Source organism: Paroedura picta, chromosome 4 (genome assembly GCF_049243985.1).
Source record: "Paroedura picta isolate Pp20150507F chromosome 4, Ppicta_v3.0, whole genome shotgun sequence".
In the NCBI taxonomy this organism is placed as follows: Eukaryota; Metazoa; Chordata; class Lepidosauria; order Squamata; family Gekkonidae; genus Paroedura; species Paroedura picta.
Genome location: NC_135372.1, coordinates 22,571,182 through 22,643,270, shown reverse-complemented (window position 1 = coordinate 22,643,270; position 72,089 = coordinate 22,571,182).

Below are 72,089 nucleotides of genomic sequence, written 5' to 3'. Positions count from 1 at the left end.
ATAGGGATTTTCTTACGGATAAGTTCCCAGTGAACGGTTCGTTTAGCTTTATATATTGTTCCGGGTGGGCGTTGTATTGGTTTTTCAGAAGTGTTAGACCTGTAAGAGAAAAATTTAAATGGTTGGGAAAGGCCATGGGATGTAGAAATATTTTTTTCATATTTTATTTCCTTGTAAAAACAGGTAAATCAATAGGGATTTTCGTACGGATAAGTGCCCAGTGAACGGTTCATTTAGCTTTATATATTGTTCCGGGTGGGCGTTGTATTGGTTTTTCGGAAGTGTTAGACTTGTAAGAGAAAAATTTAAATGGTTGGGAATTTCCATGGGATGTAGAAATATTTTTTTCACATTTTATTTCCTTGTAAAAACAGGTAAATCAATAGGGATTTTCGTACAGATAAGTGCCCAGTGAACGGTTCGTTTAACTTTATATATTGTTCCAGGTGGGCGTTGTATTGGTTTTTCGGAAGTGTTAGACCTGTAAGAGAAAAATTTAAATGGTTGGGAAAGGCCATGGGATGTAGAAATATTTTTTTCACATTTTATTTCCTTGTAAAAACAGGTAAATCAATAGGGATTTTCGTACGCATAAGTACCCAGTGAACGGTTCGTTTAGCTTTATATATATTTCCGGGTGGGTGTTGTATTGGTTTTTCGGAAGTGTTAGACATGTAAGACAAAAATTTAAATGGTTGGGAAAGGCCATGGGATGTAGAAATATTTTTTCCACATTTTATTTCCTTGTAAAAACAGGTAAATCAATAGGGATTTTCGTACATGTAAGTACCCAGTAAAGGGTTCGTTTAGCTTTATATATTGTTCCGGGTGGGCGTTGTATTGGTTTTTCGGAAGTGTTAGACCAGTAAGAGAAAAATTTAAATGGTTGGGAAAGGCCATGGGATGTAGAAATATTTTTTTCACATTTTATTTCCTTGTAAAAACAGGTAAATCAATAGGGATTTTTGTAAGGATAAGTGCCCATTGAACGGTTCGTTTAGCTTTATATATTGTTCCAGGTGGGTGTTGTATTGGTTTTTCAGAAGTGTTAGACCTGTAAGAGAAAAATTTAAATGTATGGGAAAGGCCATGGGATGTAGAAATATTTTTTTCACATTTTATTTCCTTGTAAAAACAGGTAAAACAATAGGGATTTTCGTACGGATAAGTGCCCAGTGAACGGTTCGTTTAGCTTTATATATTGTTCCGGGTGGGCGTTGTGTTGGTTTTTCAGAAGTGTTAGACCTGTAAGAGAAAAATTTAAATGGTTGGGAAAGGCCATGGGATGTAGAAATATTTTTTTCATATTTTATTTCCTTGTAAAAACAGGTAAATCAATAGGGATTTTCGTACGCGTAAGTACCCAGTGAACGGTTCGTTTAGCTTTATATATTGTTCCGGGTGGGCGTTGTATTGGTTTTTCGGAAGTGTTAGACCTGTAAGACAAAAATTTAAATGGTTGGGAAAGGCCATGGGATGTAGAAATATTTTTTTCACATTTTAATTCCTTGTAAAAACAGGTAAATCAATAGGGATTTTCGTACGGATAAGTGCCCAGTGAACGGTTCGTTTAGCTTTATATATTGTTCCGGGTGGGAGTTGTATTGGTTTTTCGGAAGTGTTAGACCTGTTAGAGAAAAATTTAAATGGTTGGGAAAGGCCATGGGATGTAGAAATATTTTTTTCACATTTTATTTCCTTGTAAAAACAGGTAAATCAATAGGGATTTTCGTACAGATAAGTGTCCAGTGAACGGTTCGTTTAGCTTTATATATTGTTACGGGTGGGCGTTGTATTGGTTTTTCGGAAGTGTTAGACATGTAAGACAAAATTTTAAATGGTTGGGAAAGGCCATGGGATGTAGAAATATTTTTTTCACATTTTATTTCCTTGTAAAAACAGGTAAATCAATAGGGATTTTCGTACGGATAAGTGCCCAGTGAACAGTTCGTTTAGCTTTATATATTGTTCCGGGTGGGCGTTGTATTGGTTTTTCGGAAGTGTTAGACCTGTAAGAGAAAAATTTAAATGGTTGGGAAAGGCCATGGGATGTAGAAATATTTTTTTCACATTTTACTTCCTTGTAAAAACAGATAAATCAATAGGGATTTTCTTACGGATAAGTTCCCAGTGAACGGTTCGTTTAGCTTTATATATTGTTCCGGGTGGGTGTTGTATTTGTTTTTCGGAAGTGTTAGACCTGTAAGAGAAAAATTTAAATGGTTGGGAAAGGCCATGGTATGTAGAAATATTTTTTTCACATTTTATTTCCTTGTAAAAACAGGTAAATCAATAGGGACTTTCGTACGGATAAGTGCCCAGTGAACGGTTCGTTTAGTTTATATATTGTTCCGGGTGGGCGTTGTATTGGTTTTTCGGAAGTGTTAGACCTGTAAGAGAAAAATTTAAATGGTTGGGAAAGGCCATGGGATGTAGAAATATTTTTTTCACATTTTATTTCCTTGTAAAAACAGGTAAATCAATAGGGATTTTCGTACGTGTAACTACCCAGTGAACGGTTCGTTTAGCTTTATATATTGTTCTGGGTGGGCGTTGTATTGGTTTTTCGGAAGTGTTAGACCTGTAAGAGAAAAATTTAAATGGTTGGGAAAGGCCATGGGATGCAGAAATATTTTTTTCACATTTTATTTCCTTGTAAAAACAGGTAAATCAATAGGGATTTTCGTAAGGATAAGTGCCCATTGAACGGTTCGTTTAGCTTTATATATTGTTCCAGGTGGGTGTTGTATTGGTTTTTCGGAAGTGTTAGGCCTGTAAGAGAAAAATTAAAATGGTTGGGAAAGGCCATGGGATGTAGAAATATATTTTTCACATTTTATTTCCTTGTAAAAACAGGTAAATCAATAGGGATTTTCGTACGTGTAACTACCCAGTGAACGGTTCGTTTAGCTTTATATATTGTTCCGAGTGGGCGTTGTATTGGTTTTTCGGAAGTGTTAGACCTGTAAGAGAAAAATTTAAATGGTTGGGAATGGCCATGGGTTGTAGAAATATTTTTTTCACATTTCATTTCCTTGTAAAGGTAAAGGTAAAGGTATCCCCTGTGCAAGCACCGAGTCATGTCTGACCCTTGGGGTGACGCCCTCTAGCGTTTTCATGGCAGACTCAATACGGGGTGGTTTGCCAGTGCCTTCCCCAGTCATGACCGTTTACCCCCCAGCAGCAAGCTGGGTACTCATTTTACCGACCTCGGAAGGATGGAAGGCTGAGTCAACCTTGAGCCGGGTGCTGGGATCGAACTCCCAACCTCATGAGCAAAGCTTTCAGGCGGCTGCCTTACCACTCTGCGCCACAAGAGGCTCATTTCATTTCCTTGTAAAAACAGGTAAATCAATAGGGATTATCGTACAGATAAGTACCCAGTGAACGGTTGGTTTAGCTTTATATATTGTTCCGGGTGTGCGTTGTATTGGTTTTTCGGAAGTGTTAGACCTGTAAGAGAAAAATTTAAATGGTTGGGAAAGGCCATGGGATGTAGAAATATTTTTTCCACATTTTATTTCCTTGTAAAAACAGGTAAATCAATAGGGATTTTCGTACGTGTAAGTACCCAGTAAACGGTTCGTTTAGCTTTATATATTGTTCCGGGTGGGCTTTGTATTGGTTTTTCGGAAGTGTTAGACCTGTAAGAGAAAAATTTAAATGGTTGGGAAAGGCCATGGGATGTAGAAATATTTTTTTCACATTTTATTTCCTTGTAAATACAGGTAAATCAATAGGGATTTTCGTAAGGATAAGTGCCCATTGAACGGTTCGTTTAGCTTTATATATTGTTCCAGGTGGGTGTTGTATTGGTTTTTCGGAAGTGTTAGACCTGTAAGAGAAAAATTTAAATGGTTGGGAATGGCCATGGAATGTAGAAATATTTTTTTCACATTTTATTTCCTTGTAAAAACAGGTAAATCAATAGGGATTTTCGTACAGATAAGTGCCCAGTGAACGGTTCGTTTAGCTTTATATATTGTTCCGGGTGGGCGTTGTATTGGTTTTTCGGAAGTGTTAGACCTGTAAGAGAAAATTTAAATGGTTGGGAAAGGCCATGGGATGTAGAAATATTTTTTTCACATTTTATTTCCTTGTAAAAACAGGTAAATCAATAGGGATTTTCGTACGGATAAGTGCCCAGTGAACGGTTCGTTTAGCTTTATATATTGTTCCGGGTGGGCGTTGTATTGGTTTTTCGGAAGTGTTAGACCTGTAAGAGAAAAATTTAAATGGTTGGGAAAGGCCATGGGATGTAGAAATATTTTTTCCATATTTTATTTCCTTGTAAAAAAAGGTAAATCAATAGGGATTTTCGTACGGATAAGTACCCGGTGAACAGTTCGTTTAGCTTTATATATTGTTCCGGGTGGGCGTTGTATTGGTTTTTCGGAAGTGTTAGACCTGTAAGAGAAAATTTTAAATGGTTGGGAATGGCCATGGGATGTAGAAATATTTTTTTCACATTTTATTTCCTTGTAAAAACAGGTAAATTAATAGGGATTTTCGTACAGATAAGTGCCCAGTGAACTGTTCGTTTAGCTTTATTTATTGTTCCGGGTGGGCGTTGTATTGGTTTTTCGGAAGTGTTAGACATGTAAGACAAAAATTTAAATGGTTGTGAAAGGCCATGGGATGTAGAAATATTTTTTTCACATTTTATTTAATTGTAAAAACAGGTAAATCAATAGGGATTTTCGTACAGATAAGTGCCCAGTGAACGGTTCGTTTAGCTTTATATATTGTTCCGGGTGGGCGTTGTATTGGTTTTTCGGAAGTGTTAGACCTGTAAGAGAAAAATGTAAATGGTTGGGAAAGGCCATGGGATGTAGAAATATTTTTTTCACATTTTATTTCCTTGTAAAAACAGGTAAATCAATAGGGATTTTCGTACGGATAAGTACCCAGTGAACGGTTCGTTTAGCTTTATATATTGTTCCGGGTGGGCGTTGTATTGGTTTTTCGGAAGTGTTAGACCTGTAAGAGAAAAATTTAAATGGTTGGGAAAGGCCATGGGATGTAGAAATATTTTTTTCACATTTTATTTCCTTATAAAAACAGGTAAATCAATAGGGATTTTCGTACGGATAAGTACCCAGTGAACGGTTCGTTTAGCTTTATATATTGTTCCGGGTGGGCGTTGTATTGGTTTCTCGGAAGTGTTAGACCTGTAAGAGAAAAATTTAAATGGTTGGGAAAGGCCATTGGATGTAGAAATATTTTTTTCACATTTTATTTCCTTGTAAATACAGGTAAATCAATAGGGATTTTCGTAAGGATAAGTGCCCATTGAACGGTTCGTTTAGCTTTATATATTGTTCCAGGTGGGTGTTGTATTGGTTTTTCGGAAGTGTTAGACCTGTAAGAGAAAAATTTAAATGGTTGGGAAAGGCCATGGGATGTAGAAATATTTCTTTCACATTTTATTTCCTTGTAAAAACAGGTAAAACAATAGGGATTTTCATACGGATAAGTGCCCAGTGAACGGTTCGTTTAGCTTTATATATTGTTCCGGGTGGGCGTTGTATTGGTTTTTCAGAAGTGTTAGACCTGTAAGAGAAAAATTTAAATGGTTGGGAAAGGCCATGGGATGTAGAAATATTTTTTTCATATTTTATTTCCTTGTAAAAACAGGTAAATCAATAGGGATTTTCGTACGGATAAGTGCCCAGTGAACGGTTCGTTTAGCTTTATGTATTGATCCGGGTGGGCGTTGTATTGGTTTTTCGGAAGTGTTAGACCTGTTAGAGAAAAATTTAAATGGTTGGGAAAGGCCATGGGATGTAGAAATTTTTTTTTCACATTTTATTTCCTTGTAAAAACAGGTAAATCAATAGGGATTTTCGTACAGATAAGTGCCCAGTGAACGGTTCGTTTAGTTTTATATATTGTTCCGGGTGGGCGTTGTATTGGTTTTTCAGAAGTGTTACCTGTAAGAGAAAAATTTAAATGGTTGGGAATGGCCATGGGGTGTAGAAATATTTTTTTCACATTTTATTTCCTTGTAAAAACAGGTAAATCAATAGGGATTTTCGTACAGATAAGTGCCCAGTGAACGGTTCGTTTAACTTTATATATTGTTCCGGGTGGGCGTTGTATTGGTTTTTCGGAAGTGTTAGACCTGTAAGAGAAAATTTAAATGGTTGGGAAAGGCCATGGGATGTAGAAATATTTTTTTCACATTTTATTTCCTTGTAAAAACAGGTAAATCAATAGGGATTTTCGTACGGATAAGTACCCAGTGAACGGTTCGTTTAGCTTTATATATTGTTCCGGGTGGGCGTTGTATTGGTTTTTCGGAAGTGTTAGACCTATAAGAGAAAAATTTAAATGGTTGGGAAAGGCCATGGGATGAGAAATATTTTTTTCACATTTTAATTCCTTGTAAAAACAGGTAAATCAATAGGGATTTTCGTACGGATAAGTACCCAGTGAATGGTTCGTTTAGCTTTATATATTGTTCCGGGTGCGCATTGTATTGGTTTCTCAGAAGTATTAGACCTGTAAGAGAAAAATTTAAATGGTTGGGAAAGGCCATTGGATGTAGAAATATTTTTTTCACATTTTATTTCCTTGTAAAAACAGGTAAATCAATAGGGATTTTCGTACGGATAAGTGCCCAGTGAACGGTTCGTTTAGCTTTATATATTGTTCCGGGTGGGCGTTGTATTGGTTTTTCGGAAGTGTTAGACCTGTAAGAGAAAAATTTAAATGGTTGGGAAATGCCATGGGATGTAGAAATATTTTTTCCACATTTTATTTCCTTGTAAAAACAGGTAAATCAATAGGGATTTTCGTACGGATAAGTACCCAGTGAACGGTTCGTTTAGCTTTATATATTGTTCCGGGTGGGCGTTGTATTGGTTTTTCGGAAGTGTTAGACCTGTAAGAGAAAAATTTAAATGGTTGGGAAAGGCCATGGGATGTAGAAATATTTTTTTCACATTTTATTTCCTTGTAAAAACAGGTAAATCAATAGGGATTTTCGTACGGATAAGTACCCAGTGAACGGTTCGTTTAGCTTTATATATTGTTCCGGGTGGGCGTTGTATTGGTTTTTCGGAAGTGTTAGACCTGTAAGAGAAAAATTTAAATGGTTGGGAAAGGCCATGGGATGTAGAAATATTTTTTTCACATTTTATTTCCTTGTAAAAACACGTAAATCAATAGGGATTTTCGTACGGATAAGTACCCAGTGAACGGTTCGTTTAGCTTTATATATTGTTCCGGGTGGGCGTTGTATTGGTTTCTCAGAAGTGTTAGACCTGTAAGAGAAAAATTTAAATGGTTGGGAAAGGCCATTGGATGTAGAAATATTTTTTTCACATTTTATTTCCTTGTAAAAACAGGTAAATCAATAGGGATTTTCGTACGGATAAGTGCCCAGTGAACGGTTCGTTTAGCTTTATATATTGTTCCGGGTGGGCGTTGTATTGGTTTTTCGGAAGTGTTAGACCTGTAAGAGAAAAATTTTAATGGTTGGGAAAGGCCATGGGATGTAGAAATATTTTTTCCACATTTTATTTCCTTGTAAAAACAGGTAAATCAATAGGGATTTTCGTACGGATAAGTACCCGGTGAACAGTTCGTTTAGCTTTATATATTGTTCCGGGTGGGCGTTGTATTGGTTTTTCGGAAGTGTTAGACCTGTAAGAGAAAATTTTAAATGGTTGGGAATGGCCATGGGATGTAGAAATATTTTTTTCACATTTTATTTCCTTGTAAAAACAGGTAAATTAATAGGGATTTTCGTACAGATAAGTGCCCAGTGAACGGTTCGTTTAGCTTTATATATTGTTCCGGGTGGGCGTTGTATTGGTTTCTCGGAAGTGTTAGACCTGTAAGAGAAAAATTTAAATGGTTGGGAAAGGCCATTGGATGTAGAAATATTTTTTTCACATTTTATTTCCTTGTAAAAACAGGTAAATCAATAGGGATTTTCGTACGGATAAGTGCCCAGTGAACGGTTCTTTTAGCTTTATATATTGTTCCGGGTGGGCGTTGTATTGGTTTTTCGGAAGTGTTAGACCTGTAAGAGAAAAATTTAAATGGTTGGGAAAGGCCATGGGATGTAGAAATATTTTTTTCACATTTTACTTCCTTTTAAAAACAGGTAAATCAATAGGGATTTTCGTACGGATAAGTACCCAGTGAACGGTTCGTTTAGCGTTATATATTGTTCTGGGTGGGCGTTGTATTGGTTTTTCGGAAGTGTTAGACCTGTAAGAGAAAAATTTAAATGGTTGGGAAAGGCCATGGGATGTAGAAATATTTTTTTCACATTTTACTTCCTTGTAAAAACAGATAAATCAATAGGGATTTTCTTACGGATAAGTACCCAGTTAACGGTTCGTTTAGCTTTATATATTGTTCCGGGTGGGTGTTGTATTTGTTTTTCGGAAGTGTTAGACCTGTAAGAGAAAAATTTAAATGGTTGGGAAAGGCCATGGTATGTAGAAATATTTTTTTCACATTTTATTTCCTTGTAAAAACAGGTAAATCAATAGGGATTTTCGTACGGATAAGTGCCCAGTGAACGGTTCGTTTAGCTTTATATATTGTTCCGGGTAGGCGTTGTATTGGTTTTTCCGAAGTGTTAGACCTGTAAGAGAAAAATTTAAATGGTTGGGAATGGCCATGGGATGTAAAAATATTTTTTTCACTTTTTATTTCCTTGTAAAAACAGGTAAATCAATAGGGATTTTCGTACAGATAAGTGCCCAGTGAACGGTTGGTTAAGCTTTATATATTGTTCCGGGTGTGCGTTGTATTGGTTTTTCGGAAGTGTTAGACCTGTAAGAGAAAAATTTAAATGGTTGGGAAAGGCCATGGGATGTAGAAATATTTTTTCCACATTTTAATTCCTTGTAAAAACAGGTAAATCAATAGGGATTTTCGTACGGATAACTACCCAGTGAACGGTTCGTTTAGCTTTATATATTGTTCCGGGTGCGCATTGTATTGGTTTCTCAGAAGTGTTAGACCTGTAAGAGAAAAATTTAAATGGTTGGGAAAGGCCATTGGATGTAGAAATATTTTTTTCACATTTTATTTCCTTGTAAAAACAGGTAAATCAATAGGGATTTTCGTACGGAGAAGTGCCCAGTGAACGGTTCGTTTAGCTTTATATATTGTTCCGGGTGGGCGTTGTATTGGTTTTTCAGAAGTGTTAGACATGTAAGACAAAAATTTAAATGGTTGGGAAGGGCCATGGGATGTAGAAATATTTTTTTCACATTTTATTTCCTTGTAAAAACACGTAAATCAATAGGAATTTTCGTACAGATAAGTGCCCAGTGAACGGTTCGTTTAGCTTTATATATTGTTCCGGGTGGGCGTTGTATTGGTTTTTCGGAAGTGTTAGACCTGTAAGAGAAAAATTTAAATGGTTGGGAAAGGCAATGGGATGTAGAAATATTTTTTTCACATTTTATTTCCTTGTAAAAACCTGTAAATCAATAGGGATTTTCGTACGGATAAGTACCCAGTGAACGGTTCGTTTAGCTTTATATATTGTTCCGGGTGGGCGTTGTATTGGTTTTTCGGAAGTGTTAGGCCTGTAAGAGAAAAATTTTAATGGTTGGGAAAGGCCATTGGATGTAGAAATATTTTTTTCACATTTTATTTCCTTGTAAAAACAGGTAAATCAATAGGGATTTTCGTACTGATAAGTGCCCAGTGAACGGTTCGTTTAGCTTTATATATTGTTCCGGGTGGGCTTTGTATTGGTTTTTCGGAAGTGTTAGACCTGTAAGAGAAACATTTAAATGGTTGGGAAAGGCCATGGGATGTAGAAATATTTTTTCCACATTTTATTTCCATGTAAAAACAGGTAAATCAATAGGAATTTTCGTACGGATAAGTACCCAGTGAACGGTCCGTTTAGCTTTATATATTGTTCCGGGTGGGCGTTGTATTGGTTTTTTGGAAGTGTTAGACCTGTAAGAGAAAAATTTAAATGGTTGGGAAAGGCCATGGGATGTAGAAATATTTTTTTCACATTTTACTTCCTTTTAAAAACAGGTAAATCAATAGGGATTATCGTACGGATAATTACCCAGTGAACGGTTCGTTTAGCGTTATATATTGTTCTGGGTGGGCGTTGTATTGGTTTTTCGGAAGTGTTAGACCTTTAAGAGAAAAATTTAAATGGTTGGGAAAGGCCATGGGATGTAGAAATATTTTTTTCACATTTTACTTCCTTGTAAAAACAGATAAATCAATAGGGATTTTCTTACGGATAAGTACCCAGTTAACGGTTCGTTTAGCTTTATATATTGTTCCGGGTGGGTGTTGTATTTGTTTTTCGGAAGTGTTAGGCCTGTAAGAGAAAAATTTAAATGGTTGGGAAAGGCCATGGTATGTAGAAATATTTTTTTCACATTTTATTTCCTTGTAAAAACACGTAAATCAATAGGGATTTTCGTACGGATAAGTGCCCAGTGAACGGTTCGTTTAGCTTTATATATTGTTCCGGGTAGGCGTTGTATTGGTTTTTCCGAAGTGTTAGACCTGTAAGAGAAAAATTTAAATGGTTGGGAAAGGCCATGGGATGTAGAAATATTTTTTTCACATTTTATTTCCTTGTAAAAACAGGTAAATCAATAGGGATTTTCGTACGGATAACTACCCAGTGAACGGTTCGTTTAGCTTTATATATTGTTCCGGGTGGGCGTTGTATTGGTTTTTCGGAAGTGTTAGACCTGTAAGAGAAAAATTTAAATGGTTGGGAAAGGCCATGGGATGTAGAAATATTTTTTTCACATTTTAATTCCTTGTAAAAACAGGTAAATCAATAGGGATTTTCGTACGGATAAGTACCCAGTGAACGGTTCGTTTAGCTTTATATATTGTTCCGGGTGCGCATTGTATTGGTTTCTCAGAAGTGCTAGACCTGTAAGAGAAAAATTTAAATGGTTGGGAAAGGCCATTGGATGTAGAAATATTTTTTTCACATTTTATTTCCTTGTAAAAACAGGTAAATCAATAGGGATTTTCGTACGGATAAGTGCCCAGTGAACGGTTCGTTTAGCTTTATATATTGTTCCGGGTGGGCGTTCTATTGGTTTTTCGGAAGTGTTAGACATGTAAGACAAAAATTTAAATGGTTGGGAAAGGCCATGGGATGTAGAAATATTTTTTTCACATTTTATTTCCTTGTAAAAACACGTAAATCAATAGGGATTTTCGTACAGATAAGTGCCCAGTGAACGGTTCGTTTACCTTTATATATTGTTCCGGGTGGGCGTTGTATTGGTTTATCGGAAGTGTTAGACCTGTAAGAGAAATATTTAAATGGTTGGGAAAGGCCATGGGATGTAGAAATATTTTTTTCACATTTTATTTCCTTGTAAAAACAGGTAAATCAATAGGGATTTTCGTACGGATAAGTACCCAGTGAACGGTTCGTTTAGCTTTATATATTGTTCCGGGTGGGCGTTGTATTGGTTTTTCGGAAGTGTTAGACCTGTAAGAGAAAAATTTTAATGGTTGGGAAAGGCCATTGGATGTAGAAATATTTTTTTCACATTTTATTTCCTTGTAAAAACAGGTAAATCAATAGGGATTTTCGTACGGATAAGTACCCAGTGAACGGTTCGTTTAGCTTTATATATTGTTCCGGGTGGGCGTTGTATTGGTTTTTTGGAAGTGTTAGACCAGTAAGAGAAAAATTTAAATGGTTGGGAAAGGCCATTGGATGTAGAAATATTTTTTTCACATTTTATTTCCTTGTAAAAACAGGTAAATCAATAGGGATTTTCGTACGGATAAGTGACCAGTGAACGGTTCGTTTAGCTTTATATATTGTTCCGGGTGGGCTTTGTATTGGTTTTTCGGAAGTGTTAGACCTGTAAGAGAAAAATTTAAATGGTTGGGAAAGGCCATGGGATGTAGAAATATTTTTTCCACATTTTATTTCCTTGTAAAAACAGGTAAATCAATAGGAATTTTCGTACGGATAAGTACCCAGTGAACGGTCCGTTTAGCTTTATATATTGTTCCGGGTGGGCGTTGTATTGGTTTTTCGGAAGTGTTAGACCTGTAAGAGAAAAATTTAAATGGTTGGGAAAGGCCATGGGATGTAGAAATATTTTTTTCACATTTTACTTCCTTTTAAAAACAGGTAAATCAATAGGGATTTTCTTACGGATAAGTACCCAGTTAACGGTTCGTTTAGCTTTATATATTGTTCCGGGTGGGCGTTGTATTTGTTTTTCGGAAGTGTTAGACCTGTAAGAGAAAAATTTAAATGGTTGGGAAAGGCCATGGTATGTAGAAATATTTTTTTCACATTTTATTTCCTTGTAAAAACAGGTAAATCAATACGGATTTTCGTACGGATAAGTGCCCAGTGAACGGTTCGTTTAGCTTTATATATTGTTCCGGGTAGGCGTTGTATTGGTTTTTCGGAAGTGTTAGACCTGTAAGAGAAAATTTTAAATGGTTGGGAATGGCCATGGGATGTAGAAATATTTTTTTCACATTTTATTTCCTTGTAAAAACAGGTAAATCAATACGGATTTTCGTACGGATAAGTGCCCAGTGAACGGTTCGTTTAGCTTTATATATTGTTCCGGGTAGGCGTTGTATTGGTTTTTCAGAAGTGTTAGACCTGTAAGAGAAAATTTTAAATGGTTGGGAATGGCCATGGGATGTAGAAATATTTTTTTCACATTTTATTTTCTTGTAAAAACAGGTAAATCAATAGGGATTTTCGTACAGATAAGTGCCCAGTGAACGGTTCGTTTAGCTTTATATATTGTTCCGGGTGGGCGTTGTATTGGTTTTTCGGAAGTGTTAGGCCTGTAAGAGAAAAATTTTAATGGTTGGGAAAGGCCATTGGATGTAGAAATATTTTTTTCACATTTTATTTCCTTGTAAAAACAGGTAAATCAATAGGGATTTTCGTACGGATAAGTGCCCAGTGAACGGTTCGTTTAGCTTTATATATTGTTCCGGGTGGGCTTTGTATTGGTTTTTCGGAAGTGTTAGACCTGTAAGAGAAACATTTAAATGGTTGGGAAAGGCCATGGGATGTAGAAATATTTTTTCCACATTTTATTTCCTTGTAAAAACAGGTAAATCAATAGGAATTTTCGTACGGATAAGTACCCAGTGAACGGTCCGTTTAGCTTTATATATTGTTCCGGGTGGGCGTTGTATTGGTTTTTCGGAAGTGTTAGACCTGTAAGAGAAAATTTTAAATGGTTGGGAATGGCCATGGGATGTAGAAATATTTTTTTCACATTTTATTTCCTTGTAAAAACAGGTAAATCAATAGGGATTTTCGTACGGATAAGTGCCCAGTGAACGGTTCGTTTAGCTTTATATATTGTTCCGGGTGGGCATTGTATTGGTTTTTCGGAAGTGTTAGACCTGTAAGAGAAAAACTTAAATGGTTGGGAATGGCCATGGGATGTAGAAATATTTTTTTCACATTTTATTTCCTTGTAAAAACAGGTACATCAATAGGGATTTTCGTACAGATAAGTGCCCAGTGAACGGTTCGTTTAGCTTTATATATTGTTCCGGGTGGGCGTTGTATTGGTTTTTCGGAAGTGTTAGACCTGTAAGAGAAAAATTTAAATGGTTGGGAAAGGCCATTGGATGTAGAAATATTTTTTTCACATTTTATTTCCTTGTAAAAACAGGTAAATCAATAGGGATTTTCGTACGGATAAGTGCCCAGTGAACGGTTCGTTTAGCTTTATATATTGTTCCGGGTGGGCGTTGTATTGGTTTTTCGGAAGTGTTAGACCTGTAAGAGAAAAATTTAAATGGTTGGGAAAGGCCATGGGATGTAGAAATAATTTTTTCACATTTTATTTCCTTGTAAAAACAGGTAAATCAATAGGGATTTTCGTACGTGTAACTACCCAGTGAACGGTTCGTTTAGCTTTATATATTGTTCCGGGTGGGCGTTGTATTGGTTTTTCGGAAGTGTTAGACCTGTAAGAGAAAAACTTAAATGGTTGGGAATGGCCATGGGATGTAGAAATATTTTTTTCACATTTTATTTCCTTGTAAAAACAGGTAAATCAATAGGGATTTTCGTAAGGATAAGTGCCCATTGAACGGTTCGTTTAGCTTTATATATTGTTCCAGGTGGGTGTTGTATTGGTTTTTCGGAAGTGTTAGACCTGTAAGAGAAAAATTTAAATGGTTGGGAAAGGCCATGGGATGTAGAAATATTTTTTTCACATTTTATTTCCTTGTAAAAACAGGTAAATCAATAGGGATTTTCGTACGTGTAACTACCCAGTGAACGGTTCGTTTAGCTTTATATATTGTTCCGGGTGGGCGTTGTATTGGTTTTTCGGAAGTGTTAGACCTGTAAGAGAAAAACTTAAATGGTTGGGAATGGCCATGGGATGTAGAAATATTTTTTTCACATTTTAATTCCTTGTAAAAACAGGTAAATCAATAGGGATTTTCGTACGGATAAGTACCCAGTGAACGGTTCGTTTACCTTTATATATTGTTCCGGGTGCGCATTGTATTGGTTTCTCAGAAGTGTTAGACCTGTAAGAGAAAAATTTAAATGGTTGGGAAAGGCCATTGGATGTAGAAATATTTTTTTCACATTTTATTTCCTTGTAAAAACAGGTAAATCAATAGGGATTTTCGTACGTGTAACTACCCAGTGAATGGTTCGTTTAGCTTTATATATTGTTCCGGGTGGGCATTGTATTGGTTTTTCGGAAGTGTTAGACCTGTAAGAGAAAAACTTAAATGGTTGGGAATGGCCATGGGATGTAGAAATATTTTTTTCACATTTTATTTACTTGTAAAAACAGGTAAATCAATAGGGATTTTCGTACAGATAAGTGCCCAGTGAACGGTTCGTTTAGCTTTATATATTGTTCCGGGTGGGCGTTGTATTGGTTTTTCGGAAGTGTTAGACCTGTAAGAGAAAAATTTAAATGGTTGGGAAAGGCCATTGGATGTAGAAATATTTTTTTCACATTTTATTTCCTTGTAAAAACAGGTAAATCAATAGGGATTTTCGTACGGATAAGTGCCCAGTGAACGGTTTGTTTAGCTTTATATATTCTTCCGGGTGGGCGTTGTATTGGTATTTCGGAAGTGTTAGACCTGTAAGAGAAAAATTTAAATGGTTGGGAAAGGCCATGGGATGTAGAAATATTTTTTTCACATTTTATTTCCTTGTAAAAACAGGTAAATCAATAGGGATTTTCGTACGTGTAACTACCCAGTGAACGGTTCGTTTAGCTTTATATATTGTTCCGGGTGGGCGTTGTATTGGTTTTTCGGAAGTGTTAGACCTGTAAGAGAAAAACTTAAATGGTTGGGAATGGCCATGGGATGTAGAAATATTTTTTTCACATTTTATTTCCTTGTAAAAACAGGTAAATCAATAGGGATTTTCGTACAGATAAGTGCCCAGTGAACGGTTCGTTTAGCTTTATATATTGTTCCGGGTGGGCGTTGTATTGGTTTTTCGGAAGTGTTAGACCTGTAAGAGAAAAATTTAAATGGTTGGGAAAGGCCATGGGATGTAGAAATATTTTTTTCACATTTTATTTCCTTGTAAAAACAGGTAAATCAATAGGGATTTTCGTAAGGATAAGTGCCCATTGAACGGTTCGTTTAGCTTTATATATTGTTCCAGGTGGGTGTTGTATTGGTTTTTCGGAAGTGTTAGACCTGTAAGAGAAAAATTTAAATGGTTGGGAAAGGCCATGGGATGTAGAAATATTTTTTTCACATTTTATTTCCTTGTAAAATCAGGTAAATCAATAGGGATTTTCGTACGTGTAACTACCCAGTGAACGGTTCGTTTAGCTTTATATATTGTTCCGGGTGGGCGTTGTATTGGTTTTTCGGAAGTGTTAGACCTGTAAGAGAAAAATTTAAATGGTTGGGAAAGGCCATGGGATGTAGAAATATTTTTTTCACATTTTATTTCCTTGTAAAAACAGGTAAATCAATAGGGATTTTCGTACGGATAAGTACCCAGTGAACGGTTCGTTTAGCTTTATATATTGTTCCGGGTGCGCATTGTATTGGTTTTTCGGAAGTGTTAGGCCTGTAAGAGAAAAATTTTAATGGTTGGGAAAGGCCATTGGATGTAGAAATATTTTTTTCACATTTTATTTCCTTGTAAAAACAGGTAAATCAATAGGGATTTTCGTACGGATAAGTGCCCAGTGAACGGTTCGTTTAGCTTTATATATTGTTCCGGGTGGGCTTTGTATTTGTTTTTCGGAAGTGTTAGACCTGTAAGAGAAACATTTAAATGGTTGGGAAAGGCCATGGGATGTAGAAATATTTTTTCCACATTTTATTTCCTTGTAAAAACAGGTAAATCAATAGGAATTTTCGTACGGATAAGTACCCAGTGAACGGTCCGTTTAGCTTTATATATTGTTCCGGGTGGGCGTTGTATTGGTTTTTTGGAAGTGTTAGACCTGTAAGAGAAAAATTTAAATGGTTGGGAAAGGCCATGGTATGTAGAAATATTTTTTTCACATTTTACTTCCTTTTAAAAACAGGTAAATCAATAGGGATTTTCGTACGGATAATTACCCAGTGAACGGTTCGTTTAGCGTTATATATTGTTCCGGGTGGGTATTGTATTGGTTTTTCGGAAGTCTTAGACCTGTAAGAGAAAAATTTAAATGGTTGGGAAAGGCCATGGGATGTAGAAATATTTTTTTCACATTTTTTTTCCTTGTAAAAACAGATAAATCAATAGGGATTTTCTTACGGATAAGTACCCAGTTAACGGTTCGTTTAGCTTTATATATTGTTCCGGGTGGGTGTTGTATTTGTTTTTCGGAAGTGTTAGACCTGTAAGAGAAAAATTTAAATGGTTGGGAAAGGCCATGGTATGTAGAAATATTTTTTTCACATTTTATTTCCTTGTAAAAACACGTAAATCAATAGGGATTTTCGTACGGATAAGTGCCCAGTGAACGGTTCGTTTAGCTTTATATATTGTTCCGGGTAGGCGTTGTATTGGTTTTTCCGAAGTGTTAGACCTGTAAGAGAAAAATTTAAATGGTTGGGAAAGGCCATGGGATGTAGAAATATTTTTTTCACATTTTATTTCCTTGTAAAAACAGGTAAATCAATAGGGATTTTCGTACGGATAACTACCCAGTGAACGGTTCGTTTAGCTTTATATATTGTTCCGGGTGGGCGTTGTATTGGTTTTTCGGAAGTGTTAGACCTGTAAGAGAAAAATTTAAATGGTTGGGAAAGGCCATGGGATGTAGAAATATTTTTTTCACATTTTAATTCCTTGTAAAAACAGGTAAATCAATAGGGATTTTCGTACGGATAAGTACCCAGTGAACGGTTCGTTTAGCTTTATATATTGTTCCAGGTGGGTGTTGTATTGGTTTCTCAGAAGTGCTAGACCTGTAAGAGAAAAATTTAAATGGTTGGGAAAGGCCATTGGATGTAGAAATATTTTTTTCACATTTTATTTCCTTGTAAAAGCAGGTAAATCAATAGGGATTTTCGTACGGATAAGTGCCCAGTGAACGGTTCGTTTAGCTTTATATATTGTTCCGGGTGGGCGTTGTATTGGTTTTTCGGAAGTGTTAGACATGTAAGACAAAAATTTTAATGGTTGGGAAAGGCCATGGGATGTAGAAATATTTTTTTCACATTTTATTTCCTTGTAAAAACACGTAAATCAATAGGGATTTTCGTACAGATAAGTGCCCAGTGAACGGTTCGTTTAGCTTTATATATTGTTCCGGGTGGGCGTTGTATTGGTTTTTCGGAAGTGTTAGACCTGTAAGAGAAAATTTAAATGGTTGGGAAAGGCCATGGGATGTAGAAATATTTTTTTCACATTTTAATTCCTTGTAAAAACATGTAAATCAATAGGGATTTTCGTACGGATAAGTACCCAGTGAACGGTTTGTTTAGCTTTATATATTGTTCCGGGTGCGCATTGTATTGGTTTCTCAGAAGTGTTAGACCTGTAAGAGAAAAATTTAAATGGTTGGGAAAGGCCATTGGATGTAGAAATATTTTTTTCACATTTTATTTCCTTGTAAAAACACGTAAATCAATAGGGATTTTGGTACAGATAAGTGCCCAGTGAACGGTTCGTTTAGCTTTATATATTGTTCCGGGTGGGCGTTGTATTGGTTTTTCGGAAGTGTTAGACATGTAAGACAAAAATTTAAATGGTTGGGAAAGGCCATGGGATGTAGAAATATTTTTTTCACATTTTATTTCCTTGTAAAAACACGTAAATCAATAGGGATTTTGGTACAGATAAGTGCCCAGTGAACGGTTCGTTTAGCTTTATATATTGTTCCGGGTGGGCGTTGTATTGGTTTTTCAGAAGTGTTAGACCTGTAAGAGAAAAATTTAAATGGTTGGGAAAGGCCATGGGATGTAGAAATATTTTTTTCACATTTTATTTCCTTGTAAAAAGAGGTAAATCAATAGGGATTTTCGTACGGGTAAGTACCCAGTGAACGGTTCGTTTAGCTTTATATATTGTTCCGGGTGGGCGTTGTATTGGTTTTTCGGAAGTGTTAGGCCTGTAAGAGAAAAATTTTAATGGTTGGGAAAGGCCATTGGATGTAGAAATATTTTTTTCACATTTTATTTCCTTGTAAAAACAGGTAAATCAATAGGGATTTTCGTACGGATAAGTGCCCAGTGAACGGTTCGTTTAGCTTTATATATTGTTCCGGGTGGGCTTTGTATTGGTTTTTCGGAAGTGTTAGACCTTTAAGAGAAACATTTAAATGGTTGGGAAAGGCCATGGGATGTAGAAATATTTTTTCCACATTTTATTTCCTTGTAAAAACAGGTAAATCAATAGGAATTTTCGTACGGATAAGTACCCAGTGAACGGTCCGTTTAGCTTTATATATTGTTCCGGGTGGGCGTTGTATTGGTTTTTTGGAAGTGTTAGACCTGTAAGAGAAAATTTTAAATGGTTGGGAAAGGCCATGGTATGTAGAAATATTTTTTTCACATTTTACTTCCTTTTAAAAACAGGTAAATCAATAGGGATTTTCTTACGGATAAGTACCCAGTTAACGGTTCGTTTAGCTTTATATATTGTTCCGGGTGGGTGTTGTATTTGTTTTTCGGAAGTGTTAGACCTGTAAGAGAAAAATTTAAATGGTTGGGAAAGGCCATGGTATGTAGAAATATTTTTTTCACATTTTATTTCCTTGTAAAAACACGTAAATCAATAGGGATTTTCGTACGGATAAGTGCCCAGTGAACGGTTCGTTTAGCTTTATATATTGTTCCGGGTAGGCGTTGTATTGGTTTTTCCGAAGTGTTAGACCTGTAAGAGAAAAATTTAAATGGTTGGGAAAGGCCATGGGATGTAGAAATATTTTTTTCACATTTTATTTCCTTGTAAAAACAGGTAAATCAATAGGGATTTTCGTACGGATAACTACCCAGTGAACGGTTCGTTTAGCTTTATATATTGTTCCGGGTAGGCGTTGTATTGGTTTTTCCGAAGTGTTAGACCTGTAAGAGAAAAATTTAAATGGTTGGGAAAGGCCATGGGATGTAGAAATATTTTTTTCACATTTTAATTCCTTGTAAAAACAGGTAAAACAATAGGGATTTTCGTACGGATAAGTACCCAGTGAACGGTTCGTTTAGCTTTATATATTGTTCCAGGTGCGCATTGTATTGGTTTCTCAGAAGTGCTAGACCTGTAAGAGAAAAATTTAAATGGTTGGGAAAGGCCATTGGATGTAGAAATATTTTTTTCACATTTTATTTCCTTGTAAAAACAGGTAAATCTATAGGGATTTTCGTACGGATAAGTGCCCAGTGAACGGTTCGTTTAGCTTTATATATTGTTCCGGGTGGGCGTTGTATTGGTTTTTCGGAAGTGTTAGACATGTAAGACAAAAATTTAAACGGTTGAGAAAGGCCATGGGATGTAGAAATATTTTTTTCACATTTTATTTCCTTGTAAAAACAGGTAAATCAATAGGGATTTTCGTACGGATAAGTACCCAGTGAACGGTTCGTTTAGCTTTATATATTGTTCCGGGTGGGCGTTGTATTGGTTTCTCACAAGTGTTAGACCTGTAAGAGAAAAATTTAAATGGTTGGGAAAGGCCATTGGATGTAGAAATATTTTTTTCACATTTTATTTCCTTGTAAAAACAGGTAAATCAATAGGGATTTTCGTACGGATAAGTACCCAGTGAACGGTTCGTTTAGCTTTATATATTGTTCCGGGTGGGCTTTGTATTGGTTTTTCGGAAGTGTTAGACCTGTAAGAGAAAAATTTAAATGGTTGGGAAAGGCCATGGGATGTAGAAATATTTTTTCCACATTTTATTTCCTTGTAAAAACAGGTAAATCAATAGGGATTTTCGTACGGATAAGTGCCCAGTGAACGGTTCGTTTAGCTTTATATATTGTTCCGGGTGGGCTTTGTATTGGTTTTTCGGAAGTGTTAGACCTGTAAGAGAAAAATTTAAATGGTTGGGAAAGGCCATGGGATGTAGAAATATTTTTTCCACATTTTATTTCCTTGTAAAAACAGGTAAATCAATAGGAATTTTCGTACGGATAAGTACCCAGTGAACGGTCCGTTTAGCTTTATATATTGTTCCGGGTGGGCGTTGTATTGGTTTTTCGGAAGTGTTAGACCTGTAAGAGAAAATTTTAAATGGTTGGGAAAGGCCATGGGATGTAGAAATATTTTTTTCACATTTTACTTCCTTTTAAAAACAGGTAAATCAATAGGGATTTTCGTACGGATAATTACCCAGTGAACGGTTCGTTTAGCGTTATATATTGTTCTGGGTGGGCGTTGTATTGGTTTTTCGGAAGTGTTAGACCTGTAAGAGAAAAATTTAAATGGTTGGGAAAGGCCATGGGATGTAGAAATATTTTTTTCACATTTTACTTCCTTGTAAAAACAGATAAATCAATAGGGATTTTCTTACGGATAAGTACCGAGTTAACGGTTCGTTTAGCTTTATATATTGTTCCGGGTGGGTGTTGTATTTGTTTTTCGGAAGTGTTAGACCTGTAAGAGAAAAATTTAAATGGTTGGGAAAGGCCATGGTATGTAGAAATATTTTTTTCACATTTTATTTCCTTGTAAAAACAGGTAAATCAATAGGGATTTTCGTACGGATAAGTGCCCAGTGAACGGTTCGTTTAGCTTTATATATTGTTCCGGGTGGGCGTTGTATTGGTTTTTCGGAAGTGTTAGACCTGTAAGAGAAAAATTTAAATGGTTGGGAAAGGCCATGGGATGTAGAAATATTTTTTTCACATTTTATTTCCTTGTAAAAACAGGTACATCAATAGGGATTTTCGTACAGATAAGTGCCCAGTGAACAGTTCGTTTAGCTTTATATATTGTTCCGGGTGGGCGTTGTATTGGTTTTTCGGAAGTGTTAGACCTGTAAGAGAAAAATTTAAATGGTTGGGAAAGGCCATTGGATGTAGAAATATTTTTTTCACATTTTATTTCCTTGTAAAAACAGGTAAATCAATAGGGATTTTCATACGGATAAGTGCCCAGTGAACGGTTCGTTTAGCTTTATATATTGTTCCGGGTGGGCGTTGTATTGGTTTTTCGGAAGTGTTAGACCTGTAAGAGAAAAATTTAAATGGTTGGGAAAGGCCATGGGATGTAGAAATATTTTTTTCACATTTTATTTCCTTGTAAAAACAGGTAAATCAATAGGGATTTTCGTACGTGTAACTACCCAGTGAACGGTTCGTTTAGCTTTATATATTGTTCCGGGTGGGCGTTGTATTGGTTTTTCGGAAGTCTTAGACCTGTAAGAGAAAAACTTAAATGGTTGGGAATGGCCATGGGATGTAGAAATATTCTTTTCACATTTTATTTCCTTGTAAAAACAGGTAAATCAATAGGGATTTTCGTACAGATAAGTGCCCAGTGAACGGTTCGTTTAGCTTTATATATTGTTCCGGGTGGGCGTTGTATTGGTTTTTCGGAAGTGTTAGACCTGTAAGAGAAAAATTTAAATGGTTGGGTAAAGGCCATGGGATGTAGAAATATTTTTTTCACATATTATTTCCTTGTAAAATCAGGTAAATCAATAGGGATTTTCGTAAGGATAAGTGCCCATTGAACGGTTCGTTTAGCTTTATATATTGTTCCAGGTGGGTGTTGTATTGGTTTTTCGGAAGTGTTAGACCTGTAAGAGAAAAATTTAAATGGTTGGGAAAGGCCATGGGATGTAGAAATATTTTTTTCACATTTTATTTCCTTGTAAAAACAGGTAAATCAATAGGGATTTTCGTACAGATAAGTGCCCAGTGAACGGTTCGTTTAGCTTTATATATTGTTCCGGGTGGGCGTTGTATTGGTTTTTCGGAAGTGTTAGACCTGTAAGAGAAAAATTTAAATGGTTGGGAAAGGCCATGGGATGTAGAAATATTTTTTTCACATTTTATTTCCTTGTAAAAACAGGTAAATCAATAGGGATTTTCGTACGTGTAACTACCCAGTGAACGGTTCGTTTAGCTTTATATATTGTTCCGGGTGGGCGTTGTATTGGTTTTTCGGAAGTCTTAGACCTGTAAGAGAAAAACTTAAATGGTTGGGAATGGCCATGGGATGTAGAAATATTCTTTTCACATTTTATTTCCTTGTAAAAACAGGTAAATCAATAGGGATTTTCGTACAGATAAGTGCCCAGTGAACGGTTCGTTTAGCTTTATATATTGTTCCGGGTGGGCGTTGTATTGGTTTTTCGGAAGTGTTAGACCTGTAAGAGAAAAATTTAAATGGTTGGGTAAAGGCCATGGGATGTAGAAATATTTTTTTCACATATTATTTCCTTGTAAAATCAGGTAAATCAATAGGGATTTTCGTAAGGATAAGTGCCCATTGAACGGTTCGTTTAGCTTTATATATTGTTCCAGGTGGGTGTTGTATTGGTTTTTCGGAAGTGTTAGACCTGTAAGAGAAAAATTTAAATGGTTGGGAAAGGCCATGGGATGTAGAAATATTTTTTTCACATTTTATTTCCTTGTAAAAACAGGTAAATCAATAGGGATTTTCGTACAGATAAGTGCCCAGTGAACGGTTCGTTTAGCTTTATATATTGTTCCGGGTGGGCGTTGTATTGGTTTTTCGGAAGTGTTAGACCTGTAAGAGAAAAATTTAAATGGTTGGGAAAGGCCATGGGATGTAGAAATATTTTTTTCACATTTTATTTCCTTGTAAAAACAGGTAAATCAATAGGGATTTTCGTACGTGTAACTACCCAGTGAACGGTTCGTTTAGCTTTATATATTGTTCCGGGTGGGCGTTGTATTGGTTTTTCGGAAGTGTTAGACCTGTAAGAGAAAAACGTAAATGGTTGGGAATGGCCATGGGATGTAGAAATATTTTTTTCACATTTTATTTCCTTGTAAAAACAGGTAAATCAATAGGGATTTTCGTACAGATAAGTGCCCAGTGAACGGTTCGTTTAGCTTTATATATTGTTCCGGGTGGGCGTTGTATTGGTTTTTCGGAAGTGTTAGACCTGTAAGAGAAAAATTTAAATGGTTGGGAAAGGCCATGGGATGTAGAAATATTTTTTTCACATTTTATTTCCTTGTAAAAACAGGTAAAACAATAGGGATTTTTGAACGGATAAGTGCCCAGTGAACGGTTCGTTTAGCTTTATATATTGTTCCGGGTGGGCGTTGTATTGGTTTTTCGGAAGTGTTAGACCTGTAAGAGAAAAATTTAAATGGTTGGGAAAGGCCATGGGATGTAGAAATATTTTTTTCACATTTTATTTCCTTGTAAAAACAGGTAAATCAATAGGGATTTTCGTACGTGTAACTACCCAGTGAACGGTTCGTTTAGCTTTATATATTGTTCCGGGTGGGCGTTGTATTGGTTTTTCGGAAGTGTTAGACCTGTAAGAGAAAAACGTAAATGGTTGGGAATGGCCATGGGATGTAGAAATATTTTTTTCACATTTTATTTCCTTGTAAAAACAGGTAAATCAATAGGGATTTTCGTACGGATAAGTGCCCAGTGAACGGTTCGTTTAGCTTTATATATTGTTCCGGGTGGGCGTTGTATTGGTTTTTCGGAAGTGTTAGACCTGTAAGAGAAAAATTTAAATGGTTGGGAAAGGCCATGGGATGTAGAAATATTTTTTTCACATTTTATTTCCTTGTAAAAACAGGTAGATCAATAGGGATTTTCGTAAGGATAAGTGCCCATTGAACGGTTCTTTTAGCTTTATATATTGTTCCAGGTGGGTGTTGTATTGGTTTTTCGGAAGTGTTAGACCTGTAAGAGAAAAATTTAAATGGTTGGGAAAGGCCATGGGATGTAGAAATATTTTTTTCACATTTTATTTCCTTGTAAAAACAGGTAAATCAATAGGGATTTTCGTACGTGTAACTACCCAGTGAACGGTTCGTTTAGCTTTATATATTGTTCCGGGTGGGCGTTGTATTGGTTTTTCGGAAGTGTTAGACCTGTAAGAGAAAAAATTAAATGGTTGGGAATGGCCATGGGATGTAGAAATATTCTTTTCACATTTTATTTCCTTGTAAAAACAGGTAAATCAATAGGGATTTTCGTACAGATAAGTGCCCAGTGAACGGTTCGTTTAGCTTTATATATTGTTCCGGGTGGGCGTTGTATTGGTTTTTCGGAAGTGTTAGACCTGTAAGAGAAAAATTTAAATGGTTGGGAAAGGCCATGGGATGTAGAAATTTTTTTTCACATATTATTTCCTTGTAAAAACAGGTAAATCAATAGGGATTTTCGTACAGATAAGTGCCCAGTGAACGGTTCGTTTAGCTTTATATATTGTTCCGGGTGGGCGTTGTATTGGTTTTTCGGAAGTGTTAGACCTGTAAGAGAAAAATTTAAATGGTTGGGAAAGGCCATGGGATGTAGAAATATTTTTTTCACATTTTATTTCCTTGTAAAAACAGGTAAATCAATAGGGATTTTCGTACGGATAAGTACCCAGTGAACAGTTCGTTTAGTTTTATATATTGTTCCGGGTGGGCGTTGTATTGGTTTTTCGGAAGTGTTAGACCTGTAAGAGAAAATTTTAAATGGTTGGGAATGGCCATGGGATGTAGAAATATTTTTTTCACATTTTATTTCCTTGTAAAAACAGGTAAATCAATAGGGATTTTCGTACGTGTAACTACCCAGTGAACGGTTCGTTTAGCTTTATATATTGTTCCGGGTGGGCGTTGTATTGGTTTTTCGGAAGTGTTAGACCTGTAAGAGAAAAACGTAAATGGTTGGGAATGGCCATGGGATGTAGAAATATTTTTTTCACATTTTATTTCCTTGTAAAAACAGGTAAATCAATAGGGATTTTCGTACAGATAAGTGCCCAGTGAACGGTTCGTTTAGCTTTATATATTGTTCCGGGTGGGCGTTGTATTGGTTTTTCGGAAGTGTTAGACCTGTAAGAGAAAAATTTAAATGGTTGGGAAAGGCCATGGGATGTAGAAATATTTTATTCACATTTTATTTCCTTGTAAAAACAGGTAAATCAATAGGGATTTTCGTACGGATAAGTGCCCAGTGAACGGTTCGTTTAGCTTTATATATTGTTCCGGGTGGGCGTTGTATTGGTTTTTCGGAAGTGTTAGACCTGTAAGAGAAAAATTTAAATGGTTGGGAAAGGCCATGGGATGTAGAAATATTTTTTTCACATTTTATTTCCTTGTAAAAACAGGTAAAACAATAGGGATTTTTGAACGGATAAGTGCCCAGTGAACGGTTCGTTTAGCTTTATATATTGTTCCGGGTGGGCGTTGTATTGGTTTTTCGGAAGTGTTAGACCTGTAAGAGAAAAATTTAAATGGTTGGGAAAGGCCATGGGATGTAGAAATATTTTTTTCACATTTTATTTCCTTGTAAAAACAGGTAAATCAATAGGGATTTTCGTACAGATAAGTGCCCAGTGAACGGTTCGTTTAGCTTTATATATTGTTCCGGGTGGGCGTTGTATTGGTTTTTCGGAAGTGTTAGACCTGTAAGAGAAAAATTTAAATGGTTGGGAAAGGCCATGGGATGTAGAAATATTTTATTCACATTTTATTTCCTTGTAAAAACAGGTAAATCAATAGGGATTTTCGTACGGATAAGTGCCCAGTGAACGGTTCGTTTAGCTTTATATATTGTTCCGGGTGGGCGTTGTATTGGTTTTTCGGAAGTGTTAGACCTGTAAGAGAAAAATTTAAATGGTTGGGAAAGGCCATGGGATGTAGAAATATTTTTTTCACATTTTATTTCCTTGTAAAAACAGGTAAAACAATAGGGATTTTTGAACGGATAAGTGCCCAGTGAACGGTTCGTTTAGCTTTATATATTGTTCCGGGTGGGCGTTGTATTGGTTTTTCGGAAGTGTTAGACCTGTAAGAGAAAAATTTAAATGGTTGGGAAAGGCCATGGGATGTAGAAATATTTTTTTCACATTTTATTTCCTTGTAAAAACAGGTAAATCAATAGGGATTTTTGTAAGGATAAGTGCCCATTGAACGGTTCGTTTAGCTTTATATATTGTTCCAGGTGGGCGTTGTATTGGTTTTTCGGAAGTGTTAGACCTGTAAGAGAAAAATTTAAATGGTTGGGAAAGGCCATGGGATGTAGAAATATTTTTTTCACATTTTATTTCCTTGTAAAAACAGTTAAAACAATAGGGATTTTCGTACGGATAAGTGCCCAGTGAACGGTTTGTTTAGCTTTATATATTGTTCCGGGTGGGCGTTGTATTGGTTTTTCAGAAGTGTTAGACCTGTAAGAGAAAAATTTAAATGGTTGGGAAAGGCCATGGGATGTAGAAATATTTTTTTCACATTTTATTTCCTTGTAAAAACAGGTAAATCAATAGGGATTTTCGTACGGATAAGTGCCCAGTGAACGGTTCGTTTAGCTTTATATATTGTTCCGGGTGGGCGTTGTATTGGTTTTTCGGAAGTGTTAGACCTGTTAGAGAAAAATTTAAATGGTTGGGAAAGGCCATGGGATGTAGAAATATTTTTTTCACATTTTATTTCCTTGTAAAAACAGGTAAATCAATAGGGATTTTCGTACAGATGTGCCCAGTGAACGGTTCGTTTAGCTTTATATATTGTTCCAGGTGGGCGTTGTATTGGTTTTTCGGAAGTGTTAGACCTGTAAGAGAAAAATTTAAATGGTTGGGAAGGGCCATGGGATGTAGAAATATTTTTTTCACATTTTATTTCCTTGTAAAAACAGGTAAAACAATAGGGATTTTTGAACGGATAAGTGCCCAGTGAACGGTTCGTTTAGCTTTATATATTGTTCTGGGTGGGCGTTGTATTGGTTTTTCAGAAGTGTTAGACCTGTAAGAGAAAAATTTAAATGGTTGGGAAAGGCCATGAGATGTAGAAATATTTTTTTCATATTTTATTTCCTTGTAAAAACTGGTAAATCAATAGGGATTTTCGTACGCATAAGTACCCAGTGAACGGTTCGTTTAGCTTTATATATTGTTCCGGGTGGGCGTTGTATTGGTTTTTCGGAAGTGTTAGACCTGTAAGAGAAAAATTTAAATGGTTGGGAATGGCCATGGGATGTAGAAATATTTTTTTCACATTTTATTTCCTTGTAAAAACAGGTAAATCAATAGGGATTTTCGTACGGATAAGTGCCCAGTGAACGGTTCGTTTAGCTTTATATATTGTTCCGGGTGGGCGTTGTATTGGTTTTTCGGAAGTGTTAGACCTGTAAGAGAAAAATTTAAATGGTTGGGAAAGGCCATGGGATGTAATAATATTTTTTTCACATTTTATTTCCTTGTAAAAACAGGTAAAACAATAGGGATTTTTGTACGGATAAGTGCCCAGTGAACGGTTCGTTTAGCTTTATATATTGTTCCGGGTGGGCGTTGTATTGGTTTTTCAGAAGTGTTAGACCTGTAAGAGAAAAATTTAAATGGTTGGGAAAGGCCATGGGATGTAGAAATATTTTTTTCATATTTTATTTCCTTGTAAAAACTGGTAAATCAATAGGGATTTTCGTACGCATAAGTACCAAGTGAACGGTTCGTTTAGCTTTATATATTGTTCCGGGTGGGCGTTGTATTGGTTTTTCGGAAGTGTTAGACCTGTAAGAGAAAATTTTAAATGGTTGGAAATGGCCATGGGATGTAGAAATATTTTTTTCACATTTTATTTCCTTGTAAAAACAGGTAAATCAATAGGGATTTTCGTACGGATAAGTGCCCAGTGAACGGTTCGTTTAGCTTTATATATTGTTCCGGGTGGGCGTTGTATTGGTTTTTCGGAAGTGTTAGACATGTAAGACAAAAATTTAAATGGTTGGGAAAGGCCATGGGATGTAGAAATATTTTTTTCACATTTTATTTCCTTGTAAAAACAGGTAAATCAATAGGGATTTTCGTACAGATAAATGCCCAGTGAACGGTTCGTTTAGCTTTATATATTGTTCCGGGTGGGCGTTGTATTGGTTTTTCAGAAGTGTTAGACCTGTAAGAGAAAAATTTAAATGGTTGGGAAAGGCCATGGGATGTAGAAATATTTTTTTCACATTTTATTTCCTTGTAAAAACAGGTAAATCAATAGGGTTTTTCGTACGGATAAGTACCCAGTGAACGGTTCGTTTAGCTTTATATATTGTTCCGGGTGGGCGTTGTATTGGTTTTTCGGAAGTGTTAGACCTGTAAAAGAAAAATTTAAATGGTTGGGAAAGGCCATGGGATGTAGAAATATTTTTTTCACATTTTATTTCCTTGTAAAAACAGGTAAATCAATAGGGATTTTCGTACGGATAAGTACCCAGTGAACGGTTCGTTTAGCTTTATATATTGTTCCGGGTGGGCGTTGTATTGGTTTCTCACAAGTGTTAGACCTGTAAGAGAAAAATTTAAATGGTTGGGAAAGGCCATTGGATGTAGAAATATTTTTTTCACATTTTATTTCCTTGTAAAAACAGGTAAATCAATAGGGATTTTCGTACGGATAAGTGCCCAGTGAACGGTTCGTTTAGCTTTATATATTGTTCCGGGTGGGCTTTGTATTGGTTTTTCGGAAGTGTTAGACCTGTAAGAGAAAAATTTAAATGGTTGGGAAAGGCCATGGGATGTAGAAATATTTTTTTCACATTTTACTTCCTTTTAAAAACAGGTAAATCAATAGGGATTTTCGTACGGATAAGTACCCAGTGAACGGTTCGTTTAGCTTTATATATTGTTCTGGGTGGGCGTTGTATTGGTTTTTCGGAAGTGTTAGACCTGTAAGAAAAAAATTTAAATGCTTGGGAAAGGCCATGGGATGTAGAAATATTTTTTTCACATTTTACTTCCTTGTAAAAACAGATAAATCAATAGGGATGTTCTTACGGATAAGTACCCAGTTAACGGTTCGTTTAGCTTTATATATTGTTCCGGGTGGGTGTTGTATTTGTTTTTCGGAAGTGTTAGACCTGTAAGAGAAAAATTTAAATGGATGGGAAAGGACATGGTATGTAGAAATATTTTTTTCACATTTTATTTCCTTGTAAAAACAGGTAAATCAATAGGGATTTTCGTACGGATAAGTGCCCAGTGAACGGTTCGTTTAGCTTTATAAATTGTTCCGGGTAGGCGTTGTATTGGTTTTTCCGAAGTGTTAGACCTGTAAGAGAAAAATTTAAATGGTTGGGAAAGGCCATGGGATGTAGAAATATTTTTTTCACATTTTATTTCCTTGTAAAAACAGGTAAATCAATAGGGATTTTCGTACGTATAAGTACCCAGTGAACGGTTCGTTTAACTTTATATATTGTTCCGGGTGGGCGTTGTATTGGTTTTTCGGAAGTGTTAGACCTGTAAGAGAAAATTTTAAATGGTTGGGAATGGCCATGGGATGTAGAAATATTTTTTTCACATTTTATTTCCTTGTAAAAACAGGTAAATCAATAGGGATTTTCGTACAGATAAGTGCCCAGTGAACGGTTCGTTTAGCTTTATATATTGTTCCGGGTGGGCGTTGTATTGGTTTTTCGGAAGTGTTAGACCTGTAAGAGAAAAATTTAAATGGTTGGGAAAGGCCATGGGATGTAGAAATATTTTATTCACATTTTATTTCCTTGTAAAAACAGGTAAATCAATAGGGATTTTCGTACGGATAAGTGCCCAGTGAACGGTTCGTTTAGCTTTATATATTGTTCCGGGTGGGCGTTGTATTGGTTTTTCGGAAGTGTTAGACCTGTAAGAGAAAAATTTAAATGGTTGGGAAAGGCCATGGGATGTAGAAATATTTTTTTCACATTTTATTTCCTTGTAAAAACAGGTAAAACAATAGGGATTTTTGAACGGATAAGTGCCCAGTGAACGGTTCGTTTAGCTTTATATATTGTTCCGGGTGGGCGTTGTATTGGTTTTTCGGAAGTGTTAGACCTGTAAGAGAAAAATTTAAATGGTTGGGAAAGGCCATGGGATGTAGAAATATTTTTTTCACATTTTATTTCCTTGTAAAAACAGGTAAATCAATAGGGATTTTTGTAAGGATAAGTGCCCATTGAACGGTTCGTTTAGCTTTATATATTGTTCCAGGTGGGCGTTGTATTGGTTTTTCGGAAGTGTTAGACCTGTAAGAAAAAAATTTAAATGCTTGGGAAAGGCCATGGGATGTAGAAATATTTTTTTCACATTTTACTTCCTTGTAAAAACAGATAAATCAATAGGGATGTTCTTACGGATAAGTACCCAGTTAACGGTTCGTTTAGCTTTATATATTGTTCCGGGTGGGTGTTGTATTTGTTTTTCGGAAGTGTTAGACCTGTAAGAGAAAAATTTAAATGGATGGGAAAGGACATGGTATGTAGAAATATTTTTTTCACATTTTATTTCCTTGTAAAAACAGGTAAATCAATAGGGATTTTCGTACGGATAAGTGCCCAGTGAACGGTTCGTTTAGCTTTATAAATTGTTCCGGGTAGGCGTTGTATTGGTTTTTCCGAAGTGTTAGACCTGTAAGAGAAAAATTTAAATGGTTGGGAAAGGCCATGGGATGTAGAAATATTTTTTTCACATTTTATTTCCTTGTAAAAACAGGTAAATCAATAGGGATTTTCGTACGTATAAGTACCCAGTGAACGGTTCGTTTAACTTTATATATTGTTCCGGGTGGGCGTTGTATTGGTTTTTCGGAAGTGTTAGACCTGTAAGAGAAAATTTTAAATGGTTGGGAATGGCCATGGGATGTAGAAATATTTTTTTCACATTTTATTTCCTTGTAAAAACAGGTAAATCAATAGGGATTTTCGTACAGATAAGTGCCCAGTGAACGGTTCGTTTAGCTTTATATATTGTTCCGGGTGGGCGTTGTATTGGTTTTTCGGAAGTGTTAGACCTGTAAGAGAAAAATTTAAATGGTTGGGAAAGGCCATGGGATGTAGAAATATTTTATTCACATTTTATTTCCTTGTAAAAACAGGTAAATCAATAGGGATTTTCGTACGGATAAGTGCCCAGTGAACGGTTCGTTTAGCTTTATATATTGTTCCGGGTGGGCGTTGTATTGGTTTTTCGGAAGTGTTAGACCTGTAAGAGAAAAATTTAAATGGTTGGGAAAGGCCATGGGATGTAGAAATATTTTTTTCACATTTTATTTCCTTGTAAAAACAGGTAAAACAATAGGGATTTTTGAACGGATAAGTGCCCAGTGAACGGTTCGTTTAGCTTTATATATTGTTCCGGGTGGGCGTTGTATTGGTTTTTCGGAAGTGTTAGACCTGTAAGAGAAAAATTTAAATGGTTGGGAAAGGCCATGGGATGTAGAAATATTTTTTTCACATTTTATTTCCTTGTAAAAACAGGTAAATCAATAGGGATTTTTGTAAGGATAAGTGCCCATTGAACGGTTCGTTTAGCTTTATATATTGTTCCAGGTGGGCGTTGTATTGGTTTTTCGGAAGAGTTAGACCTGTAAGAGAAAAATTTAAATGGTTGGGAAAGGCCATGGGATGTAGAAATATTTTTTTCACATTTTATTTCCTTGTAAAAACAGTTAAAACAATAGGGATTTTCGTACGGATAAGTGCCCAGTGAACGGTTTGTTTAGCTTTATATATTGTTCCGGGTGGGCGTTGTATTGTTTTTTCAGAAGTGTTAGACCTGTAAGAGAAAAATTTAAATGGTTGGGAAAGGCCATGGGATGTAGAAATATTTTTTTCACATTTTATTTCCTTGTAAAAACAGGTAAATCAATAGGGATTTTCGTACGGATAAGTGCCCAGTGAACGGTTCGTTTAGCTTTATATATTGTTCCGGGTGGGCGTTGTATTGGTTTTTCGGAAGTGTTAGACCTGTTAGAGAAAAATTTAAATGGTTGGGAAAGGCCATGGGATGTAGAAATATTTTTTTCACATTTTATTTCCTTGTAAAAACAGGTAAATCAATAGGGATTTTCGTACAGATAAGTGCCCAGTGAACGGTTCGTTTAGCTTTATATATTGTTCCAGGTGGGCGTTGTATTGGTTTTTCGGAAGTGTTAGACCTGTTAGAGAAAAATTTAAATGGTTGGGAAAGGCCATGGGATGTAGAAATATTTTTTTCACATTTTATTTCCTTGTAAAAACAGGTAAATCAATAGGGATTTTCGTACAGATAAGGGCCCAGTGAACGGTTCGTTTAGCTTTATATATTGTTCCGGGTGGGCATTGTATTGGTTTTTCGGAAGTGTTAGACATGTAAGACAAAAATTTAAATGGTTGGGAAAGGCCATGGGATGTAGAAAAATTTTTTTCACATTTTATTTCCTTGTAAAAACAGGTAAATCAATAGGGATTTTCGTACGGATAAGTGCCCAGTGAACGGTTCGTTTAGCTTTATATATTGTTCCGGGTGGGCGTTGTATTGGTTTTTCGGAAGTGTTAGACCTGTAAGAGAAAAATGTAAATGGTTGGGAAAGGCCATGGGATGTAGAAATATTTTTTTGACATTTTATTTCCTTGTAAAAACAGGTAAATCAATAGGGATTTTCGTACGCATAACTACCCAGTGAACGGTTCGTTTAGCTTTATATATTGTTCCGGGTGGGCGTTGTATTGGTTTTTCGGAAGTGTTAGACATGTAAGACAAAAATTTAAATGGTTGGGAAAGGCCATGGGATGTAGAAATATTTTTTTCATATTTTATTTCCTTGTAAAAACAGGTAAATCAATAGGGATTTTCGTACGCATAAGTACCCAGTGAACAGTTCGTTTAGCTTTATATATTGTTCCGGGTGGGCGTTGTATTGGTTTTTCGGAAGTGTTAGACCTGTAAGAGACAAATTTAACTGGTTGGGAAAGGCCATGGAATGTAGAAATATTTTTTTCACATTTTATTTACTTGTAAAAACATGTAAATCAATAGGGATTTTCGTACAGATAAGTGCCCAGTGAATGGTTCGTTTAACTTTATATATTGTTCCGGGTGGGCGTTGTATTGTTTTTTCGGAAGTGTTAGACCTGTAAGAGAAAAATTTAAACGGTTGGGAAAGGCCATGGGATGTAGAAATATTTTTTTCACATTTTATTTCCTTGTAAAAACAGGTAAATCAATAGGGATTTTCGGACGGATAAGTACCCAGTGAACGGTTCGTTTAGCTTTATATATTGTTCCGGGTGGGTGTTGTATTGGTTTTTCGGAAGTGTTAGACCTGTAAGAGAAAAGTTTAAATGGTTGGGAAAGGCCATGGGATGTAGAAATATTTTTTCCACATTTTATTTCCTTGTAAAAACAGGTAAATCAATAGGGATTTTCGTACGTGTAAGTACCCAGTAAAGGGTTCGTTTAGCTTTATATATTGTTCCGGGTGGGCGTTGTATTGGTTTTTCGGAAGTGTTAGACCTGTAAGAGAAAAATTTAAATGGTTGGGAAAGGCCATTGGATGTAGAAATATTTTTTTCACATTTTATTTCCTTGTAAAAACAGGTAAATCAATAGGGATTTTCGTACGGATAAGTACCCAGTGAACGGTTCGTTTAACTTTATATATTATTCCGGGTGGGTGTTGTATTTGTTTTTCGGAAGTGTTAGACCTGTAAGAGAAAAATTTAAATGGTTGGGAAAGGCCATGGGATGTAGAAATATATTTTTCACATTTTATTTCCTTGTAAAAACAGGTAAATCAATAGGGATTTTCGTACGTGTAACTACCCAGTGAACGGTTCGTTTAGCTTTATATATTGTTCCGGGTGGGCGTTGTATTGGTTTTTCGGAAGTGTTAGACCTGTAAGAGAAAAATTTAAATGGTTGGGAATGGCCATGGGATGTAGAAATATTTTTTTCACATTTTATTTCCTTGTAAAAACAGGTAAATCAATAGGGATTTTCGTACAGATAAGTGCCCAGTGAACGGTTCGTTTAGCTTTATATATTGTTCCGGGTGTGCGTTGTATTGGTTTTTCGGAAGTGTTAGACCTGTAAGAGAAAAATTTAAATGGTTGGGAAAGGCCATGGGATGTAGAAATATTTTTTCCACATTTTATTTCCTTGTAAAAACAGGTAAATCAATAGGGATTTTCGTACGTGTAAGTACCCAGTAAACGGTTCGTTTAGCTTTATAAATTGTTACGGGTGGGCGTTGTATTGGTTTTTCGGAAGTGTTAGACCTGTAAGAGAAAAAGTTAAATGGTTGGGAAAGGCCATGGGATGTAGAAATATTTTTTCCACATTTTATTTCCTTGTAAAAACAGGTAAATCAATAGGGATTTTCGTACGTGTAAGTACCCAGTAAACGGTTCGTTTAGCTTTATATATTGTTCCGGGTGGGCGTTGTATTGGTTTTTCGGAAGTGTTAGCCCTGTAAGAGAAAAATTTAAATGGTTGGGAAAGGCCATGGGATGTAGAAATATTTTTTTCACATTTTATTTCCTTGTAAAAACAGGTAAATCAATAGGGATTTTCGTAAGGATAAGTGCCCATTGAACGGTTCGTTTAGCTTTATATATTGTTCCAGGTGGGTGTTGTATTGGTTTTTCGGAAGTGTTAGACCTGTAAGAGAAAAATTTAAATGGTTGGGAAAGGCCATGGGATGTAGAAATATTTTTTTCACATTTTATTTCCTTGTAAAAACAGGTAAATCAATAGGGATTTTCGTACGTGTAAGTACCCAGTAAAGGGTTCGTTTAGCTTTATATATTGTTCCGGGTGGGCGTTGTATTGGTTTTTCGGAAGTGTTAGACCTGTAAGAGAAAAATTTAAATGGTTGGGAAAGGCCATTGGATGTAGAAATATTTTTTTCACATTTTATTTCCTTGTAAAAACAGGTAAATCAATAGGGATTTTCGTACGGATAAGTACCCAGTGAACGGTTCGTTTAACTTTATATATTATTCCGGGTGGGTGTTGTATTTGTTTTTCGGAAGTGTTAGACCTGTAAGAGAAAAATTTAAATGGTTGGGAAAGGCCATGGGATGTAGAAATATATTTTTCACATTTTATTTCCTTGTAAAAACAGGTAAATCAATAGGGATTTTCGTACGTGTAACTACACAGTGAACGGTTCGTTTAGCTTTATATATTGTTCCGGGTGGGCGTTGTATTGGTTTTTCGGAAGTGTTAGACCTGTAAGAGAAAAATTTAAATGGTTGGGAATGGCCATGGGATGTAGAAATATTTTTTTCACATTTTATTTCCTTGTAAAAACAGGTAAATCAATAGGGATTTTCGTACAGATAAGTGCCCAGTGAACGGTTCGTTTAGCTTTATATATTGTTCCGGGTGTGCGTTGTATTGGTTTTTCGGAAGTGTTAGACCTGTAAGAGAAAAATTTAAATGGTTGGGAAAGGCCATGGGATGTAGAAATATTTTTTCCACATTTTATTTCCTTGTAAAAACAGGTAAATCAATAGGGATTTTCGTACGTGTAAGTACCCAGTAAACGGTTCGTTTAGCTTTATATATTGTTCCGGGTGGGCGTTGTATTGGTTTTTCGGAAGTGTTAGCCCTGTAAGAGAAAAATTTAAATGGTTGGGAAAGGCCATGGGATGTAGAAATATTTTTTTCACATTTTATTTCCTTGTAAAAACAGGTAAATCAATAGGGATTTTCGTAAGGATAAGTGCCCATTGAACGGTTCGTTTAGCTTTATATATTGTTCCAGGTGAGTGTTGTATTGGTTTTTCGGAAGTGTTAGACCTGTAAGAGAAAAATTTAAATGGTTGGGAAAGGCCATGGGATGTAGAAATATTTTTTTCACATTTTATTTCCTTGTAAAAACAGGTAAAACAATAGGGATTTTCGTACGGATAAGTGCCCAGTGAACGGTTCGTTTAGCTTTATATATTGTTCCGGGTGGGCGTTGTATTGGTTTTTCAGAAGTGTTAGACCTGTAAGAGAAAAATTTAAATGGTTGGGAAAGGCCATGGGATGTAGAAATATTTTTTTCATATTTTATTTCCTTGTAAAAACAGGTAAATCAATAGGGATTTTCGTACGCATAAGTACCCAGTGAACGGTTCGTTTAGCTTTATATATTGTTCCGGGTGGGCGTTGTATTGGTTTTTCGGAAGTGTTAGACCTGTGAGAGACAAATTTAAATGGTTGGGAAAGGCCATGGGATGTAGAAATATTTTTTTCACATTTTATTTCCTTGTAAAAACAGGTAAATCAATAGGGATTTTCGTACGGATAAGTACCCAGTGAACGGTTCGTTTAGCTTTATATATTGTTCCGGGTGGGCGTTGTATTGGTTTTTCGGAAGTGTTAGACCTGTAAGAGAAAAATTTAAATGGTTGGGAAAGGCCATGGAATGTAGAAATATTTTTTCCACATTTTATTTCCTTGTAAAAACAGGTAAATCAATAGGGATTTTCGTACGTGTAAGTACCCAGTAAAGGGTTCGTTTAGCTTTATATATTGTTCCGGGTGGGCGTTGTATTGGTTTTTCGGAGGTGTTAGACCTGTAAGAGAAAAATTTAAATGGTTGGGAAAGGCCATGGGATGTAGAAATATTTTTTTCACATATAATTTCCTTGTAAAAACAGGTAAATCAATAGGGATTTTTGTAAGGATAAGTGCCCATTGAACGGTTCGTTTAGCTTTATATATTGTTCCAGGTGGGTGTTGTATTGGTTTTTCGGAAGTGTTAGACCTGTAAGAGAAAAATTTAAATGGTTGGGAAAGGCCATGGGATGTAGAAATATTTTTTTCACATTTTATTTCCTTGTAAAAACAGGTAAAACAATAGGGATTTTCGTACGGATAAGTGCCCAGTGAACGGTTCGTTTAGCTTTATATATTGTTCCGGGTGGGCGTTGTATTGGTTTTTCAGAAGTGTTAGACCTGTAAGAGAAAAATTTAAATGGTTGGGAAAGGCCATGGGATGTAGAAATATTTTTTTCATATTTTATTTCCTTGTAAAAACAGGTAAATCAATAGGGATTTTCGTACACGTAAGTACCCAGTGAATGGTTCGTTTAGCTTTATATATTGTTCCGGGTGGGCGTTGTATTGGTTTTTCGAAAGTGTTAGACATGTAAGACAAAAATTTAAATGGTTGGGAAAGGCCATGGGATGTAGAAATATTTTTTTCAAATTTTATTTCCTTGTAAAAACAGGTAAATCAATAGGGATTTTCGTACGGATAAGTGCCCAGTGAACGGTTCGTTTAGCTTTATATATTGTTCCGGGTGGGCGTTGTATTGGTTTTTCGGAAGTGTTAGACCTGTTAGAGAAAAATTTAAATGGTTGGGAAAGGCCATGGGATATAGAAATATTTTTTTCACATTTTATTTCCTTGTAAAAACAGGTAAATCAATAGGGATTTTCGTACAGATAAGTGCCCAGTGAACGGTTCGTTTAGCTTTATATATTGTTCCGGGTGGGCGTTGTATTGGTTTTTCGGAAGTGTTAGACATGTAAGACAAAAATTTAAATGGTTGGGAAAGGCCATGGGATGTAGAAATATTTTTTTCACATTTTATTTCCTTGTAAAAACAGGTAAATCAATAGGGATTTTCGTACGGATAAGTGCCCAGTGAACGGTTCGTTTAGCTTTATATATTGTTCCGGGTGGGCGTTGTATTGGTTTTTCGGAAGTGTTAGACCTGTAAGAGAAAAATTTAAATGGTTGGGAAAGGCCATGGGATGTAGAAATATTTTTTTCACATTTTATTTCCTTGTAAAAACAGGTAAATCAATAGGGAATTTTGTAAGGATAAGTGCCCATTGAACGGTTCGTTTAGCTTTATATATTGTTCCAGGTGGGTGTTGTATTGGTTTTTCGGAAGTGTTAGACCTGTAAGAGAAAAATTTAAATGGTTGGGAAAGGCCATGGGATGTAGAAATATTTTTTTCACATTTTATTTTCTTGTAAAAACAGGTAAAACAATAGGGATTTTCGTACGGATAAGTGCCCAGTGAACGGTTCGTTTAGCTTAATATATTGTTCCGGGTGGGCGTTGTATTGGTTTTTCAGAAGTGTTAGACCTGTAAGAGAAAAATTTAAATGGTTGGGAAAGGCCATGGGATGTAGAAATATTTTTTTAATATTTTATTTCCTTGTAAAAACAGGTAAATCAATAGGGATTTTCGTACACGTAAGTACCCAGTGAACGGTTCGTTTAGCTTTATATATTGTTCCGGGTCGGCGTTGTATTGGTTTTTCGGAAGTGTTAGACATGTAAGAGAAAAATTTAAATGGTTGGGAAAGGCCATGGGATGTAGAAATATTTTTTTCACATTTTATTTCCTTGTAAAAATAGTTAAATCAATAGGGATTTTCGTACGGATAAGTACCCAGTGAACAGTTCGTTTAGCTTTATATATTGTTCCGGGTGGGCGTTGTATTGGTTTTTCGGAAGTGTTAGACCTGTAAGAGAAAAATTTAAATGGTTGGGAAAGGCCATGGGATGTAGAAATATTTTTTTCACATTTTACTTCCTTGTAAAAACAGATAAATCAATAGGGATTTTCTTACGGATAAGTTCCCAGTGAACGGTTCGTTTAGCTTTATATATTGTTCCGGGTGGGTGTTGTATTTGTTTTTCGGAAGTGTTAGACCTGTAAGAGAAAAATTTAAATGGTTGGGAAAGGCCATGGGATGTAGAAATATTTTTTTCACATTTTATTTCCTTGTAAAAACAGGTAAATCAATAGGGATTTTCGTACGGATAAGTGCCCAGTGAACGGTTCGTTTAGCTTTATATATTGTTCCCGGTAGGCGTTGTATTGGTTTTTCCGAAGTGTTAGACCTGTAAGAGAAAAATTTAAATGGTTGGGAAAGGCCATGGGATGTAGAAATATTTTTTTCACATTTTATTTCCTTGTAAAAACAGGTAAATCAATAGGGATTTTCGCACGGATAAGTACCCAGTGAACGGTTCGTTTAGCTTTATATATTGTTCCGGGTGGGCGTTGTATTGGTTTTTCGGAAGTGTTAGACCTGTAAGAGAAAAATTTAAATGGTTGGGAAAGGCCATGGAATGTAGAAATATTTTTTCCACATTTTATTTCCTTGTAAAAACAGGTAAATCAATAGGGATTTTCGTACGTGTAAGTACCCAGTAAAGGGTTCGTTTAGCTTTATATATTGTTCCGGGTGGGCGTTGTATTGGTTTTTCGGAGGTGTTAGACCTGTAAGAGAAAAATTTAAATGGTTGGGAAAGGCCATGGGATGTAGAAATATTTTTTTCATATTTTATTTCCTTGTAAAAACAGGTAAAACAATAGGGATTTTCGTACGGATAAGTGCCCAGTGAACGGTTCGTTTAGCTTTATATATTGTTCCGGGTGGGCGTTGTATTGGTTTTTCAGAAGTGTTAGACATGTAAGAGAAAAATTTAAATGGTTGGGAAAGGCCATGGGATGTAGAAATATTTTTTTCATATTTTATTTCCTTGTAAAAACAGGTAAATAAATAGGGATTTTCGTACACGTAAGTACCCAGTGAACGGTTCGTTTAGCTTTATATATTGTTCCGGGTCGGCGTTGTATTGGTTTTTCGGAAGTGTTAGACATGTAAGACAAAAATTTAAATGGTTGGGAAAGGCCATGGGATGTAGAAATATTTTTTTCACATTTTATTTCCTTGTAAAAACATGTAAATAAATAGGGATTTTCGTACAGATAAGTGCCCAGTGAACGGTTCGTTTAACTTTATATATTGTTCCGGGTGGGCGTTGTATTGGTTTTTCGGAAGTGTTAGACCTGTAAGAGAAAAATTTAAACAGTTGGGAAAGGCCATGGGATGTAGAAATATTTTTTTCATATTTTATTTCCTTGTAAAAACAGGTAAATCAATAGGGATTTTCGTACGCATAAGTACCCAGTGAACGGTTCGTTTAGCTTTATATATTGTTCCGGGTGGGCGTTGTATTGGTTTTTCGGAAGTGTTAGACCTTTAAGAGAAAAATTTAAACGGTTGGGAAAGGCCATGGGATGTAGAAATATTTTTTTCACATTTTATTTCCTTGTAAAAACAGGTAAAACAATAGGGATTTTCGTACGCATAAGTACCCAGTGAACGGTTCGTTTAGCTTTATATATTTTTCCGGGTGGGCGTTGTATTGGTTTTTCGGAAGTGTTAGACCTGTGAGAGACAAATTTAAATGGTTGGGAAAGGCCATGGGATGTAGAAATATTTTTTTCACATTTTATTTCCTTGTAAAAACAGGTAAATCAATAGGGATTTTCGTACGGATAAGTACCCAGTGAACGGTTCGTTTAGCTTTAGATATTGTTCCGGGTGGGCGTTGTATTGGTTTTTCGGAAGTGTTAGACCTGTAAGAGAAAAATTTAAATGGTTGGGAAAGTCCATGGGATGTAGAAATATTTTTTCCACATTTTATTTCCTTGTAAAAACAGGTAAATCAATAGGGATTTTTGTACGTGTAAGTACCCAGTAAAGGGTTCGTTTAGCTTTATATATTGTTCCGGGTGGGCGTTGTATTGGTTTTTCAGAAGTGTTAGACCTGTAAGAGAAAACTTTAAATGGTTGGGAAAGGCCATGGGATGTAGAAATATTTTTTTCACATTTTATTTCCTTGTAAAAAAAGGTAAATCAATAGGGATTTTTGTAAGGATAAGTGCCCATTGAACGGTTCGTTTAACTTTATATATTGTTCCGGGTGGGCGTTGTATTGGTTTTTCGGAAGTGTTAGACCTGTAAGAGACAAATTTAAATGGTTGGGAAAGGCCATGGGATGTAGAAATATTTTTTTCACATTTTATTTCCTTGTAAAAACATGTAAATCAATAGGGATTTTCGTACAGATAAGTGCCCAGTGAACGGTTCGTTTAACTTTATATATTGTTCCGGGTGGGCGTTGTATTGGTTTTTCAGAAGTGTTAGACATGTAAGAGAAAAATTTAAACAGTTGGGAAAGGCCATGGGATGTAGAAATATTTTTTTCATATTTTATTTCCTTGTAAAAACAGGTAAATCAATAGGGATTTTCGTACGCATAAGTACCCAGTGAACGGTTCGTTTAGCTTTATATATTTTTCCGGGTGGGCGTTGTATTGGTTTTTCGGAAGTGTTAGACCTGTGAGAGACAAATTTAAATGGTTGGGAAAGGCCATGGTATGTAGAAATATTTTTTTCACATTTTATTTCCTTGTAAAAACAGGTAAATCAATAGGGATTTTCGTACGGATAAGTACCCAGTGAACGGTTCGTTTAGCTTTAGATATTGTTCCGGGTGGGCGTTGTATTGGTTTTTCGGAAGTGTTAGACCTGTAAGAGAAAAATTTAAATGGTTGGGAAAGGCCATGGGATGTAGAAATATTTTTTCCACATTTTATTTCCTTGTAAAAACAGGTAAATCAATAGGGATTTTTGTACGTGTAAGTACCCAGTAAAGGGTTCGTTTAGCTTTATATATTGTTCCGGGTGGGCGTTGTATTGGTTTTTCAGAAGTGTTAGACCTGTAAGAGAAAACTTTAAATGGTTGGGAAAGGCCATGGGATGTAGAAATATTTTTTTCACATTTTATTTCCTTGTAAAAAAAGGTAAATCAATAGGGATTTTTGTAAGGATAAGTGCCCATTGAACGGTTCGTTTAGCTTTATATATTGTTCCAGGTGGGTGTTGTATTGGTTTTTCGGAAGTGTTAGACCTGTAAGAGACAAATTTAAATGGTTGGGAAAGGCCATGGGATGTAGAAATATTTTTTTCACATTTTATTTCCTTGTAAAAACAGGTAAAACAATAGGGATTTTCGTACGGATAAGTGCCCTGTGAACGGTTCGTTTAGCTTTATATATTGTTCCGGGTGGGCGTTGTATTGGTTTTTCAGAAGTGTTAGACCTGTAAGAGAAAAATTTAAATGGTTGGGAAAGGCCATGGGATGTAGAAATATTTTTTTCACATTTTATTTCCTTGTAAAAACAGGTAAATCAATAGGGATTTTCGTACACGTAAGTACCCAGTGAATGGTTCGTTTAGCTTTATATATTGTTCCGGGTGGGCGTTGTATTGGTTTTTCGAAAGTGTTAGACATGTAAGACAAAAATTTAAATGGTTGGGAAAGGCCATGGGATGTAGAAATATTTTTTTCACATTTTATTTCCTTGTAAAAACAGGTAAATCAATAGGGATTTTCGTACGGATAAGTGCCCAGTGAACGGTTCGTTTAGCTTTATATATTGTTCCGGGTGGGCGTTGTATTGGTTTTTCGGAAGTGTTAGACCTGTTAGAGAAAAATTTAAATGGTTGGGAAAGGCCATGGGATGTAGAAATATTTTTTTCACATTTTATTTCCTTGTAAAAACAGGTAAAACAATAGGGATTTTCGTACGGATAAGTGCCCAGTGAACGGTTCGTTTAGCTTTATATATTGTTCCGGGTGGGCGTTGTATTGGTTTTTCAGAAGTGTTAGACCTGTAAGAGAAAAATTTAAATGGTTGGGAAAGGCCATGGGATGTAGAAATATTTTTTTCATATTTTATTTCCTTGTAAAAACAGGTAAATCAATAGGGATTTTCGTACGCATAAGTACCCAGTGAACGGTTCGTTTAGCTTTATATATTGTTCCGGGTGGGCGTTGTATTGGTTTTTCGGAAGTGTTAGACCTGTAAGAGACAAATTTAAATGGTTGGGAAAGGCCATGGGATGTAGAAATATTTTTTTCACATTTTATTTCCTTGTAAAAACATGTAAATCAATAGGGATTTTCGTACAGATAAGTGCCCAGTGAACGGTTCGTTTAACTTTATATATTGTTCCGGGTGGGCGTTGTATTGGTTTTTCGGAAGTGTTAGACCTGTAAGAGAAAAATTTAAACAGTTGGGAAAGGCCATGGGATGTAGAAATATTTTTTTCATATTTTATTTCCTTGTAAAAACAGGTAAATCAATAGGGATTTTCGTACGCATAAGTACCCAGTGAACGGTTCGTTTAGCTTTATATATTGTTCCGGGTGGGCGTTGTATTGGTTTTTCGGAAGTGTTAGACCTGTGAGAGACAAATTTAAATGGTTGGGAAAGGCCATGGGATGTAGAAATATTTTTTTCACATTTTATTTCCTTGTAAAAACAGGTAAATCATTAGGGATTTTCGTACGGATAAGTACCCAGTGAACGGTTCGTTTAGCTTTATATATTGTTCCGGGTGGGCGTTGTATTGGTTTTTCGGAAGTGTTAGACCTGTAAGAGAAAAATTTAAATGGTTGGGAAAGGCCATGGGATGTAGAAATATTTTTTCCACATTTTATTTCCTTGTAAAAACAGGTAAATCAATAGGGATTTTTGTACGTGTAAGTACCCAGTAAAGGGTTCGTTTAGCTTTATATATTGTTCCGGGTGGGCGTTGTATTGGTTTTTCAGAAGTGTTAGACCTGTAAGAGAAAACTTTAAATGGTTGGGAAAGGCCATGGGATGTAGAAATATTTTTTTCACATTTTATTTCCTTGTAAAAAAAGGTAAATCAATAGGGATTTTTGTAAGGATAAGTGCCCATTGAACGGTTCGTTTAGCTTTATATATTGTTCCAGGTGGGTGTTGTATTGGTTTTTCGGAAGTGTTAGACCTGTAAGAGACAAATTTAAATGGTTGGGAAAGGCCATGGGATGTAGAAATATTTTTTTCACATTTTATTTCCTTGTAAAAACAGGTAAAACAATAGGGATTTTCGTACGGATAAGTGCCCTGTGAACGGTTCGTTTAGCTTTATATATTGTTCCGGGTGGGCGTTGTATTGGTTTTTCAGAAGTGTTAGACCTGTAAGAGAAAAATTTAAATGGTTGGGAAAGGCCATGGGATGTAGAAATATTTTTTTCACATTTTATTTCCTTGTAAAAACAGGTAAATCAATAGGGATTTTCGTACACGTAAGTACCCAGTGAATGGTTCGTTTAGCTTTATATATTGTTCCGGGTGGGCGTTGTATTGGTTTTTCGAAAGTGTTAGACATGTAAGACAAAAATTTAAATGGTTGGGAAAGGCCATGGGATGTAGAAATATTTTTTTCACATTTTATTTCCTTGTAAAAACAGGTAAATCAATAGGGATTTTCGTACGGATAAGTGCCCAGTGAACGGTTCCTTTAGCTTTATATATTGTTCCGGGTGGGCGTTGTATTGGTTTTTCGGAAGTGTTAGACCTGTTAGAGAAAAATTTAAATGGTTGGGAAAGGCCATGGGATGTAGAAATATTTTTTTCACATTTTATTTCCTTGTAAAAACAGGTAAAACAATAGGGATTTTCGTACGGATAAGTGCCCTGTGAACGGTTCGTTTAGCTTTATATATTGTTCCGGGTGGGCGTTGTATTGGTTTTTCAGAAGTGTTAGACCTGTAAGAGAAAAATTTAAATGGTTGGGAAAGGCCATGGGATGTAGAAATATTTTTTTCACATTTTATTTCCTTGTAAAAACAGGTAAATCAATAGGGATTTTCGTACACGTAAGTACCCAGTGAATGGTTCGTTTAGCTTTATATATTGTTCCGGGTGGGCGTTGTATTGGTTTTTCGAAAGTGTTAGACATGTAAGACAAAAATTTAAATGGTTGGGAAAGGCCATGGGATGTAGAAATATTTTTTTCACATTTTATTTCCTTGTAAAAACAGGTAAATCAATAGGGATTTTCGTACGGATAAGTGCCCAGTGAACGGTTCGTTTAGCTTTATATATTGTTCCGGGTGGGCGTTGTATTGGTTTTTCGGAAGTGTTAGACCTGTTAGAGAAAAATTTAAATGGTTGGGAAAGGCCATGGGATATAGAAATATTTTTTTCACATTTTATTTCCTTGTAAAAACAGGTAAATCAATAGGGATTTTCGTACAGATAAGTGCCCAGTGAACGGTTCGTTTAGCTTTATATATTGTTCCGGGTGGGCGTTGTATTGGTTTTTCGGAAGTGTTAGACATGTAAGACAAAAATTTAAATGGTTGGGAAAGGCCATGGGATGTAGAAATATTTTTTTCACATTTTATTTCCTTGTAAAAACAGGTAAATCAATAGGGATTTTCGTACACGTAAGTACCCAGTGAACGGTTCGTTTAGCTTTATATATTGTTCCGGGTCGGCGTTGTATTGGTTTTTCGGAAGTGTTAGACATGTAAGACAAAAATTTAAATGGTTGGGAAAGGCCATGGGATGTAGAAATATTTTTTTCACATTTTATTTCCTTGTAAAAACATGTAAATCAATAGGGATTTTCGTACGCATAAGTACCCAGTGAACGGTTCGTTTAGCTTTATATATTGTTCCGGGTGGGCGTTGTATTGGTTTTTCGGAAGTGTTAGACCTGTAAGAGAAAAATTTAAATGGTTGGGAAAGGCCATGGGATGTAGAAATATTTTTTTCACATTTTATTTCCTTGTAAAAACAGGTAAGACAATAGGGATTTTCGTACGGATAAGTGCCCAGTGAACGGTTCGTTTAGCTTTATATATTGTTCCGGGTGGGCGTTGTATTGGTTTTTCAGAAGTGTTAGACCTGTAAGAGAAAAATTTAAATGGTTGGGAAAGGCCATGGGATGTAGAAATATTTTTTTCATATTTTATTTCCTTGTAAAAACAGGTAAATCAATAGGGATTTTCGTACGCATAAGTACCCAGTGAACGGTTCGTTTAGCTTTATATATTGTTCCGGGTGGGCGTTGTATTGGTTTTTCGGAAGTGTTAGACCTGTAAGAGACAAATTTAAATGGTTGGGAAAGGCCATGGGATGTAGAAATATTTTTTTCACATTTTATTTCCTTGTAAAAACATGTAAATCAATAGGGATTTTCATACAGATAAGTGCCCAGTGAACGGTTCGTTTAACTTTATATATTGTTCCGGGTGGGCGTTGTATTGGTTTTTCGGAAGTGTTAGACCTGTAAGAGAAAAATTTAAACAGTTGGGAAAGGCCATGGGATGTAGAAATATTTTTTTCATATTTTATTTCCTTGTAAAAACAGGTAAATCAATAGGGATTTTCGTACGCATAAGTACCCAGTGAACGGTTCGTTTAGCTTTATATATTGTTCCGGGTGGGCGTTGTATTGGTTTTTCGGAAGTGTTAGACCTGTGAGAGACAAATTTAAATGGTTGGGAAAGGCCATGGGATGTAGAAATATTTTTTTCACATTTTATTTCCTTGTAAAAACAGGTAAATCAATAGGGATTTTCGTACGGATAAGTACCCAGTGAACGGTTCGTTTAGCTTTATATATTGTTCCGGGTGGGCGTTGTATTGGTTTTTCGGAAGTGTTAGACCTGTAAGAGAAAAATTTAAATGGTTGGGAAAGGCCATGGGATGTAGAAATATATTTTCCACATTTTATTTCCTTGTAAAAACAGGTAAATCAATAGGGATTTTTGTACGTGTAAGTACCCAGTAAAGGGTTCGTTTAGCTTTATATATTGTTCCGGGTGGGCGTTGTATTGGTTTTTCAGAAGTGTTAGACCTGTAAGAGAAAAATTTAAAGGGTTGGGAAAGGCCATGGGATGTAGAAATATTTTTTTCACATTTTATTTCCTTGTAAAAAAAGGTAAATCAATAGGGATTTTTGTAAGGATAAGTGCCCATTGAACGGTTCGTTTAGCTTTATATATTGTTCCAGGTGGGTGTTGTATTGGTTTTTCGGAAGTGTTAGACCTGTAAGAGAAAAATTTAAATGGTTGGGAAAGGCCATGGGATGTAGAAATATTTTTTTCACATTTTATTTCCTTGTAAAAACAGGTAAAACAATAGGGATTTTTGTAAGGATAAGTGCCCATTGAACGGTTCGTTTAGCTTTATATATTGTTCCAGGTGGGTGTTGTATTGGTTTTTCGGAAGTGTTAGACCTGTAAGAGAAAAATTTAAATGGTTGGGAAAGGCCATGGGATGCAGAAATATTTTTTTCACATTTTATTTCCTTGTAAAAACAGGTAAAACAATAGGGATTTTCGTACGGATAAGTGCCCAGTGAACGGTTCGTTTAGCTTTATATATTGTTCCGGGTGGGCGTTGTATTGGTTTTTCAGAAGTGTTAGACCTGTAAGAGAAAAATTTAAATGGTTGGGAAAGGCCATGGGATGTAGAAATATTTTTTTCATATTTTATTTCCTTGTAAAAACAGGTAAATCAATAGGGATTTTCGTACACGTAAGTACCCAGTGAATGGTTCGTTTAGCTTTATATATTGTTCCGGGTGGGCGTTGTATTGGTTTTTCGAAAGTGTTAGACATGTAAGACAAAAATTTAAATGGTTGGGAAAGGCCATGGGATGTAGAAATATTTTTTTCACATTTTATTTCCTTGTAAAAACAGGTAAATCAATAGGGATTTTCGTACGGATAAGTGCCCAGTGAACGGTTCGTTTAGCTTTATATATTGTTCCGGGTGGGCGTTGTATTGGTTTTTCGGAAGTGTTAGACCTGTAAGAGAAAAATTTAAACGGTTGGGAAAGGCCATGGGATGTAGAAATATTTTTTTCACATTTTATTTCCTTGTAAAAACAGGTAAATCAATAGGGAATTTTGTAAGGATAAGTGCCCATTGAACGGTTCGTTTAGCTTTATATATTGTTCCAGGTGGGCGTTGTATTGGTATTTCGGAAGTGTTAGACCTGTAAGAGAAAAATTTAAATGGTTGGGAAAGGCCATGGGATGTAGAAATATTTTTTTCACATTTTATTTTCTTGTAAAAACAGGTAAAACAATAGGGATTTTCGTACGGATAAGTGCCCAGTGAACGGTTCGTTTAGCTTTATATATTGTTCCGGGTGGGCGTTGTATTGGTTTTTCAGAAGTGTTAGACCTGTAAGAGAAAAATTTAAATGGTTGGGAAAGGCCATGGGATGTAGAAATATTTTTTTAATATTTTATTTCCTTGTAAAAACAGGTAAATCAATAGGGATTTTCGTACACGTAAGTACCCAGTGAACGGTTCGTTTAGCTTTATATATTGTTCCGGGTCGGCGTTGTATTGGTTTTTCGGAAGTGTTAGACATGTAAGACAAAAATTTAAATGGTTGGGAAAGGCCATGGGATGTAGAAATATTTTTTTCACATTTTATTTCCTTGTAAAAACAGGTAAATCAATAGGGATTTTCGTACGGATAAGTGCCCAGTGAACGGTTCGTTTAGCTTTATATATTGTTCCGGGTGGGCGTTGTATTGGTTTTTCGGAAGTGTTAGACCTGTAAGAGAAAAATTTAAATGGTTGGGAAAGGCCATGGGATGTAGAAATATTTTTTTCACATTTTATTTCCTTGTAAAAACAGGTAAATCAATAGGGATTTTCGTAAGGATAAGTGCCCATTGAACGGTTCGTTTAGCTTTATATATTGTTCCAGGTGGGTGTTGTATTGGTTTTTCGGAAGTGTTAGGCCTGTAAGAGAAAAATTTAAATGGTTGGGAAAGGCCATGGGATGTAGAAATATTTTTTTCACATTTTATTTCCTTGTAAAAACAGTTAAATCAATAGGGATTTTCGTACGGATAAGTACCCAGTGAACTGTTCGTTTAGCTTTATATATTGTTCCGGGTGGGCGTTGTATTGGTTTTTCGGAGCAGTTAGACCTGTAAGAGAAAAATTTAAATGGTTGGGAAAGGCCATGGGATGTAGAAATATTTTTTTCACATTTTACTTCCTTGTAAAAACAGATAAATCAATAGGGATTTTCTTACGGATAAGTTCCCAGTGAACGGTTCGTTTAGCTTTATATATTGTTCCGGGTGGGTGTTGTATTTGTTTTTCGGAAGTGTTAGACCTGTAAGAGAAAAATTTAAATGGTTGGGAAAGGCCATGGTATGTAGAAATATTTTTTTCACATTTTATTTCCTTGTAAAAACAGGTAAATCAATAGGGATTTTCGTACGGATAAGTGCCCAGTGAACGGTTCGTTTAGCTTTATATATTGTTCCCGGTAGGCGTTGTATTGATTTTTCCGAAGTGTTAGACCTGTAAGAGAAAAATTTAAATGGTTGGGAAAGGCCATGGGATGTAGAAATATTTTTTTCACATTTTATTTCCTTGTAAAAACAGGTAAATCAATAGGGATTTTCGTACGGATAAGTGCCCAGTGAACGGTTCGTTTAGCTTTATATATTGTTCCGGGTGGGCGTTATATTGGTTTTTCGGAAGTGTTAGACATGTAAGAGAAAAATTTAAATGGTTGGGAAAGGCCATGGGATGTAGAAATATTTTTTTCATATTTTATTTCCTTGTAAAAACAGGTCAAACAATAGGGATTTTCGTACGGATAAGTGCCCAGTGAACGGTTCGTTTAGCTTTATATATTGTTCCGGGTGGGCGTTGTATTGGTTTTTCAGAAGTGTTAGACCTGTAAGAGAAAAATTTAAATGGTTGGGAAAGGCCATGGGATGTAGAAATATTTTTTTCATATTTTATTTCCTTGTAAAAACAGGTAAATCAATAGGGATTTTCGTACATGTAAGTACCCAGTGAATAGTTCGTTTAGCTTTATATATTGTTCCGGGTGGGCGTTGTATTGGTTTTTCGAAAGTGTTAGACATGTAAGACAAAAATTTAAATGGTTGGGAAAGGCCATGGGATGTAGAAATATTTTTTTCACATTTTATTTCCTTGTAAAAACAGGTAAATCAATAGGGATTTTCGTACGGATAAGCGCCCAGTGAACGGTTCGTTTAGCTTTATATATTGTTCCGGGTGGGCGTTGTATTGGTTTTTCGGAAGTGTTAGACCTGTTAGAGAAAAATTTAAATGGTTGGGAAAGGCCATGGGATGTAGAAATATTTTTTTCACATTTTATTTCCTTGTAAAAACAGGTAAATCAATAGGGATTTTCGTACAGATAAGTGCCCAGTGAACGGTTCTTTTAGCTTTATATATTGTTACGGGTGGGCGTTGTATTGGTTTTTCGGAAGTGTTAGACATGTAAGACAAAAATTTAAATGGTTGGGAAAGGCCATGGGATGTAGAAATATTTTTTTCACATTTTATTTCCTTGTAAAAACAGGTAAATCAATAGGGATTTTCGTACGGATAAGTGCCCAGTGAACAGTTCGTTTAGCTTTATATATTGTTCCGGGTGGGCGTTGTATTGGTTTTTCGGAAGTGTTAGACCTGTAAGAGAAAAATTTAAATGGTTGGGAAAGGCCATGGGATGTAGAAATATTTTTTTCACATTTTATTTCCTTGTAAAAACAGGTAAATCAATAGGGAATTTTGTAAGGATAAGTGCCCATTGAACGGTTCGTTTAGCTTTATATATTGTTCCAGGTGGGTGTTGTATTGGTTTTTCGGAAGTGTTAGACCTGTAAGAGAAAAATTTAAATGGTTGGGAAAGGCCATGGGATGTAGAAATATTTTTTTCACATTTTATTTTCTTGTAAAAACAGGTAAAACAATAGGGATTTTCGTATGGATAAGTGCCCAGTGAACGGTTCGTTTAGCTTTATATATTGTTCCGGGTCGCCGTTGTATTGGTTTTTCGGAAGTGTTAGACATGTAAGACAAAAATTTAAATGGTTGGGAAAGGCCATGGGATGTAGAAATATTTTTTTCACATTTTATTTCCTTGTAAAAACAGGTAAATCAATAGGGAATTTCGTAAGGATAAGTGCCCATTGAACGGTTCGTTTAGCTTTATATATTGTTCCAGGTGGGTGTTGTATTGGTTTTTCGGAAGTGTTAGGCCTGTAAGAGAAAAATTTAAATGGTTGGGAAAGGCCATGGGATGTAGAAATATTTTTTTCACATTTTATTTCCTTGTAAAAACAGTTAAATCAATAGGGATTTTCGTACGGATAAGTACCCAGTGAACAGTTCGTTTAGCTTTATATATTGTTCCGGGTGGGCGTTGTATTGGTTTTTCGGAAGTGTTAGACCTGTAAGAGAAAAATTTAAATGGTTGGGAAAGGCCATGGGATGTAGAAATATTTTTTTCACATTTTACTTCCTTGTAAAAACAGATAAATCAATAGGGATTTTCTTACGGATAAGTTCCCAGTGAACGGTTCGTTTAGCTTTATATATTGTTCCGGGTGGGTGTTGTATTTGTTTTTCGGAAGTGTTAGACCTGTAAGAGAAAAATTTAAATGGTTGGGAAAGGCCATGGTATGTAGAAATATTTTTTTCACATTTTATTTCCTTGTAAAAACAGGTAAATCAATAGGGATTTTCGTACGGATAAGTGCCCAGTGAACGGTTCGTTTAGCTTTATATATTGTTCCCGGTAGGCGTTGTATTGGTTTTTCCGAAGTGTTAGACCTGTAAGAGAAAAATTTAAATGGTTGGGAAAGGCCATGGGATGTAGAAATATTTTTTTCACATTTTATTTCCTTGTAAAAACAGGTAAATCAATAGGGATTTTCGTACAGATATGTGCCCAGTGAACGGTTCGTTTAGCTTTATATATTGTTCCGGGTGGGCGTTGTATTGGTTATTCGGAAGTGTTAGACCTGTTAGAGAAAAATTTAAATGGTTGGGAAAGGCCATGGGTTGTAGAAATATTTTTTTCACATTTTATTTCCTTGTAAAAACAGGTAAATCAATAGGGATTTTCATACGGATAAGTGCCCAGTGAACGGTTCGTTTAGCTTTATATATTGTTCCGGGTGGGCGTTGTATTGGTTTTTCGGAAGTGTTAGACCTGTAAGAGAAAAATTTAAATGGTTGGGAATGGCCATGGGATGTAGAAATATTTTTTTCACATTTTATTTCCTTGTAAAAACATGTAAATCAATAGGGATTTTCGTACAGATAAGTGCCCAGTGAACGGTTCGTTTAGCTTTATATATTGTTCCGGGTGGGCGTTGTATTGGTTTTTCGGAAGTGTTAGACCTGTAAGAGAAAAATTTAAATGGTTGGGAAAGGCCATGGGATGTAGAAATATTTTTTTCACATTTTATTTCCTTGTAAAAACAGGTAAATCAATAGGGATTTTCGTAAGGATAAGTGCCCATTGAACGGTTCGTTTAGCTTTATATATTGTTCCAGGTGAGTGTTGTATTGGTTTTTCGGAAGTGTTAGGCCTGTAAGAGAAAAATTTAAATGGTTGGGAAAGGCCATGGGATGTAGAAATATTTTTTTCACATTTTATTTCCTTGTAAAAACAGTTAAATCAATAGGGATTTTCGTACGGATAAGTACCCAGTGAACAGTTCGTTTAGCTTTATATATTGTTCCGGGTGGGCGTTGTATTGGTTTTTCGGAAGTGTTAGACCTGTAAGAGAAAAATTTAAATGGTTGGGAAAGGCCATGGGATGTAGAAATATTTTTTTCACATTTTACTTCCTTGTAAAAACAGATAAATCAATAGGGATTTCCTTACGGATAAGTTCCCAGTGAACGGTTCGTTTAGCTTTATATATTGTTCCCGGTAGGCGTTGTATTGGTTTTTCCGAAGTGTTAGACCTGTAAGAGAAAAATTTAAATGGTTGGGAAAGGCCATGGGATGTAGAAATATTTTTTTCACATTTTATTTCCTTGTAAAAACAGGTAAATCAATAGGGATTTTCGTACGGATAAGTGCCCAGTGAACGGTTCGTTTAGCTTTATATATTGTTCCGGGTGGGCGTTGTATTGGTTTTTCGGAAGTGTTAGACCTGTTAGAGAAAAATTTAAATGGTTGGGAAAGGCCATGGGATGTAGAAATATTTTTTTCACATTTTATTTCCTTGTAAAAACAGGTAAATCAATAGGGATTTTCATACGGATAAGTGCCCAGTGAACGGTTCGTTTAGCTTTATATATTGTTCCGGGTGGGCGTTGTATTGGTTTTTCGGAAGTGTTAGACCTGTAAGAGAAAAATTTAAATGGTTGGGAATGGCCATGGGATGTAGAAATATTTTTTTCACATTTTATTTCCTTGTAAAAACATGTAAATCAATAGGGATTTTCGTACAGATAAGTGCCCAGTGAACGGTTCGTTTAGCTTTATATATTGTTCCGGGTGGGCGTTGTATTGGTTTTTCGGAAGTGTTAGACCTGTAAGAGAAAAATTTAAATGGTTGGGAAAGGCCATGGGATGTAGAAATATTTTTTTCACATTTTATTTCCTTGTAAAAACAGGTAAATCAATAGGGATTTTCGTAAGGATAAGTGCCCATTGAACGGTTCGTTTAGCTTTATATATTGTTCCAGGTGGGTGTTGTATTGGTTTTTCGGAAGTGTTAGACCTGTAAGAGAAAAATTGAAATGGTTGGGAAAGGCCATGGGATGTAGAAATATTTTTTTCACATTTTATTTCCTTGTAAAAACAGGTAAATCAATAGGGAATTTTGTAAGGATAAGTGCCCATTGAACGGTTCGTTTAGCTTTATATATTGTTCCAGGTGGGTGTTGTATTGGTTTTTCGGAAGTGTTAGACCTGTAAGGGAAAAATTTAAATGGTTGGGAAAGGCCATGGGATGTAGAAATATTTTTTTCACATTTTATTTTCTTGTAAAAACAGGTAAAACAATAGGGATTTTCGTACGGATAAGTGCCCAGTGAACGGTTCGTTTAGCTTTATATATTGTTCCGGGTGGGCGTTGTATTGGTTTTTCAGAAGTGTTAGACCTGTAAGAGAAAAATTTAAATGGTTGGGAAAGGCCATGGGATGTAGAAATATTTTTTTCATATTTTATTTCCTTGTAAAAACAGGTAAATCAATAGGGATTTTCGTACACGTAAGTACCCAGTGAACGGTTCGTTTAGCTTTATATATTGTTCCGGGTGGGCGTTGTATTGGTTTTTCGGAAGTGTTAGACATGTAAGACAAAAATTTAAATGGTTGGGAAAGGCCATGGGATGTAGAAATATTTTTTTCACATTTTATTTCCTTGTAAAAACAGGTAAATCAATAGGGATTTTCGTACGGATAACTGCCCAGTGAACGGTTCGTTTAGCTTTATATATTGTTCCGGGTGGGCGTTGTATTGGTTTTTCAGAAGTGTTAGACCTGTAAGAGAAAAATTTAAATGGTTGGGAAAGGCCATGGGATGTAGAAATATTTTTTTCATATTTTATTTCCTTGTAAAAACAGGTAAATCAATAGGGATTTTCGTACACGTAAGTACCCAGTGAACGGTTCGTTTAGCTTTATATATTGTTCCGGGTGGGCGTTGTATTGGTTTTTCGGAAGTGTTAGACATGTAAGACAAAAATTTAAATGGTTGGGAAAGGCCATGGGATGTAGAAATATTTTTTTCACATTTTATTTCCTTGTAAAAACAGGTAAATCAATAGGGATTTTCGTACGGATAACTGCCCAGTGAACGGTTCGTTTAGCTTTATATATTGTTCCGGGTGGGCGTTGTATCGGTTTTTCGGAAGTGTGAGACCTGTTAGAGAAAAATTTAAATGGTTGGGAAAGGCCATGGGATGTAGAAATATTTTTTTCACATTTTATTTCCTTGTAAAAACAGGTAAATCAATAGGGATTTTCATACGGATAAGTGCCCAGTGAACGGTTCGTTTAGCTTTATATATTGTTCCGGGTGGGCGTTGTATTGGTTTTTCGGAAGTGTTAGACCTGTAAGAGAAAAATTTAAATGGTTGGGAATGGCCATGGGATGTAGAAATATTTTTTTCACATTTTATTTCCTTGTAAAAACATGTAAATCAATAGGGATTTTCGTACAGATAAGTGCCCAGTGAACGGTTCGTTTAGCTTTATATATTGTTCCGGGTGGGCGTTGTATTGGTTTTTCGGAAGTGTTAGGCCTGTAAGAGAAAAATTTAAATGGTTGGGAAAGGCCATGGGATGTAGAAATATTTTTTTCACATTTTATTTCCTTGTAAAAACAGGTAAATCAATAGGGATTTTCGTAAAGATAAGTACCCAGTGAACGGTTGGTTTAGCTTTATATATTGTTCCGAGTGTGCGTTGTATTGGTTTTTCGGAAGTGTTAGACCTGTAAGAGAAAAATTTAAATGGTTGGGAAAGGCCATGGTATGTAGAAATATTTTTTTCACATTTTATTTCCTTGTAAAAACAGGTAAATCAATAGGGATTTTCGTAAGGATAAGTGCCCAGTGAACGGTTCGTTTAGCTTTATATATTGTTCCCGGTAGGCGTTGTATTGGTTTTTCCGAAGTGTTAGACCTGTAAGAGAAAAATTTAAATGCTTGGGAAAGGCCATGGGATGTAGAAATATTTTTTTCACATTTTATTTCCTTGTAAAAACAGGTAAATCAATAGGGATTTTCGTAAAGATAAGTGCCCAGTGAACGGTTGGTTTAGCTTTATATATTGTTCCGAGTGTGCGTTGTATTGGTTTTTCGGAAGTGTTAGACCTGTAAGAGAAAAATTTAAATGGTTGGGAAAGGCCATGGGATGTAGAAATATTTTTTCCACATTTTATTTCCTTGTAAAAACAGTTAAATCAATAGGGATTTTCGTACGTATAAGTACCCAGTGAACGGTTCGTTTAATTTATATATTGTTCCGGGTGGGCGTTGTATTGGTTTTTCGGAAGTGTTAGACCTGTAAGAGAAAATTTTAAATGGTTGGGAATGGTCATGGGATGTAGAAATATTTTTTTCACATTTTACTTCCTTGTAAAAACAGATAAATCAATAGGGATTTTCTTACGGATAAGTTCCCAGTGAACGGTTCGTTTAGCTTTATATATTGTTCCGGGTGGGCGTTGTATTTGTTTTTCGGAAGTGTTAGACCTGTAAGAGAAAAATTTAAATGGTTGGGAAAGGCCATGGTATGTAGAAATATTTTTTTCACATTTTATTTCCTTGTAAAAACAGGTAAATCAATAGGGATTTTCGTAAGGATAAGTGCCCAGTGAACGGTTCGTTTAGCTTTATATATTGTTCCCGGTAGGCGTTGTATTGGTTTTTCCGAAGTGTTAGACCTGTAAGAGAAAAATTTAAATGGTTGGGAAAGGCCATGGGATGTAGAAATATTTTTTCCACATTTTATTTCCTTGTAAAAACAGTTAAATCAATAGGGATTTTCGTACGTATAAGTACCCAGTGAACGGTTCGTTTAATTTATATATTGTTCCGGGTGGGCGTTGTATTGGTTTTTCGGAAGTGTTAGACCTGTAAGAGAAAATTTTAAATGGTTGGGAATGGTCATGGGATGTAGAAATATTTTTTTCACATTTTACTTCCTTGTAAAAACAGATAAATCAATAGGGATTTTCTTACGGATAAGTTCCCAGTGAACGGTTCGTTTAGCTTTATATATTGTTCCGGGTGGGCGTTGTATTTGTTTTTCGGAAGTGTTAGACCTGTAAGAGAAAAATTTAAATGGTTGGGAAAGGCCATGGTATGTAGAAATATTTTTTTCACATTTTATTTCCTTGTAAAAACAGGTAAATCAATAGGGATTTTCGTAAGGATAAGTGCCCAGTGAACGGTTCGTTTAGCTTTATATATTGTTCCCGGTAGGCGTTGTATTGGTTTTTCCGAAGTGTTAGACCTGTAAGAGAAAAATTTAAATGGTTGGGAAAGGCCATGGTATGTAGAAATATTTTTTTCACATTTTATTTCCTTGTAAAAACAGGTAAATCAATAGGGATTTTCGTACGTATAAGTACCCAGTGAACGGTTCGTTTAATTTATATATTGTTCCGGGTGGGTGTTGTATTGGTTTTTCGGAAGTGTTAGGCCTGTAAGAGAAAAATTTAAATGGTTGGGAAAGGCCATGGGATGTAGAAATATTTTTTTCACATTTTACTTCCTTGTAAAAACAGATAAATCAATAGGGATTTTCTTACGGATAAGTTCCCAGTGAACGGTTCGTTTAGCTTTATATATTTTTCCGGGTGGGTGTTGTATTTGTTTTTCGGAAGTGTTAGACCTGTAAGAGAAAAATTTAAATGGTTGGGAAAGGCCATGGGATGTAGAAATATTTTTTTCACATTTTATTTCCTTGTAAAAACAGGTAAATCAATAGGGATTTTCGTACGGATAAGTGCCCAGTGAACGGTTCGTTTAGCTTTATATATTGTTCCCGGTAGGCGTTGTATTGGTTTTTCCGAAGTGTTAGACCTGTAAGAGAAAAATTTAAATGGTTGGGAAAGGCCATGGGATGTAGAAATATTTTTTTCACATTTTATTTCCCTGTAAATACAGGTAAATCAATAGGGATTTTCGTACGTATAAGTACCCAGTGAACGGTTCGTTTAATTTATATATTGTTCCGCGTGGGCGTTGTATTGGTTTTTCGGAAGTGTTAGACCTGTAAGAGAAAATTTTAAATGGTTGGGAATGGCCATGGGATGTAGAAATATTTTTTTCACATTTTATTTCCTTGTAAAAACAGGTAAATCAATAGGGATTTTCGTACAGATAAGTGCCCAGTGAACGGTTCGTTTAGCTTTATATATTGTTCCGGGTGGGTGTTGTATTGGTTTTTCGGAAGTGTTAGACATGTAAGACAAAAATTTAAATGGTTGGGAAAGGCCATGGGATGTAGAAATATTTTTTTCACATTTTATTTCCTTGTAAAAACAGGTAAATCAATAGGGATTTTCGTACGGATAAGTGCCCAGTGAACGGTTCGTTTAGCTTTATATATTGTTCCGGGTGGGCGTTGTATTGGTTTTTCGGAACTGTTAGACCTGTAAGAGAAAAATTTAAATGGTTGGGAAAAGCCATGGGATGTAGAAATATTTTTTTCACATTTTATTTCCTTGTAAAAACAGGTAAATCAATAGGGATTTTCGTACGGATAAGTGCCCAGTGAACGGTTCGTTTAGCTTTATATATTGTTCCGGGTGGGCGTTGTATTGGTTTTTCGGAACTGTTAGACCTGTAAGAGAAAAATTTAAATGGTTGGGAAAAGCCATGGGATGTAGAAATATTTTTTTCACATTTTATTTCCTTGTAAAAACAGGTAAATCAATAGGGATTTTCGTACGTGTAACTACCCAGTGAACGGTTCGTTTAGCTTTATATATTGTTCCCGGTAGGCGTTGTATTGGTTTTTCCGAAGTGTTAGACCTGTAAGAGAAAAATTTAAATGGTTGGGAATGGCCATGGGATGTAGAAATATTTTTTTCACATTTTATTTCCTTGTAAAAAAAGGTAAATCAATAGGGATTTTCGTAAAGATAAGTGCCCAGTGAACGGTTGGTTTAGCTTTATATATTGTTCCGAGTGTGCGTTGTATTGGTTTTTCGGAAGTGTTAGACCTGTAAGAGAAAAATTTACATGGTTGGGAAAGGCCATGGGATGTAGAAATATTTTTTCCACATTTTATTTCCTTGTAAAAACAGTTAAATCAATAGGGATTTTCGTACGTATAAGTACCCAGTGAACGGTTCGTTTAATTTATATATTGTTCCGGGTGGGCGTTGTATTGGTTTTTCGGAAGTGTTAGACCTGTAAGAGAAAATTTTAAATGGTTGGGAATGGTCATGGGATGTAGAAATATTTTTTTCACATTTTATTTCCTTGTAAAAACAGGTAAATCAATAGGGATTTTCGTACAGATAAGTGCCCAGTGAACGGTTCGTTTAGCTTTATATATTGTTCCGGGTGGGTGTTGTATTGGTTTTTCGGAAGTGTTAGACATGTAAGACAAAAATTTAAATGGTTGGGAAAGGCCATGGGATGTAGAAATATTTTTTTCACATTTTATTTCCTTGTAAAAACAGGTAAATCAATAGGGATTTTCGTACGGATAAGTGCCCAGTGAAAGGTTCGTTTAGCTTTATATATTGTTCCGGGTGGGCGTTGTATTGGTTTTTCAGAAGTGTTAGACCTGTAAGAGAAAAATTTAAATGGTTGGGAAAGGCCATGGGATGTAGAAATATATTTTTCACATTTTATTTCCTTGTAAAAATAGGTAAATCAATAGGGATTTTCGTACATGTAACTACCCAGTGAACGGTTCGTTTAGCTTTATATATTGTTCCGGGTGGGCGTTGTATTGGTTTTTCGGAAGTGTTAGACCTGTAAGAGAAAAATTTAAATGGTTGGGAATGGCCATGGGATGTAGAAATATTTTTTTCACATTTTATTTCCTTGTAAAAACAGGTAAATCAATAGGGATTTTCGTACAGATAAGTGCCCAGTGAACGGTTCGTTTAGCTTTATATATTGTTCCGGGTGGGCGTTGTATTGGTTTTTCTGAAGTGTTAGACATGTAAGACAAAAATTTAAATGGTTGGGAAAGGCCATGGGATGTAGAAATATTTTTTTCACATTTTATTTCCTTGTAAAAACAGGTAAATCAATAGGGATTTTCGTACGGATAAGTGCCCAGTGAACGGTTCGTTTAGCTTTATATATTGTTCCGGGTGGGCGTTGTATTGGTTTTTTGGAAGTGTTGGACCTGTAAGAGAAAAATTTAAATGGTTGGGAAAGGCCATGGGATGTAGAAATATTTTTTTCACATTTTATTTCCTTGTAAAAACAGGTAAATCAATAGGGATTTTCGTAAGGATAAGTGCCCATTGAACGGTTCGTTTAGCTTTATATATTGTTCCAGGTGGGTGTTGTATTGCTTTTTCGGAAGTGTTAGGCCTGTAAGAGAAAAATTTAAATGGTTGGGAAAGGCCATGGGATGTAGAAATATTTTTTTCACATTTTATTTCCTTGTAAAAACAGGTAAAACAATAGGGATTTTTGTACGGATAAGTGCCCAGTGAACGGTTCGTTTAGCTTTATATATTGTTCCGGGTGGGCGTTGTATTGGTTTTTCAGAAGTGTTAGACCTGTAAGAGAAAAATTTAAATGGTTGGGAAAGGCCATGGGATGTAGAAATATATTTTTCACATTTTATTTCCTTGTAAAAATAGGTAAATCAATAGGGATTTTCGTACGTGTAACTACCCAGTGAACGGTTCGTTTAGCTTTATATATTGTTCCGGGTGGGCGTTGTATTGGTTTTTCGGAAGTGTTAGACCTGTAAGAGAAAAATTTAAATGGTTGGGAATGGCCATGGGATGTAGAAATATTTTTTTCACATTTTATTTCCTTGTAAAAACAGGTAAATCAATAGGGATTTTCGTACAGATAAGTGCCCAGTGAACGGTTCGTTTAGCTTTATATATTGTTCCGGGTGGGCGTTGTATTGGTTTTTCTGAAGTGTTAGACATGTAAGACAAAAATTTAAATGGTTGGGAAAGGCCATGGGATGTAGAAATATTTTTTTCACATTTTATTTCCTTGTAAAAACAGGTAAATCAATAGGGATTTTCGTACGGATAAGTGCCCAGTGAACGGTTCGTTTAGCTTTATATATTGTTCCGGGTGGGCGTTGTATTGGTTTTTTGGAAGTGTTGGACCTGTAAGAGAAAAATTTAAATGGTTGGGAATGGCCATGGGATGTAGAAATATTTTTTTCACATTTTATTTCCTTGTAAAAACAGGTAAATCAATAGGGATTTTCGTACGTGTAACTACCCAGTGAACGGTTCGTTTAGCTTTATATATTGTTCCGGGTGGGCGTTGTATTGGTTTTTCGGAAGTGTTAGACCTGTAAGAGAAAAATTTAAATGGTTGGGAATGGCCATGGGATGTAGAAATATTTTTTTCACATTTTATTTCCTTGTAAAAACAGGTAAATCAATAGGGATTTTCGTAAAGATAAGTGCCCAGTGAACGGTTGGTTTAGCTTTATATATTGTTCCGAGTGTGCGTTGTATTGGTTTTTCGGAAGTGTTAGACCTGTAAGAGAAAAATTTAAATGGTTGGGAAAGGTCATGGGATGTAGAAATATTTTTTCCACATTTTATTTCCTTGTAAAAACAGGTAAATCAATAGGGATTTTCGTACGTATAAGTACCCAGTGAACGGTTCGTTTAATTTATATATTGTTCCGGGTGGGCGTTGTATTGGTTTTTCGGAAGTGTTAGACCTGTAAGAGAAAATTTTAAATGGTTGGGAATGGCCATGGGATGTAGAAATATTTTTTTCACATTTTATTTCCTTGTAAAAACAGGTAAATCAATAGGGATTTTCGTACAGATAAGTGCCCAGTGAACGGTTCGTTTAGCTTTATATATTGTTCCGGTTGGGTGTTGTATTGGTTTTTCGGAAGTGTTAGACATGTAAGACAAAAATTTAAATGGTTGGGAAAGGCCATGGGATGTAGAAATATTTTTTTCACATTTTATTTCCTTGTAAAAACAGGTAAAACAATAGGGATTTTTGTACGGATAAGTGCCCAGTGAACGGTTCGTTTAGCTTTATATATTGTTCCGGGTGGGCGTTGTATTGGTTTTTCAAAAGTGTTAGACCTGTAAGAGAAAAATTTAAATGGTTGGGAATGGCCATGGGATGTAGAAATATTTTTTTCACATTTTATTTCCTTGTAAAAACAGGTAAATCAATAGGGATTTTCGTACAGATAAGTGCCCAGTGAACGGTTGGTTTAGCTTTATATATTGTTCCGGGTGTGCGTTGTATTGGTTTTTCGGAAGTGTTAGACCTGTAAGAGAAAAATTTAAATGGTTGGGAAAGCCCATGGGATGTAGAAATATTTTTTCCACATTTTATTTCCTTGTAAAAACAGGTAAATCTATAGGGATTTTCGTACGTGTAAGTACCCAGTGAACGGTTCGTTTAGCTTCATATATTGTTCCGGGTGGGCGTTGTATTGGTTTTTCGGAAGTGTTAGACCTGTAAGAGAAAAATTTAAATGGTTGGGAATTGCCATGGGATGTAGAAATATTTTTTCCACATTTTATTTCCTTGTAAAAACAGGTAAATCAATAGGGATTTTCGTACAGATAAGTGCCCAGTGAACGGTTCGTTTAACTTTATATATTGTTCCGGGTGGGCGTTGTATTGGTTTTTCGGAAGTATTAGACCTGTAAGAGAAAATTTAAATGGTTGGGAAAGGCCATGGGATGTAGAAATATTTTTTTTCACTTTTTATTTCCTTGTAAAAACAGGTAAATCAATAGGGATTTTCGTACGGATAAGTACCCAGTGAACGGTTCGTTTAGCTTTATATATTGTTCCGGGTGGGCGTTGTATTGGTTTTTCGGAAGTGTTAGACCTGTAAGAGAAAAATTTAAAAGGTTGGGAAAGGCCATGGGATGTAGAAATATTTTTTTCACATTTTAATTCCTTGTAAAAACAGGTAAATCAATAGGGATTTTCGTACGGATAAGTACCCAGTGAACAGTTCGTTTAGCTTTATATATTGTTCCGGGTGGGCATTGTATTGGTTTCTCAGAAGTGTTAGACCTGTAAGACAAAAATTTAAATGGTTGGGAAAGGCCATTGGATGTAGAAATATTTTTTTCACATTTTATTTCCTTGTAAAAACACGTAAATCAATAGGGATTTTCGTACGGATAAGTGCCCAGTGAACGGTTCGTTTAGCTTTATATATTGTTCCGGGTGGGCGTTGTATTGGTTTTTCGGAAGTGTTAGACCTGTAAGAGAAAAATTTAAATGGTTGGGAAAGGCCATGGTATGTAGAAATATTTTTTTCACATTTTATTTCCTTGTAAAAACAGGTAAATCAATAGGGATTTTCGTACGGATAAATACCCAGTGAACGGTTCGTTTAGCTTTATATATTGTTCCCGGTAGGCGTTGTATTGGTTTTTCCGAAGTGTTAGACCTGTAAGAGAAAAATTTAAATGGTTGGGAAAGGCCATGGGATGTAGAAATATTTTTTTCACATTTTATTTCCCTGTAAAAACAGGTAAATCAATAGGGATTTTCGTACGTATAAGTACCCAGTGAACGGTTCGTTTAATTTATATATTGTTCCGGGTGGGCGTTGTATTTGTTTTTCGGAAGTGTTAGACCTGTAAGAGAAAATTTTAAATGGTTGGGAATGGCCATGGGATGTAGAAATATTTTTTTCACATTTTATTTCCTTGTAAAAACAGTAAATCAATAGGGATTTTCGTACAGATAAGTGCCCAGTGAACGGTTCGTTTAGCTTTATATATTGTTCCGGGTGGGTGTTGTATTGGTTTTTCGGAAGTGTTAGACATGTAAGACAAAAATTTAAATGGTTGGGAAAAGCCATGGGATGTAGAAATATTTTTTTCACATTTTATTTCCTTGTAAAAACAGGTAAATCAATAGGGATTTTCGTACGGATAAGTGCCCAGTGAACGGTTCGTTTAGCTTTATATATTGTTCCGGGTGGGCGTTGTATTGGTTTTTCGGAAGTGTTAGACCTGTAAGAGAAAAATTTAAATGGTTGGGAAAGGCCATGGGATGTAGAAATATTTTTTTCACATTTTATTTCCTTGTAAAAACAGGTAAATCAATAGGGATTTTCATACGTGTAACTACCCAGTGAACGGTTCGTTTAGCTTTATATATTGTTCCGGGTAGGCGTTGTATTGGTTTTTCGGAAGTGTTAGACCTGTAAGAGAAAAATTTAAATGGTTGGGAAAGGCCATGGGATGTAGAAATATTTTTTTCACATTTTATTTCCTTGTAAAAACAGGTAAATCCATAGGGATTTTCGTAAGGATAAGTGCCCATTGAACGGTTCGTTTAGCTTTATATATTGTTCCAGGTGGGTGTTGTATTGGTTTTTCGGAAGTGTTAGGCCTGTAAGAGAAAAATTTAAATGGTTGGGAAAGGCCATGGGATGTAGAAATATTTTTTTCACATTTTATTTCCTTGTAAAAACAGGTAAATCAATAGGGATTTTTGTACGGATAAGTGCCCAGTGAACGGTTCGTTTAGCTTTATATATTGTTCCGAGTGTGCGTTGTATTGGTTTTTCGGAAGTGTTAGACCTGTAAGAGAAAAATTTAAATGGTTGGGAAAGGCCATGGGATGTAGAAATATTTTTTCCACATTTTATTTCCTTGTAAAAACAGGTAAATCAATAGGGATTTTCGTACGTATAAGTACCCAGTGAACGGTTCGTTTAATTTATATATTGTTCCGGGTGGGCGTTGTATTGGTTTTTCGGAAGTGTTAGACCTGTAAGAGAAAATTTTATATGGTTGGGAATGGCCATGGGATGTAGAAATATTTTTTTCACATTTTATTTCCTTGTAAAAACAGGTAAATCAATAGGGATTTTTGTACAGATAAGTGCCCAGTGAACGGTTCGTTTAGCTTTATATATTGTTCCGGGTGGGTGTTGTATTGGTTTTTCGGAAGTGTTAGACATGTAAGACAAAAATTTAAATGGTTGGGAAAGGCCATGGGATGTAGAAATATTTTTTTCACATTTTATTTCCTTGTAAAAACAGGTAAAACAATAGGGATTTTTGTACGGATAAGTGCCCAGTGAACGGTTCGTTTAGCTTTATATATTGTTCCGGGTGGGCGTTGTATTGGTTTTTCAGAAGTGTTAGACCTGTAAGAGAAAAATTTAAATGGTTGGGAAAGGCCATGGGATGTAGAAATATATTTTTCACATTTTATTTCCTTGTAAAAACAGGTAAATCAATAGGGATTTTCGTACGTGTAACTACCCAGTGAACGGTTCGTTTAGCTTTATATATTGTTCCGGGTGGGCGTTGTATTGGTTTTTCGGAAGTATTAGACCTGTAAGAGAAAAATTTAAATGGTTGGGAATGGCCATGGGATGTAGAAATATTTTTTTCACATTTTATTTCCTTGTAAAAACAGGTAAATCAATAGGGATTTTCGTACAGATAAGTGCCCAGTGAACGGTTGGTTTAGCTTTATATATTGTTCCGGGTGTGCGTTGTATTGGTTTTTCGGAAGTGTTAGACCTGTAAGAGAAAAATTTAAATGGTTGGGAAAGGCCATGGGATGTAGAAATATTTTTTCCACATTTTATTTCCTTGTAAAAACAGGTAAATCTATAGGGATTTTCGTACGTGTAAGTACCCAGTAAACGGTTCGTTTAGCTTTATATATTGTTCCGGGTGGGCGTTGTATTGGTTTTTCGGAAGTGTTAGACCTGTAAGAGAAAAATTTAAATGGTTGGGAAAGGCCATGGGATGTAGAAATATTTTTTTCACATTTTATTTCCTTGTAAATACAGGTAAATCAATAGGGATTTTCATACGTATAAGTACCCAGTGAACGGTTCGTTTAATTTATATATTGTTCCGGGTGGGCGTTGTATTGGTTTTTCGGAAGTGTTAGACCTGTAAGAGAAAAATTTAAATTGTTGGGAATTGCCATGGGATGTAGAAATATTTTTTCCACATTTTATTTCCTTGTAAAAACAGGTAAATCAATAGGGATTTTCGTACAGATAAGTGCCCAGTGAACGGTTCGTTTAACTTTATATATTGTTCCGGGTGGGCGTTGTATTGGTTTTTCGGAAGTATTAGACCTGTAAGAGAAAATTTAAATGGTTGGGAAAGGCCATGGGATGTAGAAATATTTTTTTTCACATTTTATTTCCTTGTAAAAACAGGTAAATCAATAGGGATTTTCGTACGGATAAGTACCCAGTGAACGGTTCGTTTAGCTTTATATATTGTTCCGGGTGGGCGTTGTATTGGTTTTTCGGAAGTGTTAGACCTGTAAGAGAAAAATTTAAATGGTTGGGAATGGCCATGGGATGTAGAAATATTTTTTTCACATTTTATTTCCTTGTAAAAACAGGTAAATCAATAGGGATTTTCGTACAGATAAGTGCCCAGTGAACGGTTGGTTTAGCTTTATATATTGTTCCGGGTGTGCGTTGTATTGGTTTTTCGGAAGTGTTAGACCTGTAAGAGAAAAATTTAAATGGTTGGGAAAGGCCATGGGATGTAGAAATATTTTTTCCACATTTTATTTCCTTGTAAAAACAGGTAAATCTATAGGGATTTTCGTACGTGTAAGTACCCAGTAAACGGTTCGTTTAGCTTTATATATTGTTCCGGGTGGGCGTTGTATTGGTTTTTCGGAAGTGTTAGACCTGTAAGAGAAAAATTTAAATGGTTGGGAAAGGCCATGGGATGTAGAAATATTTTTTTCACATTTTATTTCCTTGTAAATACAGGTAAATCAATAGGGATTTTCATACGTATAAGTACCCAGTGAACGGTTCGTTTAATTTATATATTGTTCCGGGTGGGCGTTGTATTGGTTTTTCGGAAGTGTTAGACCTGTAAGAGAAAAATTTAAATGGTTGGGAATTGCCATGGGATGTAGAAATATTTTTTCCACATTTTATTTCCTTGTAAAAACAGGTAAATCAATAGGGATTTTCGTACAGATAAGTGCCCAGTGAACGGTTCGTTTAACTTTATATATTGTTCCGGGTGGGCGTTGTATTGGTTTTTCGGAAGTATTAGACCTGTAAGAGAAAATTTAAATGGTTGGGAAAGGCCATGGGATGTAGAAATATTTTTTTTCACATTTTATTTCCTTGTAAAAACAGGTAAATCAATAGGGATTTTCGTACGGATAAGTACCCAGTGAACGGTTCGTTTAGCTTTATATATTGTTCCGGGTGGGCGTTGTATTGGTTTTTCGGAAGTGTTAGACCTGTAAGAGAAAAATTTAAATGGTTGGGAAAGGCCATTGGATGTAGAAATATTTTTTTCACATTTTATTTCCTTGTAAAAACACGTAAATCAATAGGGATTTTCGTACGGATAAGTGCCCAGTGAACGGTTCGTTTAGCTTTATATATTGTTCCGGGTGGGCGTTGTATTGGTTTTTCGGAAGTGTTAGACCTGTAAGAGAAAAATTTAAATGGTTGGGAAAGGCCATGGTATGTAGAAATATTTTTTTCACATTTTATTTCCTTGTAAAAGCAGGTAAATCAATAGGGATTTTCGTACGGATAAATACCCAGTGAACGGTTCGTTTAGCTTTATATATTGTTCCCGGTAGGCGTTGTATTGGTTTTTCCGAAGTGTTAGACCTGTAAGAGAAAAATTTAAATGGTTGGGAAAGGCCATGGGATGTAGAAATATTTTTTTCACATTTTATTTCCCTGTAAAAACAGGTAAATCAATAGGGATTTTCGTACGTATAAGTACCCAGTGAACGGTTCGTTTAATTTATATATTGTTCCGGGTGGGCGTTGTATTTGTTTTTCGGAAGTGTTAGACCTGTAAGAGAAAATTTTAAATGGTTGGGAATGGCCATGGGATGTAGAAATATTTTTTTCACATTTTATTTCCTTGTAAAAACAGTAAATCAATAGGGATTTTCGTACAGATAAGTGCCCAGTGAACGGTTCGTTTAGCTTTATATATTGTTCCGGGTGGGTGTTGTATTGGTTTTTCGGAAGTGTTAGACATGTAAGACAAAAATTTAAATGGTTGGGAAAAGCCATGGGATGTAGAAATATTTTTTTCACATTTTATTTCCTTGTAAAAACAGGTAAATCAATAGGGATTTTCGTACGGATAAGTGCCCAGTGAACGGTTCGTTTAGCTTTATATATTGTTCCGGGTGGGCGTTGTATTGGTTTTTCGGAAGTGTTAGACCTGTAAGAGAAAAATTTAAATGGTTGGGAAAGGCCATGGGATGTAGAAATATTTTTTTCACATTTTATTTCCTTGTAAAAACAGGTAAATCAATAGGGATTTTCATACGTGTAACTACCCAGTGAACGGTTCGTTTAGCTTTATATATTGTTCCGGGTAGGCGTTGTATTGGTTTTTCGGAAGTGTTAGACCTGTAAGAGAAAAATTTAAATGGTTGGGAAAGGCCATGGGATGTAGAAATATTTTTTTCACATTTTATTTCCTTGTAAAAACAGGTAAATCAATAGGGATTTTCGTACAGATAAGTGCCCAGTGAACGGTTCGTTTAACTTTATATATTGTTCCGGGTGGGCGTTGTATTGGTTTTTCGGAAGTATTAGACCTGTAAGAGAAAATTTAAATGGTTGGGAAAGGCCATGGGATGTAGAAATATTTTTTTTCACATTTTATTTCCTTGTAAAAACAGGTAAATCAATAGGGATTTTCGTACGGATAAGTACCCAGTGAACGGTTCGTTTAGCTTTATATATTGTTCCGGGTGGGCGTTGTATTGGTTTTTCGGAAGTGTTAGACCTGTAAGAGAAAAATTTAAATGGTTGGGAAAGGCCATTGGATGTAGAAATATTTTTTTCACATTTTATTTCCTTGTAAAAACACGTAAATCAATAGGGATTTTCGTACGGATAAGTGCCCAGTGAACGGTTCGTTTAGCTTTATATATTGTTCCGGGTGGGCGTTGTATTGGTTTTTCGGAAGTGTTAGACCTGTAAGAGAAAAATTTAAATGGTTGGGAAAGGCCATGGTATGTAGAAATATTTTTTTCACATTTTATTTCCTTGTAAAAGCAGGTAAATCAATAGGGATTTTCGTACGGATAAATACCCAGTGAACGGTTCGTTTAGCTTTATATATTGTTCCCGGTAGGCGTTGTATTGGTTTTTCCGAAGTGTTAGACCTGTAAGAGAAAAATTTAAATGGTTGGGAAAGGCCATGGGATGTAGAAATATTTTTTTCACATTTTATTTCCCTGTAAAAACAGGTAAATCAATAGGGATTTTCGTACGTATAAGTACCCAGTGAACGGTTCGTTTAATTTATATATTGTTCCGGGTGGGCGTTGTATTTGTTTTTCGGAAGTGTTAGACCTGTAAGAGAAAATTTTAAATGGTTGGGAATGGCCATGGGATGTAGAAATATTTTTTTCACATTTTATTTCCTTGTAAAAACAGTAAATCAATAGGGATTTTCGTACAGATAAGTGCCCAGTGAACGGTTCGTTTAGCTTTATATATTGTTCCGGGTGGGTGTTGTATTGGTTTTTCGGAAGTGTTAGACATGTAAGACAAAAATTTAAATGGTTGGGAAAAGCCATGGGATGTAGAAATATTTTTTTCACATTTTATTTCCTTGTAAAAACAGGTAAATCAATAGGGATTTTCGTACGGATAAGTGCCCAGTGAACGGTTCGTTTAGCTTTATATATTGTTCCGGGTGGGCGTTGTATTGGTTTTTCGGAAGTGTTAGACCTGTAAGAGAAAAATTTAAATGGTTGGGAAAGGCCATGGGATGTAGAAATATTTTTTTCACATTTTATTTCCTTGTAAAAACAGGTAAATCAATAGGGATTTTCATACGTGTAACTACCCAGTGAACGGTTCGTTTAGCTTTATATATTGTTCCGGGTAGGCGTTGTATTGGTTTTTCGGAAGTGTTAGACCTGTAAGAGAAAAATTTAAATGGTTGGGAAAGGCCATGGGATGTAGAAATATTTTTTTCACATTTTATTTCCTTGTAAAAACAGGTAAATCCATAGGGATTTTCGTAAGGATAAGTGCCCATTGAACGGTTCGTTTAGCTTTATATATTGTTCCAGGTGGGTGTTGTATTGGTTTTTCGGAAGTGTTAGGCCTGTAAGAGAAAAATTTAAATGGTTGGGAAAGGCCATGGGATGTAGAAATATTTTTTTCACATTTTATTTCCTTGTAAAAACAGGTAAAACAATAGGGATTTTTGTACGGATAAGTGCCCAGTGAACGGTTCGTTTAGCTTTATATATTGTTCTGGGTGGGCGTTGTATTGGTTTTTCAGAAGTGTTAGACCTGTAAGAGAAAAATTTAAGTGGTTGGTAAGGCCATGGGATGTAGAAATATATTTTTCACATTTTATTTCCTTGTAAAAACAGGTAAATCAATAGGGATTTTCGTACGTGTAACTACCCAGTGAACGGTTCGTTTAGCTTTATATATTGTTCTGGGTGGGCGTTGTATTGGTTTTTCGGAAGTGTTAGACCTGTAAGAGAGAAATTTAAATGGTTGGGAATGGCCATGGGATGTAGAAATATTTTTTTCACATTTTATTTCCTTGTAAAAACAGGTAAATCAATAGGGATTTTCGTAAAGATAAGTGCCCAGTGAACGGTTGGTTTAGCTTTATATATTGTTCTGAGTGTGCGTTGTATTGGTTTATCGGAAGTGTTAGACCTGTAAGAGAAAAATTTAAATGGTTGGGAAAGGCCATGGGATGTAGAAATATTTTTTCCACATTTTATTTCCTTGTAAAAACAGGTAAATCAATAGGGATTTTCGTACGTATAAGTACCCAGTGAACGGTTCGTTTAATTTATATATTGTTCCGGGTGGGCGTTGTATTGGTTTTTCGGAAGTGTTAGACCTGTAAGAGAAAATTTTAAATGGTTGGGAATGGCCATGGGATGTAGAAATATTTTTTTCACATTTTATTTCCTTGTAAAAACAGGTAAATCAATAGGGATTTTCGTACAGATAAGTGCAAAGTGAACGGTTCGTTTAGCTTTATATATTGTTCCGGGTGGGCGTTGTATTGGTTTTTCGGAAGTGTTAGACATGTAAGACAAAAATTTAAATGGTTGGGAAAGGCCATGGGATGTAGAAATATTTTTTTCACATTTTATTTCCTTGTAAAAACAGGTAAATCAATAGGGATTTTCTTACGGATAAGTGCCCAGTGAACGGTTCGTTTAGCTTTATATATTGTTCCGGGTGGGCGTTGTATTGGTTTTTCGGAAGTATTAGACCTGTAAGAGAAAAATTTAAATGGTTGGGAAAGGCCATGGGATGTAGAAATATTTTTTTCACATTTTATTTCCTTGTAAAAACAGGTAAATCAATAGGGATTTTCGTACGTGTAACTACCCAGTGAACGGTTCGTTTAGCTTTATATATTGTTCCGGGTGGGCGTTGTATTGGTTTTTCGGAAGTGTTAGACCTGTAAGAGAAAAATTTAAATGGTTGGGAATGGCCATGGGATGTAGAAATATTTTTTTCACATTTTATTTCCTTGTAAAAACAGGTAAATCAATAGGGATTTTCGTACGTGTAACTACCCAGTGAACGGTTCGTTTAGCTTTATATATTGTTCCGGGTGGGCGTTGTATTGGTTTTTCGGAAGTGTTAGACCTGTAAGAGAAAAATTTAAATGGTTGGGAAAGGCCATGGGATGTAGAAATATTTTTCTCTCATTTTATTTCCTTGTAAAAACAGGTAAATCAATAGGGATTTTCGTAAGGATAAGTGCCCATTGAACGGTTCGTTTAGCTTTATATATTGTTACAGGTGGGTGTTGTATTGGTTTTTCGGAAGTGTTACGCCTGTAAGAGAAAAATTTAAATGGTTGGGAAAGGCCATGGGATGTAGAAATATTTTTTTCACATTTTATTTCCTTGTAAAAACAGGTAAAACAATAGGGATTTTTGTACGGATAAGTGCCCAGTGAACGGTTCGTTTAGCTTTATATATTGTTCCGGGTGGGCGTTGTATTGGTTTTTCAGAAGTGTTAGACCTGTAAGAGAAAAATTTAAATGGTTGGGAAAGGCCATGGGATGTAGAAATATATTTTTCACATTTTATTTCCTTGTAAAAACAGGTAAATCAATAGGGATTTTCGTACGTGTAACTACACAGTGAACGGTTCGTTTAGCTTTATATATTGTTCCGGGTGGGCGTTGTATTGTTTTTTCGGAAGTGTTAGACCTGTAAGAGAAAAATTTAAATGGTTGGGAATGGCCATGGGATGTAGAAATATTTTTTTCACATTTTATTTCCTTGTAAAAACAGGTAAATCAATAGGGATTTTCGTACAGGTAAGTGCCCAGTGAACGGTTGGTTTACCTTTAGATATTGTTCCGGGTGTGCGTTGTATTGGTTTTTCGGAAGTGTTAGACCTGTAAGAGAAAAATTTAAATGGTTGGGAAAGGCCATGGGATGTAGAAATATTTTTTCCACATTTTATTTCCTTGTAAAAACAGGTAAATCAATAGGGATTTTCGTACGTGTAAGTACCCAGTAAACGGTTCGTTTAGCTTTATATATTGTTCCGGGTGGGCGTTGTATTGGTTTTTCGGAAGTGTTAGACCTGTAAGAGAAAAATTTAAATGGTTGGGAAAGGCCATGGGATGTAGAAATATTTTTTTCACATTTTATTTCCTTGTAAATACAGGTAAATC